Below are 72,089 nucleotides of genomic sequence, written 5' to 3' on the forward strand. Positions count from 1 at the left end.
AAAACTGGACGGTTACGTCAGAGGATGCTGGCGCCACTCACATTGATTGAATGTCCTGTGGGCGGTGACTACCGCACGTCACAGCCCAGCATCGAGGGGAGGATCCAGAGGGTGCCAGTGTGGAGCTTTAAAGAGGGCTGAGCGTCCGGCAGATGTGTGAGCCACGGGGCGTGAGTGTGGAGTACAGGGGGGTTTCTTCAGCTGAAACCCCCCGTGTCACGTATGTGATCTCACTCTCAACCCGACCGCTCTGCTCCGATGTCAGGAGAACGGACGGTGTCGGGCGGTGTGATCATGTGCTCCTCCGACCAGCACTACAGGACGCAGCAAGACACTGACAAGCTGGTGACATGCAACACCGCATGTGTCAAACCAGAGCATGTCAACGCTCTGCTCTGTCACCTGTCCTGCTGCATGTTACCAACTGTCTCCACTCTGTCACCTGCACAACAAATAACAGAGTGCCGCAAGTTGGTGACAGAGCACCTCTCTCCCCCCTCTCTTCTCTCCCCCCTCTCTCCCACCCTCTCTTCTCTCCCCCCACTCTCTTCACTCCCTCTCTCTCTTTTCACTCTCTCTCTCTTTTCCCTCTCTCTTTTCCCTCTCTGTCTCTCTTTTCAATCTCTCTCTCTTTTCCCCTCTCTCTCTCTTTTCCCCTCTCTCTCTTTTCCCTTTCTCTCTCTCTTCGCTCTCCCTCTGTCTCTCTCTTTTCCCTCTCTCTCTTTTCCCTCTCTCTCTCTTTTCCCCCTCTCTCTCTTTTCCCTCTCTCTTTCTTTTCCCTTGCTCTTTTCCCTCACTCTCTCTTTTCCCTTGCTCTCTTTCTTTTCCCTCACTCTCTCCTGGCATGGTTAGTACAGAAATCTATCGATCGTGGAGAGGTGAGAGGGAGTAATAAACTTCGAATCCCTGATGTGTCTGTGTATTTATTTCTAATAAAGTATTTTTCTCTGTGTGATGTCTTTTTTTTTTTTTTAACCCTTTATTGGAGATTCTTAATGGCCGGGTCAAACTTGGCCTGACATTAAGAATCTTGGGCTTTATACCAGCTGGTAAAACATAGCTGGTATTAACCTCTTATTACCCAGCGTGCCACCTGGTACCAGGGCCACTGGAGGAGTTGGATACAGCACTAGAAGATGGCGCTTCTATGAAAGCGCCATTTTCTCTGGCGGCTGTGGACTGCAATTCGTAGCGGGGGGCCCAAAAAGCTTGGGCCACCCTGCACTGCGGATTCCAATCCCCAGCTGTCTTGTTGTACCTGGCTGGACACAAATAAATGAGCGAAGCCCGCGTCATTTTTTTTTTTTTTGGGAAATTATTTTATGAAAATCATGAAATAATTTAAAAAAAGGGGCTTCCCTATATTTTTGGTTCCCAGCTGGGTACAAATAGGCAGCTGGGGGTTGGGGGCAACCCGTACCTGCCTGCTGTACCTGGCTAGCGTACAAAAAATATGGCGAAGCCCACATCATTTTTTTACAAAAAAAGGTTTTAAAAACCTTTAAAAAAAAGGCTTTCCTGGATTATCCATTGCCAGTGAAGGTAACACCAAGAAGCGGGGGTTAGCAGCCAGTAGCTGCTTGGGTTACCCTTAACAATAGAAAATGCAGCGGCAGCCAACACTTTTTTTTCACCCCTAATGCTAGGGTTAGGGTTATCTGTTTTTTGTTTTTTCTTTATTTTTAATGAATTTAAAAAAAAAACAAAAAAAAACGACCGAGCACCAGAACATTTTACTGCTCATTCCTCCCTACTCCTGACCACAGCGCCAGCAGAACAAATAATCAGATGACTCCAGTGACGGATGATTACTTGTTCTGTGTCCCCCTGTATCCATCACAGCATGTGCGGGCTGTGAGGTCACCTGAGTTCAGTCCAGCACAGGAGTCAGCTGATCTGAACTCAGCTGAACTCTAGCCTGCACACACTGCGATGGATGCAACGGGACACAGAACAAGTAAGACCTAAGCCACATGACTAGAATAACGGTGCGGGTGGAGTGCGATAAAACATCGCATTCCATTCGGACCAATATTAGCCTGTGTATCAGCGCACATGAGCAATTATTTTCTCAGCCCTAATCGGACCGACAAAACAATCGCAGCATGCTGCAATTGTAATGCAAGACTCTTTATCTTGCACCCATTCAAGTGTATGATGTGATAGAAAAATCGCACTGCACTCGCGGTACATCGGTGTACCGCGAGTGCAGAACGAGAATCGCAATAGTCGGCTACGGAGGAGAGAGGTTGAGAAATCCCACCCTCCTCAGATCCAGCCCGCCCGCCCCTCCGCAGTGCTGGCCTGCCCCTCTTGAGTGCCAGCCCACCCCCCACAGCTGAGGTCTGCTCGCACAGTCGGACGTCAGTCGCAGGAACACACGCATGACACTTGGCTCTGCTGTACTACCAGCGTGAGCCGAGTGTCATGCGAGGGGATCGCAGTAATCCCCGTGTGGCCCCAGCCTAATCGGCCGACACTGGAGTCAGCTGATCTAAACTCAGCTGAACTTCTGACCACACAGCCTGCACACGGTCACATGTGATCGGCAGCAGGCAGTGACTGCTGTTAACCTGCATCCATTGCAGCGTGTGCGTGCTGTGAGATCAGGAGTCAGCTGACTCCAGTGCCGGCCAAAAAATTCTGTGTCCTGATGCAGAAGGATCCGGTAAAATAAAAGTTGCATGCGCTGCACATTTAATCAACAGGAGTCGGTCATATGTGGTTTGCGGTTTAGGCAAAAGAACGCTTAATGGAAAGTAGCCTGCAAACTGCATGTCACACGGATGATATGGACGACACACAGACTAGGCAAGAGGGAAAAAGCAATCTCATGACCCCATCATTTTTTTCCCCCAATTATTTCTTTCACATGTTGCGCCGGCTAATAATCAACTTATGTACACACACACACAGACTATGAACTATATGAGAACAAGCAGAAGATAGATGCTTTCTTCCCCTGGTTGTGCAGAGCTGGGAGCTTCTGCTGTCTCTATTGTGATTGCTCTCAGTGCTTCCACACTAGAAAGAGGCAGGGCGTAGTCTTTGGGTGGAGAGGAGAGCTGAGTGGGTGTGTTAGATACAGCACTAGAGCCGCAAAGAATTATTGGAGTTGTAGGAACTGAACCCAGGAAGTCAGAAGAGAGATTAACCCCATCAGAGCTGGAGCCAGCAATGAGGATGTGCTGCTAGAGCACGATAAAAGGTAAAATTGCTGAAAAAACATAATAGATGTGTGGAGAGGCACATATTAGCAAGATTTATGAGAAAAAAAAATCAGTTTTGGTAACTGGACAACTTCTTTACTCACCTAGTGACACCTGCGTGCTATAAAAGGGCACTAGCATTATAAATGTCTATAGGTAGGTTGGACGCTGTCCCAGATTTTGCATTAGGAAATGTGTGTTTTTCTATTGGATCCAAGTATAAATCTATGCCTCCAATACAACCATAGCCCAGCTCACAAGGAAGAGATAAGAAAAGGCCAAGAATTGCTGGAAATGCATCTTGCATAAAGACTATGTGCACTGATTTGCATGATAAATTGTCTATAAGGTCATGTAATTACTGATTATTATAATGGATTATGCATTTTTTCAGTTAATCCTACAAACTGACATTAACTTATCCAGTTCCTTTTTTCTCAATCTCCTATCCATTCTTTTGTATTAAACTTTAAAGAATGCAAATAGACCTACAGCAGGTACATAGGAACACTAAATTCACACCATTTTTATCTAGCCTGCAGGCATACATTTAATTACAGAATGCATTGCAAAATGTTTTTTTCATGCTGTTAACTATTTAACTAGCAGATTAGTAGTGTTTTGAGATTTTTTAAGTCCTAAGGATTTACTTTATGTGTTTTATGCCTTTAAAAACAGAACATAAAAAAACACATAGATCTGAAAAATGCTCTCAATAAAAAGGAGCCGAGATAGAAATATATGAATATTAATATAAAGTTAAAAAGACTCTTTGGCTGCATGAAGTTTGACATTAAAATGGGATGCATGCACAGAAGCTATATCTAAGAGATGTGTGTTCTATAAAACTGAATTACAGAGTTTCAAAAGATTTTATCATGTCCTTTGAGTAGCACTGCCATCCAGGAGCTTCAGACTTGCTCTTTTGATGAGAATATTCTACCTCCAGCAATGTTATGTTGTTAAAAGGCAGATCTGCAGGTGCAGGCTCTTTGAGTAGGGGCACCCCCTCAGCTATCAAGGCCTAGAAGGGCAGTATACTACTGTGCTTTGTGATGTTGAGTCCTTGAAATACAGTGTAGGCTGAAAATGATACATGTAGGAGAAGGCAGAATGGGTTTGATTGAGCAAGATAATATATATGTACAAAATTATTCAGAAAATCTACATCAGTTCACACAATCACTGAGGTAGGAAATAGATCTGCACATCCTGAAGTTCACACAACTACACAGCTGAGCTAGGAAAGAGATCCACACGGCTATAAGTTCACACAACAATACAACTGAGCTAGGAAAAAGATCCACACATCTAGAAGTTCACACAATGATACAACTGAGTTAGGAAATAGATCCGCACATCCAGATGTTCACACAACTACACAACTGAGCTACGAAAGAGATCCACACATCTATAAATTCACACAACTAGAGAACTGAGTTAGGAAATAGATCCACACATCCAGAAGTTCGCACAACCACACAGCTGAGCTAGGAAAGAGATCCACATGGCTAGAAGTTCACACAACAATACAACTGAGCTAGGAAAAAGATCCACACATCTAGAAGTTCACACAACTATATAACTGAGCTAGGAAAAAGATCCACAAATCTAGAAGTTCACACAACGATACAACTGAGTTAGGAAAAAGATCCACACATCTAGAATTTCACACAACTATATAACTGAGCTAGGAAAAAGATCCACAAATCTAGAAGTTTACACAACGATACAACTGAGTTAGGAAATAGATCCGCACATCCAGATGTTCACACAACTACACAACTGAGCTACTAAAGAGATCCACACATCTAAAAGTTCACACAACTAGAGAACTGAGTTAGGAAATAGATCTACACATCTAGAAGTTCACACAACTACACAGCTGAGCTAGGAAAGAGATCCACATGGCTAGAAGTTCACTCAACAATACAACTGAGCTTGGAAAAAGATCCACACATCTAGAATTTCACACAACTATACAACTGAGCTAGGAAAAAGATCCACACATCTAGAAGTTCACACAACGATACAACTGAGTTAGGAAATAGATCCGCACATCCAGATGTTCACACAACAACACAACTGAGCTACTAAAGAGATCCACACATCTAAAAGTTCACACAACTAGAGAACTGAGTTAGGAAATAGATCTACACATCTAGAAGTTCACACAACTACACAGCTGAGCTAGGAAAGAGATCCACATGGCTAGAAGTTCACCCAACAATACAACTGAGCTTGGAAAAAGATCCACACATCTAGAATTTCACACAACTATACAACTGAGCTAGGAAAAAGATCCACACATCCAGATGTTCACACAACTACACAACTGAGCTACTAAAGAGATCCACACATCTAAAAGTTCACACAACTAGAGAACTGAGTTAGGAAATAGATCTACACATCTAGAAGTTCACACAACTACACAGCTGAGCTAGGAAAGAGATCCACATGGCTAGAATTTCACACAACTATACAACTGAGCTAGAAAAAAGATCCACACATCTAGAAGTTCACACAACGATACAACTGAGTTAGGAAATAGATCTGCACATCCAGATGTTCACACAACTACACAACTGAGCTACGAAAGAGATCCACACATCTAGAAGTTCACACAACTAGACAACTGAGTTAGGAAATTGATCCATACATCCAGAAGTTCACACAACTACACAACTGAGTTAGCAAAGAGATCGACACATCTAGAAGTTCACACAACTATACAACTGAGCTAGGAAACAGATCCACACATCTTTAAGTTCACACAACTATAAAACTGAGCTAGGAAAGAGGGCTACACATCTAGAAGTTCACACAACTACACAACTGAGGTAGGAAAGATATCCACACATCTAGAAGTTCACACAACTACACAACTGAGCTAGAAAAAATATCCACACATCTATAAGGTGACACAACTATAAAACTGAGCTAGGAAAGAGGGCCACACATCTAGAAATTCACACAACTAAACAACTGAGCTAGGAAAAAAAATGCACATTTATAAGTTCGTACTATTAGATCACTGAGTGAGGAAAGATATTTGCATATCTAGAAGTTCACACAACTAGATCACTGAGTTAGTTAAAAAAAAAATCACACATCCAGAAAATCACACAAATATATCACTGAGTTAGGAAAAAGAGCTACACATCTAGAAGTTCACACTACTAGATCACTGAGCCAAGAATGTGATCCGCACATCCAAGAGTTTATACAACTAGAAAACTGAGTTAGGGAAGAGGTTGACACTGGAAATTCATACAACTAGATCACTGAGTCAGGAAAGAAATTCACACATCTAGAAGTCCAAACAACTAGATCACTGAGCTAGGAAAGAGATCCCCACATCCAGAAGCTCATACAACTAGATCACTGAGATGGGAAAGTATGAAGGAGATCCACAAATCTAGAAGTTCACACAACTAGACAATTGAGCTAGAAAAAAAAATGCACATTTACAAGTTCGTACTACTAGATCACTGAGTGAGGAAAGAGATTTGCATATCTAGAAGTTCACACAACTAGATCACTGAGCTAGTAAACAAATCAAAATCACACAAATATATCACTGAGTTAGGAAAGAGAGCTACACATCTAGAAGTTCACACTACTAGATCACTGAGCCAAGAAAGTGATCCATACATCCACGAGTTCATACAACTATAAAACTGAATTAGGGAAGAAGTTGGCACTGGAAATTCATACAACTAGATCACTGAATCAGGGAAGAGATTCCCACATCCAGAAACTCATACAACTAGATCAGTGAGCTAGGAAAGTAGGAAAGAGTTTTGCACATCGAGAAGCCCACACAACTACAGTAGATCATTGAGTAAAGGGAGAAATCCACAGATCTTTAAGTTAATACAACTAAATCACTAAGCTAGGAACAAGATTCCCACATCTAGAAGTTCATACAACTAAATCACTGAGCTAGGAAAGAGATCCCCACATCATTTAGAATTTCACACAACTAGATCAATGAGTAAAGGGAGAAATCCACATAGCTTTATGTTCATACAACTAAATCAATGATCTGGGAACAAGATCCCAACATCTAGAAGTTCATACAACTAAATCACTGATTTAACTATGACTTTGCTAAATGATTTTGCGTTTTTGTTATATTACCTTCTGTAATTGTCTGTCATATTCTATGCATAAACAGCAGACTCTATTTTGAATATTTTCCTACAAATTCTCCATTTCCTCAAACGGATTTTGGTCTCTCATCCTCCTAGTTCCGACTATCCATATAATTCTTATTGAATAGTTGCAAAAGAATTTAAATTTAACAAACATGTTGGTAAATTTGGCTATATCCAGATGTATTCTTCAAAGTTTATGAAAATATTCAATGAGTAGCTTATATATAGGGACATATAGTGACATGCAAAAGTATGGGCACCCCTGCTCAAAAATACTGTTATTGTGAACAGCTAAGCAAGTTGAAAATTAAATTATGTCTATAAGGCAAAAAGTTAAATATGACACATTTCCTTTGTATTTTGGAAAAAAAATAAAAAATATATATATATGTATATATATATATATATATATATATATATATATATATATATATGTATATATATATTCACTTTCTTCATTTTAAAATTGAAAAAAAAAGGAAAATGGGCCAATGAAAAAATGTGGGCACCCTTGGAGATTTATGTGCTCAGATTTTGACTAAAGTTGCAGACCTTAATTAGCCTGTTAGCTTATGTGCCCACGGGAGCTTGCTTCTGCAGATTTTGCCGGGGAAAACTTGCGGATTTATCTGGATTTTCCAGATAAATCCGCAGGTTTCAGCAAGTACAGACACTCCCCATGTTATCCTATGGGACATGGGGCGTGTTTGTGTCCATGCTGCGGAATGTGCAGCTGCGGAATATACTGCGGATGTCCCGCGGCCACACATAACTGCATGTCAATTATTCCTGCGGATTTACCTTTGGAAATCTGCCTTGGTCCCATACTTACCTGCCTTGATAGCAGACACCCGAGTCACTTTCCCTCCATGCACAGGAGCGCGGTGGAGCCAGGAGCAGGAAGGAGGAGGTGGGCGTTGCCTGCACGAGCTCTGGTCATGTGACAGCCGGAGCTAGTTCAGGCCCGCCCACCTTCACCTGCACAGTGCAGACGCTGACAAACAGCCGGAAAGTGAAGTGCTGCGTGATGGAGGTAAGTATGAACCCCCGATCACTCAGCGCTTGTTCTGCATTGAGGATGCAGTGCCGAAGCCATGGTTCTGTATCCTCAATGCAGAATGCCCGTACCATATCCGCAGGACATTCCGCAAATAAACCACAGCATTGAAACAGACAAAGTTGTGCTGTGGTTTTCTGGGAGCTCCTACGGAATGTCCTGTGGATATAACCGCAGGACACTTTCCCCGTGGGCACATAGCCTTAGGGTTATGGCTTGTTTCCTATCATCTTTAGGAAAGGCTAGGTAATGCAAAGTTCACAGCTTTATAAAAACCCAGCCTCTTCTAACCCTGTGCCAAAAAACAGCAGCCATGGGTTCTTCTAAACAGCTGCTTAGTACTCTGAAAATGACATTGGTTGAGGCCCAGACAGCAGGAGAAAGATATAAAAAGATGGCAATGCATTTTCAAGTTGCCCTTTCCTCAGTTTGAAATGTAATTAAGAAATGGCATTTAAAAGGAATAGTGATGGTGAAAATAATGTCTGGAAATAAAAAAACATTTCTGTGAGAGCTTTTTGTAGGTTTGCCAGAGAGGCAAATCAGAACCCCTGCTTGACTGCAAAAGACCTTCAGGAATATTTAGCAGACTTTTTTTTGGTGGTACATTTTTCTACAATTAAGAGACACTTGCATAAATATGGACTTCTCTTGCTTCCTCATTATAAAATTCAGTGTCAGATGTATGAAAAAGAACATTTAAACAAGCCTCATGCATTTTGGAAAAAGTCCTGTAGACTGATGAGGATAAATTAGAACTTTTTGGCCCCAATGATCAAATGTATGTGTGTAGAGAAAGGGGCACAGAACTTCAAGGAAAGAATATCTCGGAAACCATTAAGCATTGGGTCTATCAATCATGCTTTGGGGTTTTGTTGCAGCCAATGGCACAGGGAAAATTTCACTGGCAGAAAAAAGAATGGAAGCAATCAATTTCAACAAATTATTGATGAAAACATTACATCATCTGTAAAAAAAAACTGAAGCTGAAAAAAGGATGTCTTCTAAATGGATAATGATCCTAAACACATATCAAAATCCACAATAGACCACCTCAAAAGGTGTAAGCTGCAGGTTTTTCAATGGCCCTCACAGTACCCTGATCTGAACATCATTGAAATCTGTGACTAGACCTCAAAAGAACAATGCATGCAAGATGACCCAGGAATCTCTGGAAGACTTTTCCATGGAAGAATCGATGAAAATCCCTTAAACAAGAATTGAAAGTCTCTTGGCTGCCTACAAAAAATATTTACAAGCTGTGATACTTGCTGAAGGGGGTGCTGCTATGTACTTCCTGTGCAGTGTGCTCAAACTTTTGCATAGGCCTATTTTACTTTTTTGTTAATTTTAAAATTGTAAATGATGAAAAAATTTTTTTGCTCAAAATAAAAAGGAAATGTGTCATCTTTAACTTAATGTGTTTTAGAGATAATTTCACCTTCAACTCGCTTAAATGTTCGCAATAGCAGTAATTTTGACCAGGGGTGCCCAAATATTATATGCCACTGTATGACAAGTACTAAGGATATTGATTAAATTAAAAATGTTTCTAATATTAGAGGCACATTTTCAGATTTTTAGCTATTCTATCAACATGTTCCTCATGAAAGCAACTTGTAGCACCAGCATCCCTGCACTGCTTGCTGTCCCCCCCCTGCAGGGATACTGACTCACCATGCTGCCTGGCTTCCCCACAATTCTCTAAATGGGTGTCTTCTGATGCTCCCTCCCAATACCTGTGCGCACCGCCATACCCTAGGGCAGTCATGGCGAACCTTTTACAGGCCGAGTGCCGAAACTGTAGTTCTAAACCCATTTTTTTTTCCGAAGTGCCAACCAATCCTATTATGTAAATAATTGATTTTAACCTTACCTTTGCAGTCTTCTCTTCTCTTCAGCAGGGGGCATCACGCTCATGCGTGCTTACCACACATGGAAGCTGAGCCCCTGCCCTTTCCAGACACAGCAGTTGGATTGATCTTTCTGGAAATAAATTGCAGCATATTAGACAGAGATTTTAGCCTGGAATGCAATCAGATGTCACCCTGTAATCCACATCTACATTCCAAAGTCTGAACATCTTGAAATCCCATAAAGACATACGAGTTGCTCCCCTCCCCTTTCATTGTGTAGTTATGTCCCCTTCCTGGCCACTTCCTGGTAAACATGTCCCCCATCCTGATATATATTTCCTACATTCTGGTATATTTGTCCACATCATCGCCCCATCCTGGTAAATGTACCCCATTCCTGGTAGGTAAATGTACCCCATCATGGTAAATGTACCCCATCATTGTAAATGTTTCCCATCCTGGCATGTTCCCCCATGCTGTTAAATGACTCCATCCTGGTAAATGTACCTCATCCAGGCATGTTCCCTTATCCTGGAAAATGTACCCCATCCTGATAAATGTCACCCTTCCTGCTAAATGTTCCCCATCCTGGCAATTTTCCTCATCCTGGCATGTTCATCTACCCCCATCCTGGCATGTTTCCCCCCCATCCTTTCATGTTTCCCCCCATTCTGGTAAATGTATCCCCCATACTGGTAAATGTACCCCATCCTGGCATGATTTCCCCCATCCTTGCAGCCATGTTTCCCCCATCTTTGCAGCCATGTTTCCCCCCATCCTTGCAGCCATGTTTCCCCCATCTTTGCAGCCATGTTTCCCCATCTTTGCAGCCATGTTTCCCCCATCCTTGCAGCCATGTTTCCCCCATCTTTGCAGCCATGTTTCCCCCATCTTTGCAGCCATGTTTCCCCCATCTTTGCACATTTCTCTCCATCTTTGCAGCCATGTTTTCCCTGTGCTCTCCATGTTTTCCCCATGCTCTGTTTGCCCCGTGCTCTGTTTGTATATGCCCCATGCTCCCATGTTCCCCCCGTGCTAGCTCTGTCCCCCGTGCTCCCATGTTTGCCCCGTGCTGGCTCTGTCCCCCGTGTTCCCCATGTTTCCTCTGTGCTGGCTCTGTCCCCGTGCTCCCCATGTTTCCCCCGTGCTGGCTCTGTCCCCCGTGCGCTCCATGTTTCCCCATGCTGGCTCTGTCCCCGTGCTCCCCATGTTTCCCCGTGCTGGCTCTGTCCCCGTGTGCTACATGTTTCCCCGTGCTGGCTCTGTCCCCCGTGCTCCCATGTTTGCCCCGTGCTGGCTCTGTCCCCGTGCGCTCCATGTTTCCCCCATGCGCTGCATGTTTCCCCCATGCTGGCTCTGTCCCCCGTGCTCCCCAAGTTTCCCCGTGCTGGCTCTGTCCCCGTGCGCTCCATGTTTCCCCCGTGCTGGCTATGTCCCCCGTGCGCTATATGTTTCCCCCGTGCTGGCTCTGTCCCCGTGCGCTCCATGTTTCCCCCATGCGCTGCATGTTTCCCCCGTGCCGGCTCTGTCCCCCGTGCGCTCCATGTTTCCCCCGTGCTGGCTCTGTCCCCGTGCGCTCCATGTTTCCCCGTGCTGGCTCTGTCCCCCGTGCTCCCATGTTTCCCCCGTGCGCTCCATGTTTCCCCCGTGCTGGCACTGTCCCCCGTGCGCTCCATGTTTCCCCCATGCTGGCTCTGTCCCCGTGCGCTTCATGTTTCTCCCATGCGCTGCATGTTTCCCCCGTGCCGGCTCTGTCCCCCGTGCGCTCCATGTTTCCCCCGTGCTGGTTCTGTCCCCGTGCGCTCCATGTTTCCCCGTGCTGGCTCTGTCCTCCGTGCTCCCATGTTTCCCCCGTGCGCTCCATGTTTCACCCGTGCCGGCTCTGTCCCCCGTGCGCTCAATGTTTCCCCCGTGCTGGCTCTGTCCCCGTGCGTTACATGTTTCCCCGTGCTGCCTCTGTCCCCCGTGCTCCCATGTTTCCCCCGTGCTGGCTCTGTCCCCGTGCGCTCCATGTTTCCCCCGTGCTGGCTCTGTCCCCCGTGCGCTCCATGTTTCCCCCGTGCTGGCTCTGTCCCCGTGCGCTCCATGTTTCCCCGTGCTGGCTCTGTCCCCCGTGCTCCCATGTTTCCCCTGTGCTGGCTCTGTCCCCCGTGCTCCCCATGTGTCCCCCATGTAGGCTCTGTCCCCCGTGCTCCAATGTTTGCCCCGTGCTCTCCATGTGTCCCCCGTGCACTCCATGTTTGCCCCGTGCTGGCTCTGCCCCCGTGCGCTCCATGTTTCCCCCGTGCTGGCTCTGTCCCCCTTGCGCTCCATGTTTCCCCCGTGCTGGCTCTGTCCCCGTGCGCTCCATGTTTCCCCCGTGCTGGCTCTGTCCCCGTGTGCTCCATGTTTCCCACGTGCTGGCTCTGTCCCCCGTGCTCTATGTTTGCCCCGTGCTGGCTCTGTCCCCCGTGCACCCCATGTTTCCCCGTGCTGGCTCTGTCCCCGTGTGCTCCATGTTTCCCCCGTGCTGGCTCTGTCCCCCGTGCGCTCCATGTTTCCCCCGTGCTGGCTCTGTCCCCCGTGCGCTCCATGTTTCCCCCGTGCTGGCTCTGTCCCCCGTGCGCTCCATGTTTCCCCCGTGCTGGCTCTGTCCCCCATGCGCTCCCATGTTTCCCCCGTGCTGGCTCTGTCCCCCGTGCGCTCCATGTTTCCCCCATGCTGGCTCTGTCCCCGTGCGCTCCATGTTTCCCCCGTGCTGGCTCTGTCCCCGTGCGCTCCATGTTTCCCCTGTGCTGGCTCTGTCCCCCGTGCTCCCCATGTTTTACCGTGCTGGCTCTGTCCCTGTTCGCTCCATGTTTCCCCCGTGCTGGCTCTGTCCCCCGTGCGCTCCATGTTTCCCCCGTGCTGGCTCTGTCCCACGTGCGCTCCATGTTTCCCCCGTGCTGGCTCTGTCCCCCATGCGCTCCCATGTTTCCCCCATGCTGGCTCTGTCCCCCGTGCGCTCCATGTTTCCCCCGTGCTGGCTCTGTCCCCGTGCGCTCCATGTTTCCCCCGTGCTGGCTCTGTCCCCCGTGCGCTCCATGTTTCCCCCGTGCTGGCTCTGTCCCCGTGCGCTCCATGTTTCCCCGTGCTGGCTCTGTCCCCCGTGCTCCCATGTTTCCCCCGTGCGCTCCATGTTTCCCCCGTGCTGGCTCTGTCCCCCGTGCGCTCCATGTTTCCCCCATGCTGGTTCTGTCCTCGTGCGCTTCATGTTTCCCCCATGCGCTGCATGTTTCCCCCGTGCCGGCTCTGTCCCCCGTACGCTCCATGTTTCCCCCGTGCTGGCTCTGTCCCCGTGCACTCCATGTTTCCCCGTGCTGGCTCTGTCCTCCGTGCTCCCATGTTTCCCCCGTGCGCTCCATGTTTCCCCCGTGCCGGCTCTGTCCCCCGTGCGCTCAATGTTTCCCCCGTGCTGGCTCTGTCCCCGTGCGTTACATGTTTCCCCATGCTGCCTCTGTCCCCCGTGCTCCCATGTTTCCCCCGTGCTGGCTCTGTCCCCCGTGCGCTCCATGTTTCCCCCGTGCTGGCTCTGTCCCCCGTGCGCTCCATGTTTCCCCCGTGCTGGCTCTGTCCCCGTGCGCTCCATGTTTCCCCGTGCTGGCTCTGTCCCCCGTGCTCCCATGTTTCCCCTGTGCTGGCTCTGTCCCCCGTGCTCCCCATGTGTCCCCCATGTAGGCTCTGTCCCCCGTGCTCCAATGTTTGCCCCGTGCTCCCCATGTGTCCCCCGTGCACTCCATGTTTGCCCCGTGCTGGCTCTGTCCCCGTGCGCTCCATGTCACCCCCGTGCTGGCTCTGTCCCCCTTGCGCTCCATGTTTCCCCCTTGCTGGCTCTGTCCCCGTGCGCTCCATGTTTCCCCCGTGCTGGCTCTGTCCCCATGCGCTCCATGTTTCCTACGTGCTGGCTCTGTCCCCCGTGCTCTATGTTTGCCCCGTGCTGGCTCTGTCCCCCGTGCACCCCATGTTTCCCCGTGCTGGCTCTGTCCCCGTGCGCTCCATGTTTCCCCCGTGCTGGCTCTGTCCCCCGTGCGCTCCATGTTTCCCCCGTGCTGGCTCTGTCCCCCGTGCGCTCCATGTTTCCCCCGTGCTGGCTCTGTCCCCCATGCGCTCCCATGTTTCCCCCGTGCTGGCTCTGTCCCCCGTGCGCTCCATGTTTCCCACGTGCTGGCTCTGTCCCCGTGCGCTCCATGTTTCCCCCATGCTGGCTCTGTCCCCGTGCGCTCCATGTTTCCCCCGTGCTGGCTCTGTCCCCCGTGCGCTCCATGTTTCCCCCATGCTGGCTCTGTCCCATGTGCGCTCCATGTTTCCCCCGTGCTGGCTCTGTCCCCCATGCGCTCCCATGTTTCCCCCGTGCTGGCTCTGTCCCCCGTGCGCTCCATGTTTCCCCCGTGCTGGCTCTGTCCCTGTGCGCTCCATGTTTCCCCCGTGCTGGCTCTGTCCCCGTGCGCTCCATGTTTCCCCCGTGCTGGCTCTGTCCCCGTGCGCTCTATGTTTGCCCCGTGCTGGCTCTATCCCCCGTGCTCCCCATGTTTCCCCGTGCTGGCTCTGTCCCACGTGCGCTCCATGTTTCCCCCGTGCTGGCTCTGTCCCCCATGCGCTCCCATGTTTCCCCCGTGCTGGCTCTGTCCCCCGTGCGCTCCATGTTTCCCCGTGCTGGCTCTGTCCCCGTGCGCTCCATGTTTCCCCCGTGCTGGCTCTGTCCCCGTGCGCTCCATGTTTTTCCTGTGCTGGCTCTGTCCCCCGTGCTCTATGTTTGCCCCGTGCTGGCTCTATCCCCCGTGCTCCCCATGTTTCCCCGTGCTGGCTCTGTCCCCGTGTGCTCCATGTTTCCCCGTGCTGGCTCTGTCCCCCGTGCTCCCCATGTTTCCCCATGCTGGCTCTGTCCCCCGTGCACTCCATGTTTCCCCGTGCTGGCTCTGTCCCCCGTGCTCCCCATGTTTCCCCATGCTGGCTCTGTCCCCCGTGCACTCCATGTTTCCCCCGTGCTGGCTCTGTCCCCGTGCGTTCCATGTTTCCCCCATGCTGGCTCTGTCCCCCGTGCTTCTTATGTTCCCCCCGTGCTCCCCATGTTCCCCCCGTGCTGGCTCTGTCCCCCGTGCTCTATGTTTGCCCGTGCTGGCTCTGTCCCCCGTGTTCCCCGTGCTGGCTCTGTCCCCGTGCGTTCCATGTTTCCCCCGTGCTGACTCTGTCCCCCGTGCGCTCCATGTTTCCCCCGTGCTGGCTCTGTCCCCGTGCACTCCATGTTTCCCCCATGCGCTGCATGTTTCCCCCGTGCTGGCTCTGTCCCCCGTGCACTCCATGTTTCCCCCGTGCTGGCTCTGTCCCCGTGCACTCCATGTTTCCCCCGTGCCGGCTCTGTCCCCCGTGCGCTCCATGTTTCCCCCATGCGCTGCATGTTTCCCCCGTGCCGGCTCTGTCCCCCGTGCGCTCCATGTTTCCCCCGTGCTGGCTCTGTCCCCGTGCGCTCCATGTTTCCCCCGTGCTGGCTCTGTTCTCGTGCGCTCCATGTTTCCCCCGTGCGCTCCATGTTTCCACCATGCTGGCTCTGTCCCCGTGCGCTGCATGTTTCCCCCGTGCGCTGCATGTTTCCCCCGTGCAGGCTCTGTCCCCGAGCGCTCCATGTTTCCCCCGTGCGCTCCATGTTTCCCCCATGCAGGCTCTGTCCCCGAGCGCTGCATGTTTCCCCCATGCGCTGCATGTTTCCCCCGTGCTGGCTCTGTCCCCGTGCGCTCCATGTTTCCCCCGTGCGCTCCATGTTTCCCCCGTGCGCTCCATGTTTCCCCCGTGCTGGCTCTGTCCCCGTGCGCTGCATGTTTCCCCCGTGCGCTGCATGTTTCCCCCGTGCAGGCTCTGTCCCCCCCACATCTTGGCACAGCCGCACAGAGGCTAAAAATAAAAAAAAAAGTAAAAAAAAACCTCACCTTCTGGCCCCCACTCCTCTACTGCTGCGTCCTCAGTCACTTCAGTTCCCGCGCGGCCACAAGACACCGGCGCCGCCTACTGACACTCCTTCGTCTCCTAGGCAACAGTCCTGCAGCCCAGGAGAGGAGGCGTGTCAGAGCGAGGAGAAATGTCTCCTCTGCTAAACACCAGTTTGAGCTGCTGGCGCGACCACACCAGCAGATCAAACTGGCGCAGTGTGGCGACAGCACGCGTGCCAGCACAAACGGCTCTGCGTGCCCTGTCTGGCACACGTGCCATAGGTTCGCCATCACTGCCCTAGGGTATGCATGAGCAATGCTGTCCTTCTTTTAAAGGGCTAGTGCATCATTTCATGGAAGTGCCTCTCAGCTTATTGCTGAGATGCACTGGGTACTTAAGGCCCTCTCCTAATAGGGGAGGTGCCTTAGCAACACTTGTAGTCAGTGGTTTGTTCCCAAGACAGCTATTTGTCAGGTCCCCTTGTCCAATGTATGTTCCTTAGCCAGTATACATTCCGGTTTCCTTGCCCTTCTGGTACACTATACCTGTCTGTCCTGATTGTGCTACTTGCCTCAGCCGTCCCGGAGGGTCATGTCTATACTAGTGGCTGTGCATTCAGCCTCAGCACTGCTGGTGGGTCCTGTCTATACTAGTGATTGTACCTGCCCATGCTACCTGCCTGAGCTGTCCCAGGGGTTCCTGTCTATACTAGTGACTGTACCTGTCCATCCTGGTCATGCTCCCTGCCTCAGCCATCTTGGTGTTTCCTGTCTATAATAGAGATTCGGCCTGTTTTCATCTGTAACTGTCCTTGCCCTGGGGGTCAGTTCCAGAGTTCCAGTCACTGCCCTGGTGAGTGGCACCTAGTGTCTATGTCGCGGGGGGGCTTAGTCAAGCCCCTCCCACTGAAGGGTAAGCACGGAATCTCTCTGTAATCTAGTGTGATCTAGTGGGTTCACTCCTGCTTGCCGCTTTACCATCTCCAGTGGTGAGCATTACATCACTTAATAGTGATTCTAATGGTTAAGAGCATAATTTATCACTTGATTCATTGCCTTGCTAAAAAAAAATCTATTTTTAGCAAATAAATCTTTTGTTATCCCCTTCACATCATTAGTCATACAGGTGCATCCTATTTGTTGGGAACTTCCCGACCTCAGATGTACAGGTACATCCTGGGGATCATGGGGGCACAAGAGCTGAGGACTCAGCTTTCCTGACAGCCAAGCCCCAGATCTCAAGCCAGGAAAGGTCTCTGCACTGTCCCTGGCTGTTCAACCGATACTGATTGCAGCTCTTAGGGGACTGGGAAAGGGATGACATTTCTTCTCCCCTCCAATCAGTGCCCCCGTGATGTAATCCAATGAGACCAATAGTCATAATGGTGACATAAAATTGTAATGATGACCTCTGGGACACCAGACAATGGTAAGCCTGAAGTATAATGCCTGCAGCATGAACCCTGAATGTTCTACAGCTACACTGATCAAGCATTGAAATACAGTGCAGCTGCAACTAGAGTAGTGAAAGTTAATTTCCCATACAGCGACTAAGTAAAAAAGTTTTTAAAAAAGTAAAATATTAAAACATCAGAAAATGAAGAACAAAAAGACTAAAAAAATATATTCTAATAGTTATATTTGTGCAATTTTTTATTTATTTATTTATTTTTTTTAAAGTACACATATTTGGTATTGCCGTGTTTGTAACAACCCGATCTATAATACAGGGATACTAGCTAAACCCTTCAGTGAATACCGTGAAACAAAGAAATGAAAAACTTAGCAAAAACTGTTTTTTCATCATACAGCTGACAAAAAAAGGAATAAAATGGAATAAAAATGTCATATATAAATAAACATGGCACTGCTGAAAACGTCATCTTGTCCTGCAAAAAAGAAGCTACAATAAAGCTCCGTCAGCAAAAATTAAAACGTTATAACTCGTAGAATATAGCAATGCAAAAAAACATTTTTTTCTCTAAAATGTTTTCTTATGGTGTAAAATCGTCAAAACATTAAAAAATGTGTGGTATAACTGTAATCACACTGACCTGATGAAAAAAGCTGTGTTATCACTTTTATGACACTTTGAATGGGGAAAAAAATATCAACAAAAAAACAATTCCTTAATTGCTGTTTCTTCATGATTCTGCCCCACAAAAGCGGAATAGAAAACGATCAAACAAATTATGGGGCCCAAAATGGTACCAATAAAAGCTCAAACTCATAGACTCTCTTTTGGGTATTTTCTGTCACCTAGACCTCGCATAGTCCCTTTAAATATGATGTGGTCCCTTAAATGTTTTATAAATTTTGCTAGAAAAATGAGAAATTGCTGATAAACTTTGAACCCTTCTAACAAAAAAAATATGTTTCAAAAATTGTGCTGATGTAAAGTAGACATGTGGAAAGTGTTATTTATGAACTATTTTGTACAACATAACTCTGGAGCATAAACAGAGCACAAACATTACAAGTTTGAAAATTGCAAAATGTTAAAATTTAGGCCATATTTCAGATCTTTTGACAAATAAACACTTAAAAATTGTTCCTAAATTTACCACTATCATGAAGTTCTATATGTCACTAAAAACATTCTCCGAATCACTGGGATCTGTTAAAGTATTCAACGGTTATAACTTTTCAAAGTAACACTAGTCAGAATTTGAAAAATTGGCATGGTCATGGAGGTGAAAACAGACTGGGTGGTGAAAGGGTTAACCCCTTTCAAAAGAGGTCATTTGAAATAGAATTAGAAATAGAAGTACAGACAAAAATGGATGAAGATAAGTACCAAAGGAGATAGTGGTATAGTGAAAAACAAAGTTATCCCTAGAACTAAAGGCCGCTTTACACGCAACGACATCGCTAACGAGATGTCATTGGGGTCACGGAATTCGTGACGCACATCCGGCCTCATTAGCGACGTCATTGTATGTGAAACACAGGAATGACCGTTAACGATCAAAATTACTCACCTTATCGTTGATCGTTGACGCGTCGTTCCTTTCCCGAATTTCGTTGCTGTTGCAGGACGCAGATTGTTTGTCGTTCCTGCCGCAGCACACATCGCTATGTGTGACACTGCAGGAACGAGGAACCTGCGGCCACCAGCAATGAGGAAGGAAGGAAGTGGATGGGATATTCCGCTCATTCATCTCCGCCCCTCCGTTTCTATTGGACGGCTGCCGTGTGACGTTGCTGTGACGCCGCACAAACCGTGCCCTTAGAAATGAGGCGGTTCGCCGGCCACAGCGACATCGCAGGGAAGGTAAGTATGTGTGACGGGTGTAAGCGTTGTTTTGCGCCACGGGCAGCAATTTGCCCGTGACGCAGAACCGACGGGGGCGGGTAAGCTCGCTAACGATATTGATACCGATATTGCAGCGTATAAAGTGGCCTTTATTCTAGCATCACTTGTGACTAGTTGAGTTCTTATCAAGCCCCAACCAAAAGGAGATTCTATAAACAATCTACAGTATTCATTTGCCTATGTGAATTTCTTAGTTAAGATTTCAATGGAATCCAGGTCTAGATAAAATTAATGGAGTAACATTAGCTGAGCTAAATCCTATATTCCATCCATCACCATAATTCCTCTTGAAGTCAACCAATATATTTAGTACTGTACTGTACCATAGTCATATACCTGAAAAAAAAAGTTGAAATAAACACCTACTGAATATCCAATAGTTTCATCGATTTTACCTTTTCTGCTACGCAAAATTTAATAACAATTGAGAGAAGCTTTTGAAATTTGAATTCAATAGATTAGTCAAATTTCCTCAGGAAATTATTATTTTTTGCGCTATGGACACTATTTTCTTTTCTATACATAGCACTGTTCTTAATTGCTGTGTTGTCACACACCATCTGTACAGATAATTTAGTAATGTAAATTACTGGCAATCTCTATGAGTGAGATGTAACGTCCTGTCACTAACCAGATTCACCACAAAATGTCTGCTTCATTCTCTTCTTCTGCTTTGATACAGGATATGATGGTACCTCATGATTATACTATATGATTGTAATGGGATAGTATAGAAAGAACTGGGGCTTCTAGACTGACACTAAGTTTGGGGACTCTGCGCTGTCCCTTATCCTGACGATAGGCTTAGAGGTAGTCAGGATCAAGCCACTAGCATAGCCCTGTCTCCTGCCCAGGCTCAAACAACTAAGTCTCCACCATCCAGGGGATTGACCCCAATAGAGCTCAACAATCCACCAACACAAAAACAGATGGGGTAAGCAAAAACCTATACACAATAATAACATGCACCAGGGGATGACCAAAGAGTAACAGTAAGGGGTACTTTGCACGTTGCGACATCGCTACCGAAATATCGTCGGGGTCACGGTTGTTGTGACCCACATCCGGCGCCGGTAGAGACATCGCAATCTGTAAATCCTAGGAGCGACGATGAATGAGCGTGAAACAGTCAAAAATCGCTGATCTGTGTAACGTCGTTCATTTTCATAATGTCGCTCCTGCTGCAGGTACGATGTTGTTTGTCGCTCCATCGGCGTCACACATCGCTGTGTGTAAGCCCGCAGGAGCGACAAACATCTCCTTACCTGCATCCCGATGGCAATGCGGAAGTAAGAAGGTGGGCGGGATGTTACGTCCCGCTCATCTCCTCCCCTCCGCTTCTATTGGCCGGCCGCTTAGTGACGTCGCGGTGATGTCGCGGTGACATCGAACGAACCTCCCCCTTTAAGGAGGGATTGTTCGGCGGTCACCGCAACGTCGCCAGCCAGGTGTGATGCAGCCGTAGCGATAATGTTCGCTACGGCAGCAATTACAAGATATTGCATGTGCGACGGGGGCAGGTGCTATCGCGCTGGATATCGTTAGCCAATGCTAGCGATGTCGCAACGTGCAAAGTACCCCTAAAGGTACAATGGAAAAAAGGAGGTAGAAGAAACCACTTACAAATTATGTAGTAGTAGTAATAGTAAGTAAGTAAGTAGTAGTAGTTGTAAGTACTAAGTAGTAGTAGTAGTAAGAAGTAGTAGTAGTAGTAGTAAGTAGTAGTAGTAGTAAGTAGTAGTAGTAAGTAGTAGTAGTAAGTAGTAGAGTATACGTCCACTTTGCTTACTGGCTAGCTTCAACAGAGTAAATAACCTGCAATAAGTCCAGGAAGCAGAGAACTTATATCCCAGCCGACAATTGCTTGACTGCCGCCAGTTGAAGCAGTCTGCTGCGGCAAAAGAAAGTGCATTAACCCCACCAGTGCCAAAAGGAAAAAACCTATCTAAAGTGCATAGTCTAGAGATGGTAAGGTGAGTACTAGCCCTGAAACTGTCCTTATACACGTGACAATCATGTAATGTGATTCTTATGTGACCGATGCAATTTTTTGCAGTGAAGAAAATATTGCCGATCATTTTGGGCTACTAAAGCAAATTAAGTCTTGAATTGTTTGAAGTGAAGGTAAGACAAAATGGACTCTTATCTTTAACAACAATTTTATTAACATTATACTTTATATCAATTGTTGTACTAAGGACAAATAAAAATGGAATTTAGGGTGCATTTCAAAAAAGATGGACTTCCGTATACAATGATATAGTTGTTATGTATGCTTGTTGCTGAAAAGCACTAACCAATTATAAATTTTAGAATTACTAGCCCTGATTGTAGCATAATAATAATAAAAATATTTATTCATTTATTTAGCGCTACTAATTCCACAGCGCTTTACATACATTGGCAACTCTGTCCCATTGGGGCTCACAATGTAGAGTCCCTAACTGTATGTCTTTGAAGTGTGGGAAGAAATCAGAGCACCGATTAGGGGAGAACATACAAACTCCTTGCAGAAGTTGGTGGGATTTGAACCCAGGACCCCAGTGCTAACCACTGAGCCACCGTGCTGCCCATGAAACATTGTTATAAGTTATGAAGTTTCTAAACTTCTTTGACAACATATAACTCTTAACTGGAATAACTCATTATTTTTGTAGCTGGAGAGGTGTTTAGTTATTATATGAAGACAACTTTTGAAATTGACTTGGATAATTTTGAAGTAATTCAGAAGCTTAACACTAGAACTACTGAGGTAGTCATTTTGACTACTTTGCACCATGTATTTCTATATACAGTTAGGTCCAGAAATATTTGGACAGTGACACAAGTTTTGTTATTTTAGCTGTTTACAAAAATATGTTCAGAAATACAATTATATATATAATATGGGCTGAAAGTGCACACTCCCAGCTGCAATATGAGAGTTTTCACATCCAAATCGGAGAAAGGGTTTAGGAATCATAGCTCTGTAATGCCTAGCCTCCTCTTTTTCAAGGGACCAAAAGTAATTGGACAAGGGACTCTAAAGGCTGCAATTAACTCTGAAGGCGTCTCCCTCGTTAACCTGTAATCAATGAAGTAGTTAAAAGGTCTGGGGTTGATTACAGGTGTGTGGTTTTGCATTTGGAAGCTGTTGCTGTGACCAGACAACATGCGGTCTAAGGAACTCTCAATTGAGGTGAAGCAGAACATCCTGAGGCTGAAAAAAAACAAAAAATCCATCAGAGAAATAGCAGACATGCTTGGAGTAGCAAAATCAACAGTCGGGTACATTCTGAGAAAAACGGAATTGACTGGTGAGCTTGGGAACTCAAAAAGGCCTGGGCGTCCACGGATGACAACAGTGGTGGATGATCGCCGCATACTTTCTTTGGTGAAGAAGTACCTGTTCACAACATGAAACTGAAGTCCAGAACACTCTCAGTGAAGTAGGTGTATCTGTCTCTAAGTCAACAGTAAAGAGAAGACTCCATGAAAGTAAATACAAAGGGTTCACATCTAGATGCAAACCATTCATCAATTCGAAAAATAAACAGGCCAGAGTTAAATTTGCTGAAAAACACCTCATGAAGCCAGCTCAGTTCTGGAAAAGTATTCTATGGACAGATGAGACCAAGATCAACCTGTACCAGAATGATGGGAAGAAAAAAGTTTGGAGAAGAAAGGGAACGGCACATGATCCAAGGCACACCGCATCCTCTGTAAAACATGGTGGAGGCAACGTGATGGCATGGGCATGCATGGCTTTCAATGGCACTGGGTCACTTGTGTTTATTGATGACATAACAGCAGACAAGAGTAGCCGGATGAATTCTGAAGTGTACCGGGATATACTTTCAGCCCAGATTCAGCCAAATGCCGCAAAGTTGATCGGACGGCGCTTCATAGTACAGATGGACAATGACCCCAAGCATACAGCCAAAGCTACCCAGGAGTTCATGAGTGCAAAAAAGTGGAACATTCTGCAATGGCCAAGTCAATCACCAGATCTTAACCCAATTGAGCATGCATTTCACTTGCTCAAATCCAGACTTAAGACGGAAAGACCCACAAACAAGCAAGACCGGAAGGCTGTGGCTGTAAAGGCCTGGCAAAGCATTAAGAAGGAGGAAACCCAGCGTTTGGTGATGTCCATGGGTTCCAGACTTAAGGCAGTGATTGCCTCCAAAGGATTCGCAACAAAATATTGAAAATAAAATTTTTTTTTTTGGGTTTGGTTTATTTGTCTAATTACTTTTGACCTCCTAAAATGTGGAGTGTTTGTAAAGAAATGTGTACAATTCCTACAATTTCTATCAGATATTTTTATTCAAACCTTCAAATTAAATGTTACAATCTGCACTTGAATTCTGTTGTAGAGGTTTCATTTCAAATCCAATGTGGTGGCATGCAGAGCCCAACTCGCGAAAATTGTGTCACTGTCCAAATATTTCTGGACCTAACTGTAGGTGTCACGAGTCCAGTAGTTCTAGTGTTAAGCCTCTCTTCACATCTTTTTGAAAAATGCCCCAACTTTTGGCCTCAGTTGCAGGTCTGAGTAATTGACCGAGAGCGCATTGGCTCTAATGGAGATAATATCATGAGTCGTCTTACATAAAAAGAATGTTACTCTATTCCAATGCTTAGAACCAAGACCCCACAACAATTAAATGTACAGTGATGGTTGGAAGTTTTCTGGCTTTTTATTTTTTTTTTATTTATTTCAGTGGTGCCACCTAGAGTCGAGTGGATTGATCCCTGGAAAACAGATTTGAATCGAGTCTTCTAATATCCACAGCTCCATATGAGTTTGCATAACTTGTAATTTGATTTGCAAGTATCAGCAAAAAAAAAGCCTAGCACCGTTTTGCACAAGCTGCACACTCAGGGTATCTGTTTTGGCCACTAGAGATTTCCCATAATGTCCTGTAGCAATTTAATCAGGTCGTGTAGCGCAGAAAATGAAATGTATCACACCCGCCTGTTATCACGTGTAGTATAAAATATTTGGTGGCTGGCCAACAATTGCTATTTTATTCCTGTACTGTGTACGGATAGGACTGTTAAGTGCACACAGATTAGGGTGCTTTCACACATCTGGTTTTTGCCATCAGGCACAATCCAGTTTGTGCCTGATGCAACAAATCCATCACCGATTGTGGTAAAACTGATGCAACAGATCCGGTAAAAAAACAGATATGTTGTAGCAGTTTGAGGCGGGAATCCAGCTGTGGCCGTGGGTAACCTGAGTGACATCAATGCTGACAGCACGACTCACTTCAGTTGCTCTGTGGAGCTCACTGCCAGTGGTGGTGCTCTACAGCCGCTCCTGTCAACTTCCAATGTAGCAGAGCTGAAAACGTCGTGGGACCTTGTGTGGATTACGTCAGACCTGGAGGGGTATTTGGGGATTTTAATAAAGTGATAAAAGAGGATGCTTTTTTGTCTTTTATTTAAAATAAAGGATTTTTCGGTGTTTGTGTTTATTTACTTTCACTATAGTTTAGTGATGGGGGGTGTCTCACAGACACCTGCCATCACTAAGCTAGGACTTAGTGGCAGCTATGGGCTGCTGCCATTAACTCCTTATTACCTTGATTGCCACCGCACCAGGACAATTCGGGATGTGCCGGGTAGAGTCTCTGGACTGTCGCATCTAATGTCACATCTAATGGATGCAGCATTCCTGGGTGGCTACTGGCTCATCTGACTGAAACCCGGTGGGTGGGTGAAGCAGTGAATAAGAGATAGAATAATGAGCGGCCGTCATTTTCAAAGCAGGTGAAGCCGAGGGAGCTTTGTGACAGCTGTGCAGCACCACGCCGCGCCAGTGATCGGTGAGAGGGGGTAAGAGGGAGAGACCGACCAACAGAGAGAGAGAGAGAGAGAGAGACCGACATCGACAGAGAGAGAGAGACCGACAGACAGAGAAAGAGAGAGAGATTTTCTAACTAGAAAGGAATTTCCACATCTGAGCATGCTCAGTTAAAAAAACAGACCCGTCGGTGGAATGCGTTTTTTTTGCTGCATTATGACGGATCTGGTGCCCATGGGCTTTCATTTTACAACACACCGCATGGTGCCAGATCCAGCGTGGTACATTTTTTTGCCGGTGACAAAAAAAGGTTCCCTTGTGAGTCCTCTCTGGCAGCCGGACACAGAAATGTCGCCGGATCCGGCACACGCTGGATAAAACGCAAGGGCATCAGGCACAATCCGTAACTAATACAATTCAATGAGGATAAAATCACATTCGGCGCCAGATCCATTTAATCTGGTATTCGCCAGGTTGTGCCTGACGGCAAAAAACGGATGTGTGAAAGCACCCTTAGGGCTCCGCCACACATCCGTGAAAACCACGTCCGTGTAAAACGGGCCGTTTTTCGGGTCCGTTTTCCGTTTTTTAGGTCCGTTTTTATGGTATGTGTGGCCTGCGTGTGTATCCCGTATGCTAGCCGTATGTGCGTGTGGAATGTCCGTGTGTGCGTGAGTGAAATAACTGACATGTGTATGTGTTGTCCGTGTGAAATGTACGTGTGTGATGCAAAATGTCGTTACTACATGTCGGAAGACAGAGTAGCGGGATGACAATGAACTCGGGTGAACTTCACCCGACTTCATAGTCATGCCGCGACTCTGTCTTTGTGCCGTGTACTGATTAGCGGTCACCTGTGAAGGATTCACAGGTGACCGCTAATCCCCCGAGTGACTGAAGTGTCCCCCCCTCTTTCATACTCACCGCTCCCCGATCACCGGCGCTGCACGGCGTTCACATTGTTCCGACGGCTTTTTCTAATTTGAAAAAGCCGGCCGCCCATTAATCAATCTCGTATTCCCTGCTTTACCCGCCCACCGGCGGCTGTGATTGGTTGCAGTGAGACACGCCCACCACGCTGAGTGACCGGTGTCACACTGCACCCAATCACAGCAGCCGGTGGGCGTGTCTATACTGTGCAGTAAAATAAATAAATAAATAATTAAAAAAACCGGCGTGCGATCCCCCCCCAATTTTAATGCCAGCCAGATAAAGCCATACGGCTGAAGGCTGGTATTCTCAGGATGGGGAGCTCCACGTTATGGGAGGCCCCCCACCCTAACAATATCAGTCAGCAGCCGCCCAGAATTGCCGCATACATTATATGCGACAGTTCTGGGGCTGTACCCGGCTCTTCCCGATTTACCCTGGTGCGTTGGCAAATCGGGGTAATAAGGAGTTATTGGCAGCCCATAGCTGCCAATAAATCCTAGATTAATCATGTCAGGCGTCTATGAGACACCTTCCATGATTAATCTGTAAGTTACAGTAAAAAACACACACACACCTGAAAAAATCCTTTATTAGAAATAAAAAACACAAACAAATTCCCTCATTACCAATTTATTAACCCCGACAAACCCTCCATGTCCGGCGTACTCCACGGACCTCCAGCGTCACTGAGGTTACCCGCGGCCACCGCTGGATCCAGGTAACCTCAGTGACAGCAGCTGATCACGCTACTCATCTCATTAGCTGCGTGGAGGTGACCGGAGCGGCGGTGTCTTCTGCAGCTCCGGTCACCTCCATGCAGCAGAGCTGGACGCGACGCTGGAGGTCCGTGGAGTACGCTGGACATGGAGGGTTTGTCGGGGTTAATAAATTGGTAATGAGGGAATTTGTTTGTGTTTTTTATTTCTAATAAAGGATTTTTTCAGGTGTGTGTGTTTTTTACTGTAACTTACAGATTAATCATGGAAGGTGTCTCATAGACGCCTGACATGATTAATCTAGGACTTATTGGCAGCTATGGGCTGCCAATAACTCCTTATTACCCCGATTTGCCAACGCACCAGGGTAAATCGGGAAGAGCCGGGTACAGCCCCAGAACTGTCGCATATAATGTATGCGGCAATTCTGGGCGGCTGCTGACTGATATTGTTAGGGTGGGGGGCCCCCCATAACGTGGAGCTCCCCATCCTGAGAATACCAGCCTTCAGCCATATGGCTTTATCTGGCTGGCATTAAAATTGGGGGGGACCGCACGCCGGTTTTTTTAATTATTTATTTATTTATTTTACTGCACAGTATAGACACGCCCACCGGCTGCTGTGATTGGGTGCAGTGTGACACCTGTCACTCAGCGTGGTGGGCGTGTCTCACTGCAACCAATCACAGCCGCCGGTGGGCGGGTAAAGCAGGGAATACGAGATTGATTAATGGGCGGCCGGCTTTTTCAAAAGAGGAAAAGCCGCCGGAGTTTTTATAACAGCCGTGCAGCGCCGCGCCGGAGATCGGGGAATGGTAAGTATGAGAGAGGGGGGAACTGACCGACAGACAGCTAGAGGGACAGACAGACATAGAGACCGACCGACAGACATAGAGACCGACCGACAGACTGAGGGAGAGAACGAAACATAAAAAGAAAAAAGACTGACATCACATGAAAAAAGCACAAAACATACAGGGAACAAACAGAGATGCGTCCGTGTCACTCGGACGTGCGCACAGACCCATTGACTTTCATTGGGTCCGTGCTGCGTGTTGCGTAAATAAAACGGACATGCTGGCGTGAGACACGGACCAAAAAACGCATCACGGAGACGGACTCACGGACATAACCAAAAACGCAATTGTAACCGCAGAGATATAGTAACATTGGTGCACGTTTGGCCGTGTCTCCAGTATACACGGAAACGGACCAAACACGCACGTGTTTCACGGATGTGTGTTTCAAGCCTTAGGGATAGAAAAAGAATCAATGTAATTGTGGTGTATCACATCAGTGCTGATGTACCAGATTAGCAAATGCGAGTGATAGTCCCAGTCTATGAATAAAAACCCAAGAAATCCAAAATTCAAGTGATGTAAAGTGAAAGATAATGTCCCTCATAAGGACAAACTAAAAAATAAAAATAAAGGAATAAAAAAGATATTACAATAAATTGTTATATTTGTGTAAAAAAAAACAAAACAGAAAAGTATGTTTAGTATCGCCGCATCCATAACCTGATCTATATAACTGTCACACTAGTTAACCCCATCAAATAGCACAGTAAAAAAACTAAAAAAAAAATGAAAAAAACTGTCTTTTCCTCATACTGCTGACAAACAAGTGGAATAAAATGAGATAAAAAAAATGAATATGTTAACAATAATTCTACTGCTGAAAACGTCATCTTGTCCTGCAAATAATAGGCTGCCATTCAGCTACATCAGTGAAAAAAATAAAAATGCTATAGCTCTTAGAATACAGCAGTGCAAAAACTTTTTTTTCTATAAAATAGTTTTTATGGTGTAGAAGTGTCAAAATATAAAAAAAACTATACAAATGTACTATCACTGTAATCTTGCAGACCCAAAGAATAAATCTGTCCTGTCATTTTAAACATGAAAGGCATAAAAAAAAAAAAACAAACCTAAAAACCATTAGGAATTATGTGTAAATCTCTGAAAAACATGAATCAGACAAAGTTGTGGAAGGATAATTCACTGTAATGAAGCATAGGGAGTCACTTTGAACTCCAGTCTGGCTTGTGGTGCGGTAGTGCCCATCTTTTTACGTGTCTTTCTAGATGTGCAAACAAGTGCGGTTATCAACAGTTTTGTGCACGTTTGAAAAGATGGATTCCCTGACAGAAGACAATTGGAGTCTGAAGTAACTCTGCTGCCTCATTATAGTAAGAGGATCCTTTCGAGGGTTTCACCTGAATCATGTATTTCGGGAATGTAGATGTAAACCCCAATGTAAGCACTTAGCACAGAGCACAGGATACATGTGGACTGATCTAAAATGTTCTGTACCCAAATTGCCAATAGCATTCGACTCAACCCATAAAAACACAAGTCCCCACTTAGGTCTGTCAGCTGTTAATGAAAACATAGGGGGGTTTCATGATTATGTGTCAGGGCCAGGTGGACGGGCAGACCCAGGAGGTGGATCCACTGGGCCGAACTCCTTGATGGTGGTAAGGGGTCCGGTAGCTGGAGCACTATAGGCAGCAGAACAGTCCGTGCACACGAGTATAACGGAGAAGTCCCTGGGACCACGGAGTCACTGATGGTAGTCCGGGTGACGCAGCTCAGGTTCGGAAGCCGAGAAGATGTCAGGCGGGGTCCGGAACCTTTGGAGCGAGATGACGGGTCACCGCAGGGATCCGAGATGGTACGGACTGTCAGGATGGCAGATAGGCAGCGTTCGGGGTTCGGGATTCGGCAGGACCGGATGGTGAGGCAGGCTCGGCTCTACAAGAGAGATAGGTGAGTATATCACAGAGACACAAGGAGACCTGACTCCTAGCTTAAGAAACACGAAGATCAGGCCCCGCCCACTTGGACATTAAACCCCTTTATACCCTGTACCTGTTTGCATCATTTCCTGTTAATGGACGCTGGCCCTTTAAGAAAGGGTCAATGACCGCGCGCGCGCCCTAATGCGCATGCGCGCGGCTTGAGTGCCAGAAGCCAGAGCAGGAAGCTGCGAGGAGGAAGCAGCAGGGCCGGGCTGGGGCTGAGAAGCAGACGGGCGCCGGGAGCGGGGACCAGGACGCCGGGGACGCGCCGGCAATGGATGCTGGAGAGCGGGGAGCGGCGGTGACCGGACGGAGGAACCGGGAAGCGAGGCAGGGGAGCCGGGGAGCGTGACAGGTGAGCCGGAGGGCAGCGCAGGGGACCCGGGGAGCGTGACAGTACCCCCCCCCACACCCCCCTCCCCGCAACCGGGACAGGAAGGCACGGATCAGCGGAGTACCCACATTCTCCCGGGGCTCCCAGGACCTATCCTCAGGACCATACCCTGCCCAGTCCACCAGGAAGAACTGTCGACCCCGTACGGTCTTCATGGCCACGATATCCCTTACCGCATAGATGTCGTCATCGGCAATAGGAGGAGGAGCCGAACTGGCAGCAGCGGAGAAGGGACCAAGGACAACCGGCTTGAGCAGGGAGACGTGGAATGAGTTGGGTATCCTCATCGTGGCCGGGAGCTGTAGCTTGTAGGAGACCTTATTGATCTTGTTGAGGACTTTAAACGGCCCGATGTAGCGAGGACCCAGCTTGTAGGATGGTATCTTCAATCGGACATACTTGGAAGCAAGCCAGACTAGATCTCCAGGAGAGAAACATGGAGGGTCCAGACGTCTCTTGTCTACGTGTCTCTTCATCCGCAGGGAAGCACGCCCAAGGTACGCCTTGACAGAGTCCCAAATGGTTGCAAAGTCACGGGCTACAGTATCAGCAGCAGGGACATCCGAAGAAGGGGATACAGGCAATGGGACGGAGGGCTGAAGTCCGTAAACGACATGGAAGGGAGAGCTGGAGGACGACTCACTGATGTGGTGGTTATGGGAGAATTCAGCCCAATGAAGAAGCGTGGACCAGTCGTCGTGATGGGCATTGACATAGTGACGTAAGAAGGAGGTCAAGATTTGATTGACCCTTTCCACTTGGCCATTAGACTGAGGATGGTAGGCAGAAGAAAAGTCCAGAGTCACTCCCAGATGTTTGCAGAGAGCCCTCCAGAAGCGGGAGGTGAACTGAGTTCCTCTGTCGGATACGATGTGTGATGGAAAGCCATGCAAGCGGAAGATGTGATGTATATAGGCGTCCGCGAGTTCCTGAGCAGAGGGCAGTCCAGCCATAGGGACGAAATGAGCCATTTTAGAGAACCGATCCACCACGACCCATATGACTGTGTGTCCGGAGGACAATGGCAAGTCCGTAATAAAGTCCATCGCTATGTGTTGCCACGGAACTGAGGGTATCGGCAGAGGTAGAAGATGGCCATATGGCAGGTGTTTGGGTGTCTTGTTCCTGGCACAAGAGGAGCAGGCAGAGACAAAAGCAGCGACGTCCGTGCAAAGGGATGGCCACCAGTAATGACATACAATCGCACCCCATGTTCTCTTCTGACCAGCATGACCGGCTGTTTTCGAGGCATGACCCCAGTGTAACACTTTTTGCCTGTCAGTCTCAGAGACATAGGTCTTCCCGGGCGGTATCTGGGCCAGGGTGACAGGGGCCACCGGAATGATTTTGCTAGGACAGATGATGGGTTGGGTAGTCTCCTCCTCCTGCTCCATGGGCTTGAAAGACCTGGACAAGGCATCAGCACGTACATTCTTGTCCGCGGGTCGGAAATGGAGCTGGAAATCAAACCTGGCAAAGAATAAGGACCACCTGGCTTGCCGTGGGTTCAGTCGCTGAGCGGACCGCAGGTATTCCAGGTTCTTGTGGTCCGTGTAAATAATCACGGGTTACACTGCTCCTTCCAGAAGGTAGCGCCATTCCTCCAGAGCCAGTTTGACTGCCAATAGCTCTCGGTCACCGATGGTGTAGTTGCGTTCAGGCGCTGAGAAGCTCTTGGAGAAGAATCCGCAAGTCACCATCTTCCCGGAGGAGGACTTCTGCATGAGCACTGCTCCGGCTCCCGAGGAGGAGGCATCCACCTCCAAGGTGAACTGGCGGTTTAACTCCGGACGGTGGAGTACAGGAGAGGAGGCAAATGCCCGCTTCAGAGAGCCAAACGCGGCGTCGGCCGCAGGTGACCAGTCCTTTGGATTAGCCTCCTTCTTGGTCAAAGCGGAGAGAGGAGCAGTCAGAGTAGAGAAGTGAGGGATGAACTGGCGGTAGTAGTTGGCGAATCCCAGGAAGCGTTGGATTGCCTTCAGTCCAGAAGGAGGAGGCCAGTTGAGAATGGAGGAGACCTTCTTTGGATCCATCTGCAGTCCGGTATCGGAGATGATGTACCCCAGGAAGGGGAGAGAAGCCTGCTCAAAGACACACTTCTCGAACTTGGCGTACAGACGATTCTCTCTCAGTCTTTGTAGAACCAGCTGTCCGTTCTCTCTGTGGGTCTGGAGGTCCGGAGAGAAGACAAGGATGTCATCCAGATACACTACCACACAGACGTAGAGAAGGTCCCGGAAAACGTCGTTCACCAGTTCTTGAAAGACGGCTGGGGCGTTACACAGGCCGAAGGGCATCACGCAGTATTCATAGTGCCCATCGTGAGTATTGAACGCGGTCTTCCATTCGTCCCCAGAGCGGATGCGTACCAGATTGTAAGCACCCCGAAGATCCAGCTTGGTGAACACACGAGCTCCTCTAAGCCGGTCAAACAATTCGGGGATGAGCGGCAGAGGGTACTTGTTTTTTACGGTGATTTGATTCAATCCCCGGTAGTCTATGCATGGGCGTAAGTCGCCCTCTTTCTTCTTGACGAAGAAGAAGCCTGCTCCAGCAGGAGAGGAGGATCTCCGAATGAATCCCCTTGCCAGGCTCTCTGTGATGTAAGTAGACATGGCCCTTGTTTCGGCTGGAGACAATGGATATATCCGTCCTCGAGGTGGTGTTGTTCCTGGGAGCAGGTCGATGGCACAATCGTAAGGACGATGTGGCGGAAGTACCTCAGATTCCTTTTTATCAAAGACGTCTGCGAAGGACCAATAGGCCGAGGGCAGTCCCGGTAGGTTCTCTGGAACTGGAGGTCGTCGGATGGGTTGTATGGTCTTCAGACACTTCTCATGGCACGAAGAGCCCCATCGGGTGATTTCGCCAGTGCCCCAGCTGACTGATGGTTCGTGTATCCGTAACCAGGGGAGTCCCAGCAGGATTTGATGGGACATGTGTGGGAGGACGTAGAGAGCGATGTTCTCGGTGTGCAGGGCACCGATACGCAGTTCGACCGGCCTGGTAATCCAGGAGATGGTGTCAGAGAGGGGTCTCCCATCCACAGAGGCAATCACTAGGGGCTTGTCGAGTGGAGTAACAGGCACCTGGTACTTGTCCATCGTGGCCTGCTGGATGAAATTGCCTGCTGCCCTGGAATCGAGGTATGCCTCAGCCGTGAACCGCGTCTCTCCCGTTGTCACTTGCACAGTCCACGTAACCGGGTCTGAGAGAGTCCCAGCACCTAGGGTGGCCTCTCCTACCAACCCTAGGCTTTGGAGTTTCCCGGCCTCTCTGGACAGGAGCGTAGCAGGTGTGTGCCCTCTCCGCAGTAAAAGCAGAGACCCTTGGCGAGCCGCTCGGCTCGACGTTGTTCAGACTGCCGCACTCGGTCGATCTGCATGGGCTCGTGGACGGGGGCCCCAGCTGCCGATGACTGAAGTACGGAGGGCTTCTGCGGAGGAGAGGAATGCAAGTAAGCAAAGGAACCAAAGATTGGTGTTCCTTCCAGGACAAGGGCTCACAATTAGTTAGGGAATAGCACCAGTGAGATAATATTAAAATTTAACCTTTATTTTATTCCTTAAAACACACAAAAAGCAATATTAAAAACCGAAGATTTGACCATGCAGGTCACAAATCACACACTGCCCAGAGCTGTATATAAAGCTCAAAAGGGCCACAAATACGTCCCTTAGGCAAGATAGACAATGGGACAACTAAATCATGTGTTGAGAGCTGGTTAATACTATCAGTGGATAGCACATAGTCATAACGACAATAGTTCCATTATGCTCAGGTCAGAGTCATAAAATAACACAGGCAAAAGGATATATATTTTTCCTTCACTGAAGGTACGAAAAATACATATAAACACCTATTGGCTGTAATCAACACACAAATTAGGCAAAAAAACAGGGAAGATCTCACCCATTCAGATGATCTTCTGTTGCTTATCACAGCATCTCTTGCTGACAGGGCCAAAATGGGGCTTGGATTCCAGGTTGATGTAACTCACCCTAAACCCTATTGACTCCCGTCCTAACAAGGACGGTCCACAACTGAACCTATTGTTGTCCTTGTTCAAAACAGCCCCACATGCCTCCCGACGCGTTTCGTCACGTTTTAGTGACTCCTCAGGGGACCAAACATGGGTTAAAAGTATCAGGGCCAGTGATGGTGTAATGCCTGCAAGGTCCACACACACCAAATGCTGCAAGGTTAAATTTTAATATTATCTCACTGGTGCTATTCCCTGGAGGAGAGGAATGCCGTACCGGACGTCTCTCACGGGACACTTCCTTGGATCGCTCCTGAAAGCGAATGTCCACTCGAGTCGCTAGGGCAATCAGGGCATCCAGGGTGGTCGGTACGTCACGACCCGCCAGCTCATCTTTAATTCGCCCCGAGAGTCCTTCCCAGAAGGCGGCGGTTAGGGCCTCGTTGTTCCACCCGAGTTCTGAAGCCAAGGTGCGAAACCGGATTGCGTATTGACCCACCATCAGAGTCCCCTGACGTAACCGGAGAAGAGATGAAGCAGACGCGGAGGCGCGTCCGGGCTCGTCAAAGGTGCCACGGAATGCCTGCAGGAACTCCTGGATGTTCGTGGTCACAGGATCCCCCTTCTCCCACAAGGGGTTCATCCACGCCAGTGCCTCACCCTCTAGATGGGACATGATGAAGGCGACCTTGGCTTGGTCGGAGGCAAACAAATGCGGCAGCTGCGTGAAATGGAGGGAGCATTGGTTTAAGAATCCCCTGCAGGTCTTGGGGTCTCCGGCGTACCGGGGTGGTGAGGCCAAACGAAGTCTGGAAGCATCCGAAGAAGTCGCCACGGGAGCTGGAGCCGTGGATTGACTAGTGGAAGCCCGGGATGTTGAAGACGTAACTGCCGCTTGTAGCGTGTTCAGGCGGGCGTCCACAGAAGACATGAATTGCAACATGCGGGTCTGAGTCTCACGCTGGCGTTGGAGTTTCTCCTGTACGGCTGCTAGTGCTGCAGCGGGATTCATGGCCTGATCTTACTGTCAGGGCCAGGTGGACGGGCAGACCCAGGAGGTGGATCCACTGGGCCGAATTCCTTGATGGTGGTAAGGGGTCCGGTAGCTGGAGCACTATAGGCAGCAGAACAGTCCGTGCACACGAGTATAACGGAGAAGTCCCTGGGACCACGGAGTCACTGATGGTAGTCCGGGTGACGCAGCTCAGGTTCGGAAGCCGAGAAGATGTCAGGCGGGGTCCGGAACCTTTGGAGCGAGATGACGGGTCACCGCAGGGATCCGAGATGGTACGGACTGTCAGGATGGCAGATAGGCAGCGTTCGGGGTTCGGGATTCAGCAGGACCGGATGGTGAGGCAGGCTCGGCTCTACAAGAGAGATAGGTGAGTATATCACAGAGACACAAGGAGACCTGACTCCTAGCTTAAGAAACACGAAGATCAGGCCCCGGCCACTTGGACATTAAACCCCTTTATACCCTGTACCTGTTTGCATCATTTCCTGTTAATGGACGCTGGCCCTTTAAGAAAGGGTCAATGACCGCGCGCGCGCCCTAATGCGCATGCGCGCGGCCCGAGTGCCAGAAGCCAGAGCAGGAAGCTGCGAGGAGGAAGCAGCAGGGCCGGGCTGGGGCTGAGAAGCAGACGGGCGCCTTGAGCGGGGACCAGGACGCCGGGGACGCGCCGGCAATGGATGCTGGAGAGCGGGGAGCGGCGGTGACCGGACCGAGGAACCGGGAAGCGAGGCAGGGGAGCCGGGGAGCGTGACAGGTGAGCCGGAGGGCAGCGCAGGGGACCCGGGGAGCGTGACATTATGATACACAAAAGATCTGGAAAACCACTGCGGCTCCCCCTTCAAAAAAGAAATCCAACTAAATCTATGCTCCAAAATCTAAATGCCCCCCTCCCTTCTGAGCAGGGCCGGCTCCAGGTTTTTGTGGGCCCTGGGCGAAAGAGTCTCAGTGGGCCCCATCCACACATAGACATGCACAGATACATACAGGCATATGTACGCATACTTATTTTAAAGAGAAGTTCACAAAAACACATAAATAGACATAAATCTAGACACAGTCATATACACTGACATACATAGATACACATCATACATACACACACACACACACACACATTATTTTTATATATTTATCCTGTATATATATTTCTAATATTGGGAAGCCGGCAACAGCCTCACTCACCTCCCGGCTTGTCTAACAGACATGGCCGCACATAGAGCACACTAACACTGCTGTATATACATCACAAGAGAGGCTGGGGACAAACACATTACTGGGGGAATATATATTACTGAGGAAAGGGGTATACAGCAATGGGGGGCATACAGCTCTAGAGGAGGGCAGTGACTGAGGTGGGGGGGACAAACAGCTGTGGGGTGGGGGGTGACATGCAGCTCTGGGGGTATACAGCTCTGAGGGGGTATACAGCACCTGGGTGGAGGGGACATACAACTCTTGGGGTATAGTAGTTTGCAGCCCCCATATTGTGTTATGAAGCCCCCATTGTCCTCCATATAGTATTATGTAGCCCCCATATGCACTATGCAGCCCCCATATAACATTAAGCAGCCCCCATATAGCACAATGCAGACCTAGATAGCATGTAGTATATAGCCCACTTATAGCACAATGCAGACTCAGATAGCAATAGGCACCCTCATGTAGTATACAGCCCACATATAGCACAATGCAGACACATATAGCATTAGGCACCCTCATGTAGTATACAGCCCCTAAATACCACAGTGCAGAGCCAGATAGCATTAGGCACCCTCATGTAGTATATAGCCCCTATATACCACAGTGCAGAGCCAGATAGCATTAAGCACCCTCATATAGGGCAGAGCCCCTATATAGTACATTGCAGAGTCAGATAGCATTAGGCACCCTCATGTAGTATACAGCCCCTATATACCACAGTGCAGAGCCAGATAGCATTAGGCACCCTCATATAGTACACAGCACCTATATAGCACAGTGCAGAGCCATATAGCATTAGGTATCCTCATGTAGTACACAGACCTATATAGTACAGTGCAGACCCAGACAGCACAGTGCAGAGCCAGATAGCATTAGGCACCCTCATGTAGCATACAGCTTGTATATAGCACAGCCTGTATATAGCACAGTGCAGAGCCAGATAGCAATAGGCACCCTCATGTAGCATACAGCTTGTATATAGGCTATATACAAGCTGTATGCTACATGAGGGTGCCTATTGCTATCTGGCTCTACACTGTGCTATATACAGGCTGTGCTATATAACATAGCACAGCCTGTATACAGCACAGTGCAGAGCCAGATAGCAGTAGGCACCCTCATGTAAAATACAGTGATTAATACTCAGTGGCGTAACTAGAGTTTGATGGGCCCTGGTGCAAAATTTGGACCGGGGCCCCCCTCCACGTACACCGACACTTAGGGTACGGAATAATTATGTAGTCCCATAGACCTCCATGTATCATGCAGCCAGCACCCCCAGGCCTCCATGTGTCATGCAGCCAGCAAAATAAAAAAACAAGTACCTCTCTTCTCCTTCCGACCCCTGTGACCACGGTAGTTACTCCCCTTCCCCCATATCTCACACACCCTGCTCCCCATACAGCCTGCACCCCCATATCACACACACCCTGCTCCCATACAGCCTGCACCCCCCAGATCACACACACTACACCCCCATATTTCACACCCCCTTCTCCCCATACAGCCTGCACCCCCATATCACACACACTACAACCCCATATGTAACACACCCTGCTCCCCATACAGCCTGCACCCCCATATCATACACACTACACCCCCACATCTCACACAGCCTGCACCCACCAGATCACACACACTACACCCCCATATCTCACACACCCTGCTCCCCATATCTCACACAGCCTGTACCCCAACTTACCCCTCTCAAACACTCTGCACCCTTCACATCCTTCTGTCACAGTCTGCAGCCCTCATATGCCACTCACCCTGCAGCCCCCTTTCCCCTCATGTCCCTCTTTTCTTATTACCAGTCATGTGTCCAAATCTCCTTCAGGATTCAGTATCTTTGCTTTCTGCCCGGCATCCTGTGTCTCCTCCCACACAGTCACATGGGTGTGACATCATCGCAGGTCCTGCAGGATGGATTAGTCTGTCTTCTGTGCAGGGCAGGAGCACTCCTGCAGCTCAGAAACGGCTGGTGGGCCTCTCCAGGTCAGGGGCCCCTCTACTAACACTGGGCTCCCCTGACTCACAGGCCGGCCCCCTGACGGTCGCATTGTCGGCCACTACACAGCGGCACTACACATAGGGGCTCGGCAGCCAGCTCTGCAGAGCGGCTGCCGGGCCCCTATGTGTACTAGTGCCGCTGTGTAGTGGCCGGCCTGTGAGTCAGGTGAGCCCAGTGTCAGTAGAGGGGCGGCTCACTCGTTCCCCCACTGATCCGGTCTCCTCAGCGCGTCGTCCATTGCTGTCGCTCGCTCTGACCTCTCAGCAGGCGCGCAGTGATGACGTCACCGCGCTCTGCTGCAGAGCTGTCAGAACGCCGACAGTCACAGCGGGGAGAATGATAAGAGAGGGAGCGCACCGCTCACTCTCTCATCATTGCTCTCAATTGTATCGGCACCTGCGATGCCGATGCAATTGAAAGCGCGATCCTCGGCGGGGGGCGGTGACAGCACGGCCACCGGACCCCCCCTGAGTAGCGGTGCGCCACTCCTGCCACCGCGAGTGGGCCCCCCGGCAGCTCAGGGCCCCGGCCTTTGACCGGGTTTGCCAGGTGCTGGCGCCGGCCCTGCTTCTGAGCCCCGCAATGTACCTAAACCACAGTTAGCATCCACATGTTTGGCATTGCTGTAGTGAGGAGAGCCCGTTTAATTTATGGGATGCAGGTTTCGAGAAGCACGAGTTGGACACAATGTATGGACACTGCAATCTACTGGGCACAAGGACTTATTTGCAAATTTGCAATTTTTAATTCTGCCACATTCACTGTGTTCAACACCATGGGTGTTTTCCAGAGACTAAATTGTCACTACACCCCTAGATGAACTTACAGAGGGGTGTAATTTATAAAATTTGATCACTTGAAGGGGTTTCTTCTGTTCTCGCTCTTAAGGGCTCTGCAAATGGAGTCCACAAACTATTCAAGGAAAATCTGTGCTCCAAAAACCAAAAGCCTTTCCTTTTCCTCTGAGCTCTGAGGTGGAGACAAACACTATTTTATAGTCTCATGTGGAGTATTCAAGTTCAGGAGAAATTGTGTAACACATTTTGGGGTCTTTTTTTCACTTATCTCCCTTGTCACTGACAAATTTTTAGCAGGCACTAAAAAGTAACAATACCTATGGAGATGGTTTACTGACAATTTTTTAGCAGGCACTATAAACTACCAATGCCTATTGAGATGGTTTACTGGCAACTCTTTAGCAGGTCCTCACAAGTAGCAATACCTATTTACATCATGAATTGCCAACTTGTGGCACACACCTTTCCCTACACTGCTCATCACTATTTTACACTATCGCTCTCCTATCTAGCTCAACCACCTATGACTACGACCCTAGCTAAACTGTCTAGCAGTAGCAGTGGCAGCACCTTCCCTAAGCTTTAACAATCATAAAATGGTGCTGATGCCACATGTCCCCACTTTATATGAAGAGCGACATGTGACTTAGGCAGCACAAGCCATTGTGTCTGAACCTTGTGGATTTTTTTGCACCGTGATTCGCTGCAGGAACATTCACAAATAAAGGTAAGGAAAAAAGGGCACTTCTGACCTCTCCCTACCCCATTCTGTCATTAAACACATCGTCTGTTCATCATACAGCACCACAATCCAACCCAAAAGATTCATATCTTATTAGAAAAGCATTTTTAAAAATGAACATAGTTGATCATTAAGAGGTTTTTCAAAAAATGCTCGACCTATAACACAAGTAAGCTGAACATTTTGTTGGTGTAACGCGTGGGGCCAGCAGCCGACTCCCGATCGCTTCCCTCTTTTACAGGGATCTAGGGTTACTTACCTCTTTATATTTCCTTTTACAGGTATTATATTATTATTATTTGAGCCTGCTTTAGGTGTCTTATACATGTGTTATCTGTGATAATTTATGCTGATTCAGCTATATGATCTGTGCCACTCTGAGTATCCTCCTTTGCACCCTGGCTATTTTTGACAGATTGTTCCCTGTGTGATAATTATGCTTTGTGTTAGGGAGACCTTTTGGATGTCTGGACTGCCTTTTTTGTGTAATGTTTTTAATTTTTTTTAAATGTTTTCACCTAATAAAAATTGTTTTTTAATACATGCGAACGTGTTTCTGATATATTGAGTATTTACATGGTTCCAGTGCCCGTTTATGGTCAAAATGTCCTCTGTGTTTTCCTAATATGTATCTATCTGCACATTCCAATCCATCTCACATAACAGTGGTCAGTGGTTGTGGTGGGGAGCGGGAGTGCTACCACTTACCAGACAGCATCCCCTGCTATTCTTTTAAATAACTAACATGGTTCAAAGTCAAATGTGCATTCATTCCGCAACGATGATCAAAAGACAGGGTTCACTGTCATGGTTTAAGGATTGGAACATGCAAATCAATTTGTCCAAAATTTACCAATTTGCATACTTTTCTCCACTAGAGCATTATCTGAGACCAGTAAAAGCCCATTTCACACTTGCGTTGTTTTGATGGAAACGGGTTTCGTTACACATACAGTACAGTTCATTTATTTACAGTGGAAGCACGACATTATGTGGACACATGCAGGTACTGCATGAAACACACAACCCGCATGGTGTCGCGCTTCAACTGCTGTAAATAAATGAACTGTACTGCATATGTGATGGATTCCGTTTCCGTCAAAACAACACAAGTGTGAAACGGCCCCAAGACATATTCAGATTCTAACCAAAGTCACAAAGGTGATTTAGGTAATCTACATATCTATAATCTGCTTAGGGTTATTTTTCTTAGGTTATCTGAGTATCTCTAAGACTCATAAATATGGTTCCTGAATATTTCTCAGTATTTTACAGTCATAGCAAAAAGATTTCTATATTATTTAAGTTAAGCAAAATTTTGTCTTCTAAAGTTTTGGGTCTTAAGTAGGCTTTACATAGACCAAACAATTTAAGAACAACTAATGAACTGTGATTAGGCATTGATATTTAGGAAGAAAAACACCTGTTTTAGCACTGTATTCTTAAGCTTTTTGCTAGCAACAGATTGCTGATTTTATTTCTGTCTTTATTTTGTCCAAGGTACATAAAATTATAACTAGCCTGTGGAGTAAATGTACTGCCAAAACTAATGTGTACAAATCATTAGGTGGCATCTTATGCAAATAAAACAGTTAATAGGTGTAGTAAATATGCCAAATGCCAGAATATCATCTCACAGGTCCAAAAGGTCTTTCTGTAATGAAAGAAAATGTTGAATAATTAGTGACCTTCACATTCTCATTTAAATAAGATAATCAGGAGGAACACATCATATGGATGTGTATTTATCCGTGTAAATATACAGTATACATAATAAAGACCAAACGTTTGGACACACCATCTCATTCAAAGAGTTTTCTTTATTTTCATGACTCTGAAAATTGTAGATTCACATTGAAGGCATCAAAACTATGAATTAACACATGAGGAATGAAATACTTAACAAAAAAGTGTGAAACAACTGAAAATATGTCTTATATTCTAGGTTCTTCAAAGTAGCCACCTATTGCTTTGATTACTGCTTTGCACCCTCTTGGCATTCTCTTGATGAGCTTCAAGAGGTAGTTAACGGGAATTGTTTTCACTTCACAGATGTGCCCTGTCAGGTTTAATAAGTGGGATTTCTTGCTTTATAAATGGGGTTGGGACCATCAGTTGTGTTGTGCAGAAGTCTGGTGGATACACAGCTGATAGTCCTACTGAACTATACTGTTAGAATTTGTATTATGGCAAGAAAAAAGCAGCTAAGTTAGGAAAAACGAGTGGCCATCATTACTTTAAGAAATGAAGGTCAGTCAGTCCAAAAAATGGTGAAAACTTTGAAATTGTCCCCAAGTGCAGTGGCAAAATCCATCAAACGCTACAAAGAAACTGGCTCACATGAGGATCGCCCCAGGAAAGGAAGACCAAGAGTCACCTCTGCTGCGGAGGATAAGTTTATCCGAGTCACCAGCCTCAGAAATCGCAGGTTAACAGCAGCTCAGATTAGAGACCAGGTCAATGCCACACATAGTTCTAGCAGCAGCACATCTCTAGAACAACTGTTAAGAGGAGACTAAAATAGCTGCTAGGAAACCACTGCTAAGGACAGGCAACAAGCAGAAGAGACTTGTTTGGGCTAAAGAACACAAGGAATGGACATTAGACCAGTGGAAATCTGTGCTTTGGTCTGATGAGTCCAAATTTGAGATCTTTGGATTTAACCACCGTGTCTTTGGGCGATGCAGAAAAGGTGAACTCTACATGCCTGGTTCCCACCGTGAAGCATGGAGGAGGAGGTGTGATGGTGTGGTGGTGCTTTGATGGTGAAACTGTTGGGGATTTATTTAAAATTGAAGGCATACTGAACCAGCATGGCTACCACAGCATCTTACAGCAGCATACTATTCCATCCGGTTTGCGTTTAGTTGGACCATCATTTATTTTTCAACAGGACAATGACCCCAAACACACCTTCAGGCTGTGCAAAGGCTATTCGACTAAGAAGGAGAGTGATGGGGTGCTACGCCAGATTACCTGGTCTCCATAGTCACCAGACCTGAACCCAATCAAGATGTTTTGGGGTGAGCTGGACCACAGAGTGAAGGCAAAAGGGCCAGCAAGTGCTAAGCATCTCTGGGAACTCCTTCAAGACTGTTGGAAGACCATTTCTTGTGACTACCTCTTGAACCTAATCAAGAGAATGCCAAGAGTGTGCAAAGCAGTAATCAAAGCAAAGGGTGGCTACTTTGAAGAACCTAGAATATTAGACAAATTTTCAGTTGTTTCAAACTTTTTTCGTTAAGTATTTCATTCCACATGTGTAAATTCATAGTTTTGTTGCCTTCAATGTGAATCTACAATTTTCAGATTCATGAAAATAAGAAAAATTCTTTGAATGAGAAAGTGTGTCCAAACTTTTGATCAGTAGTATATACACTGGGTGAAATAGGTATTGAAAACAACAGCCATTTTCTAAGTAACTATATTTCGTAATGGGATATTGACATGAATTTCTCACCAGATGTTGGTAACAACTTATCCAATCCACACAGGCAAAGAAATCAAACCGTAGATGTCCATAAATTTAGTGATGTGTATTACTGAAAAATGATTTAGAAAAAGCATTGAACATACTTACTGAAATGTATTTAATACATTGTGTAAAAGCCTAAATATTATAATATTGCAAGGGGGCAATCTCATCATTGATTCACCCGTATTCTTGGGCCCCAGTGTTATGCAAAGATTGCCCTCATTATAATCTGCCTATGCTTCCAGTTATCACATGACATGATCTAGTGCAGCCAACTAGAGGATACTATTACAGAATCTATTCTGGGGTTTACCAACTAGGGATGAGTCAATAGCTTATTATTGCAGATATGGATGGAAAGGCCCAAATCAGAGTGTGGTGAACAACATCAATGCAGAACAACAAATATAACTGAAGCGGTAGTCTCAGTCTGCGCAGAAATACTGATAACTTACAATAAAATAAAAGTGTAAGACTTGAATTACTTTAATCATAATTTTTCTGTTGACCAAAACTCCTGAAACCAAGGCTTTTCTGTCCTTTGAAAGGATTTGTTTTTTAGTTTTATTTGTTGAAAGACAAAAGTGTGCATGTTATAAAAATGTTAATAGTTTTTTGCTCTTTTGTGTTAAAAGTCCAATATTACACATGTACACCCCATACACGTGCAGTGGATAGTTGTAGGTGTAGCCTGTTGAGAAATTTACTAAGTACCTAGATTTGCGCCCTTTTTGGCAAAGGGACAATATTGATTTTTATTCTTTAAAAACATAAACATTTTATTTTCTGCATACTTGTTTTACTAGTCTAATTTAGCGACAGTACATTTCACAACATTACTGAATGCTGATGTCAATTCTTCCTTTCCTTTGCATGTGCGAGGGGCTGCTGATAAGTCTTTGGCTATATTCTGAAAACGAGATAGGATGATGAAACTTTACATTTATTCCACATACTCTCCACTGATGTCAATACACTTCTTACATCGGTATTACAAGTTCTTTAAGCCTATCAAAAAGAAGGATTTCGGTTGTGCCTGAAACCAGGCATCCGTAGCAGCCATGGCATCAGAAATTATGTGAAATTTGGTTCCCTTGAGGTGTTTCTTCAGGTTTGGAAACAGCTGATAGTCGGAGGAAGCTAGATCTGGTGACTAAAGTGGGTGATCAAACAGCTGGAAGCCCAGCTCTGCCAGTTTTCCCGTGGTCACTTGTGCTGTGTGAGCAGAGGCGTTATCTTGCAGGAGCAAGATTCCTTTGAACAGCTTGCCGCGCCTTTTGGCATTTAGAGCTGCCTTTAATTGGTCCAAAAGTTCAATGTAATAGCTTGCATTGATGGTGGAACCCTTTTGAAGGTAGTCCACTAGCAGCACGCCCTCCTTATCCCAGAACACAGACGCCATCACCTTAGTGGCTGATTTTTGCACCTTGGACTTCTTTGGATGAGGAGAAACACTGTGCCTCCACTCATTTGACTGCTCCTTGTTTTCAGGGTCATACAAATAAATCCAGGTCTCCTCCATAGTGACCAGTCGATCCAGGAATTTTTTATCAGTCCAGAAACGCTGACAAATGGACCGGGAAGTTTTCACTTGCATGCTTCTCTGATCTGTTGTAAAACATTTGGGGATCCACTTTGCAGATAGCTTCCTCATGTCCAAATGTTCATGGATAATAACGCAAACATGTTCATGGGAAATCCCCATGATGTCTGCTATTGCTTTAGCTGAAATTCATTAATTCTCTAGCATGAGGTTGTGCACAGTATTGACAATCTCCAGAACAACAACCACTCTCGGTCGTCCAGGACGTTCCTCATCATTGGTGCTGAAGTGGACCCTTTTAAATTTGGCAACCCAGTTCTTAACTGTGGAATATGAAGGGCATTGATCCCCCAATGTCTGCGACATATCACCATGAATATCCTTTGGGAACGTTCCTTGCAGAAACAAGAATTTTATCACTCTTCTGTTCTCATTTGCTGTGAATATTGCATTAGACTCCGCCATTTTGTTTTCCCGCGTGCGTAGAACACTGTTGCCATAAGCAACAAACACACATTTTTGAAAATATATATTAGACACATAAGGCTTTCATGTGATCTAACATTCCTTAGCATAGAAACAAAAAAGATCACAAAGCCAAGGACTTATCAGCAGCCCCGCGTACCTACGCGTAGAATTCTTGGTTATAGGTTTTTCGCAGGGATGCATATAATATATAATATTGTCTCCCTATGTTGTCCCCATACAACAATAATGTTTTGATCCCTATAAAATAATAAAATCTCCCTATGTCACCTTTATATAATAATAATGTCCTCCTATCTGACCTCATGTCATACCCTGTTTTGTTAAGTGATCACCATAAAAAATAATGCCCTCTTTATAGTAAAAAAAAGAAACCTAATTACTGTACTTGTAGAAGTTGATTAATAAATAGCGAGCCGAAGTTTGAAGGCATATATGTGGTTTCTTGGCATATTTATTGTAGCAATAACTAATCTGCCATTTCATTAGCATTCCTCTGACAAAATGTAAGATTCTGCACTGTCTTATTTACTTACTTTACTTATTTTATTCAGTCTCAGATTAATAAGGGATAAATCCTTTGTTGTTCACTAAACATGACTTCTCCATTGGTGGGATGTTAAGATGAAGAAAGAATAAAGTACTAAACAAATCAATCTGAATCTGCTATAGGACAAACTGTTCTTATTTTCACTGAAGATTTGGAAGGTATATCTGATTTGTTAAGCATCATGTTTCCATTTTTCACAGCTTGTAACTGTAGTTTCTTTCTGTGTTAAAGTTAAATGTTTAATGTACTCTTTGTACTATACCAGAACTACAAAAATTGCAGTGTACAAAGGAAAGAGAGCAGGAACAATGCAACATATGTTCTTTTTTTCTATGATCGCCTACGTAATATCTTAAATAATAAAAACAGATATCAGAACATCATATTTTATATTATTTTTTCATATATTTTTATCAGTTTTCATTATGGTAAACTTTTTTTTTTGCACAAGATGACGGTGTTAACCGTTTTGCCTCATCTGCAGTGAACACAATTCAGATATATGCAATTCTGCAGCCACATGGGCCAAACGAACCTGTAGACTGGAAATGTTTGATTTCTTTAGGAGAGTTTTCTAGTTATGTGCTATGAATGGTGTAGAGGTCACGGTGCAAGGAGGGGTAATATGTGAACAATGACACCACCTATTGTGAATGTTAAGTCCTATATGGTCCTGTGTCATATGAAAACAGGTGATACCCTAGTTGAAATTATTAAATCTTTTAAAATTCAAATTCAGGTATCCATATAATTTATACGTACTATTACTTTTTACTTTCATACTTACTGCAGGGTATATATTCATTTTGTTTCTTTTTCGGTTTTATCTGTTAAATGGCCAAAATGTGAACATGCAGCATGTTAACTTAAATGCTCCAGCTCATTTCTTTGGTTTTGGTGTAGTTTCTTGTACTTTGTAGAAATATGGCTACCTCTTTTTGACTTAGGCATTTCATTTAGTGCTCGTTCTACAAAAAAAGCGATCAGATACCGTATGTCCGTTCCATTATTATGGAACATGTCCTATTCTGTTCTGTAATTGCGGACTGTGACACAATACAAGTCAATGGGTCTGGAAAATCCCTGGAAGCCGCACGGAAGCACTTCCATGTGACTTCTGTCAGGTGCCCCTGCAGTCTGTGTCCCACTCCCATGCCAGCCTCGCAGCTGCGGGGATGACAAGTGTGACGCCCCTGGACTATTCAGATCATCACAGGGTACTGCACAAACTATCCTACTCATGCAGTATACAACCCCCTATGGTTCTGGGTCTCTATCCTGCAGTACTGCCTCCATCAGCATTCACAAATCCTAGATACACTTTGTACCACACCTGTCAGGCACACCAGTGGGCTGCTTAAGCAGGAATAGGGCCACTCACCTACGGGTCAGACAGGAAGGTAGGAGGTGTCAAGTGAGTTGAGTGGTAGCCCTCGAACTTAGAGGAGCTCTGAGGAAGCTGGGAGTTGAAGCTCCCAGGGGAGAAGTAAATTAGGTCGCAGACGGTGGTCTGGACCTAGAGGAGTCGGATCCCTGGTCGCAGGGGATTGAGGCCAGGGGCCTTGGACCCGTCAAGGAGGACGGTCAGGAGCCTGGTCCTATCACCAGTCTGGGACGGAAGGCACGATGGGGTACACGGACTCTAGGTCGGGGAGAAGCTTCAGGCAACCCGGCAATTAAACTGCAGAGAACGGGGCCTCCACGGACTGTTCCCACCAGCTCCAGAATTGGGGCACTAGGGCAACGAAGGGGATAGGGCTTTCCTAGCAAGCAAGCAGCCCACTGATGGTTGGGAGGAAAGGGAGATTTTGAGTTTTTGTTATAATAATAATATTTATAGACATATATAGCACTATTGATTCCATAGCGCTTTACATACATTGGCAACACTGTCCCCATTGGGGCTCACAATCTAAATTCCCTATCAGTATGTCTTTGGAGTGTGGGAGGAAACCAGAGTACCCGGAGGAAACCCACACAAACACGGGGAGAACATACAAACTCCTTGCAGATGTTGTTCTTGGTGGGATTTGAACCCAGGACCCCAGCGCTGCAAGACTGCAGTGCTAACCACTGGGCCACCGTGCTGCAGTTTGTGACCTGCTGTGCTCCACCACCAATAGGCCATCCTTGACAATCGTGTGATTACTCCATTATGCTAGAGAAACTCCTCAGTTACTGTACTAGTGTATACTATTAGGTAAATTACAGTACCTGGGCTTACTGTGTTGTGCAGCACAGTGGTTCTTGGCAGCAATGACTGGGTGTTTGTGAATCCATTTGGAATCTTTGGTTTGTTATTTTAAAAGTTTTTTTATCCAAGTCATTTTGTGAAGAGTGCCTTTTGCAAGCTTGATATTTGGCCATTTTCTTTGTTCACAGTTTACAGGAGGGATACCTTCTAGCATATTGCATCATTACCTAAAATATGATAGTAAAAACATGACGTGTCAGGACTGGAAAGAAAGGTGCAGAGTACAATTAAAATTTGCAACTTGATCCCAGAGTTACGTTCAGAGGTAGTATTGAATGCATTAGAGGATGATGCAAGATGTACAGCAATGGTACGACCTTTCTTTCCAAAAGGGACACCTTAGAAATAATACCCTGTTGAAAGGACTCCATGATAGGTATGCCAAGGTAACTCAACAGCCAAGCCTTTTCTTTGACTGGCCACAGCAAGAAGACAAGACCTTAACCCCTTCATGACCTAGGACATATATGTACTGCCAAGGTTGCGTTCCCCAAGCTACTACAGGCTCCTGCAGCGATCTGATCAGCAGACACATGCAGCTTACATGTGTGAGTATCAAACTCTGACAGTGAGACTAAAGCTGGTGTCACACATAGCGACAGCGACAATGACATCGCTGTTACGTCACCATTTTCTGTGACGTAACAGCGACCTTGTAAGTCACTGTTATGATCGCTGCTTAGCTGTCAAACACAGCAGCCGAAGCAGCGGTCATAACCGCGAGAGCAGGGAGCCGCGCACACTGCTTAGCGCTGGCTCCTTGCTCTCCTAGCTACAGTACACATTGGGTTAATTAACCCGATGTGTACTGCAGCTACATGTCACAGTGCAGAGAGCAGGGAGCCGCGCACACTGCTTAGCGCTGGCTCCTTGCTCTCCTAGCTACAGTACACATCGGGTTAATTAACCCGATGTGTACTGCAGCTACATGTCACAGTGCAGAGAGCAGGAAGCCGCGCACACTGCTTAGCGCTGGCTCCTTGCTCTCCTAGCTACAGTACACATCGGGTTAATTAACCCGATGTGTACTGCAGCTACATGTCACAGTGCAGAGAGCAGGAAGCCGCGCACACTGCTTAGCGCTGGCTCCTTGCTCTCCTAGCTACAGTACACATAGGGTTAATTACCCGATGCGTACTGCAGCTACATGTGCACAGAGCAGGAGCCGGCACTAGCAGCAAGAGCGGCAGAGGCTGGTAACGAAGGTAAATATCGGGTAACCAGGGAAAGGTCTTCCCTTGGTTACCCGATGTTTACAGTGGTTACAGCTTTCCACAGCTGCCAGACGCCGGCTCCTGCTCCCTGCTCGCTTCATTTCGTCGCTCTCTCGCTGTCACACACAGCAATGTGTGCTTCACAGCGGGAGAGCGACGACGAAAAAATGAAGCAGGACATTCAGCAACGAGCAACGACCTCACAGCAGGGGCCAGCTCGTTGCTGGATGTCACATACAGCGACAGCGACGGGACGTCGCTGCAACGTCACAGAAAATGGTGACGTAGCAGCGACGTCGTTGTCGTCGTCGCTGTGTGTGACACCACCTTTAAGCGCCCCTGTGGGGACTGATGTACTACACACTGCCAGCGGCAGCACCATGATGCAATCACAGAGTGCCGATGGGTTGGCATTAGAGATGAGCGAGTATACTCGTTACTACTCGGTGCTCGCCTGGTAATACGGTATTCGAACTACTCGTTACTCCATGAGTATCCATGTAATTACTCATTAGGAGTAGCGAGTCCAATGTAAGGCAATGGGAAATGTGAGTAATTGTCTGCTGGACCCTACAAAGCGGTCTGGGGGCTGAGTAAAAGGCTGAAATGGATGCATGATTGTTTAAAAGCCGGGCGGTAAAAAGCCGCTGGCTTTCTTAAGCAATCAGCTGATGCACGCTCTCCACCCGGATCCTTCGCTCCCTGGGGCTGCGCTCCCTGCTGCCCTGTACTGCGCTCCCCGCTCCCAGGTGCTTCGCTCCCTGCTGCCCTGTGCTTCGCTCCCCGCTGTGCTGTGCTTCGCTCCCCGCTACCCTATGCTTCGCTCCCCGTTGCCCTGTGCTTCACTCCCCGCTTCCCTGTTCTTAGCACCACATTGCCCTGTGCTTCGCTCCCCGCTGCCCTGTGCTTCACTCCCTGCTCCCTGGTGCTGCGCTCCCTGCCCGGTCCTAACTTAGGATTGGGTGAGGAGGCGGTGGGGGAGCAAAGCACTGGGCAGCGGGTATGGAAGCACCAGGCGGAGAGTGAGGCAGCAGAGAGAGAAGCATCGGATGGGAAAGCCATCGGTGAAGTATTACCTGGTTTCCGCTGCTGTCTGCGGTGCTGTTCTTCTACTTTCGGAGCTGCTCATTACACCTAATGTAAAATGCAGTGCATCACCCCGCCCACTCCATGTGACAGCCGAGTGTGTAAATAAATAAATAAATTAAAAAAATGACGTAGGGTCCCCCTCAATTTTGATAGTCACTATTCGCTCATCCCTAGTTGGCATTGCAGCATGGGGTCAGATGATGACCCCTGTCATGACATGTTTCCTGTGAATTAGATTAATGGAGGTCATCTGACCGTGCACCCCTCCCCCATTAGCCACAGTTGATTGCATTCATTATAGCAGGTTCCTACTTGCCCATACACAGGAGGTTTTTAAACCGAGAGAGAGGCTACAGTATAGAGAAGGTACCCAGTTATGAGATATGCCGTGATGTGGCCACTGGGCAGATATAAAAATGGCCATTTTTGTATACTAAATTATCTAATTTTTTCTTAGATTTCCTTTAGCAATAATGCATATCTATATTCTTACATTCATGGTTTTCATGCTTTAACATTTCAGAGTGCAACTATCTCTTTTTTATGTTTCCTGTGAATGCCGACAGAGCACCGGCAAAATAAATAAAAAATGTGAAAAAAAGTTTAGAAAAATATAAAAAAACCTAAAAGCTCAAATCCCCCCCTTTTCTCCTATTGAAAAACAAAAAAAGAAAAAAAAGGCACATGTTTGGTATCACCAATTTTAGAAATGCCTGATCTGTCAGAATATAAAATTAATTATTTGATCGGTACATGGTGTAGCGACAAAAAAATTTCCAAAATGCCAAAATTCCATTTTTTTTGGCCGCTGCAACATTGCACTAAAGTGCTATAACAGGGGATCAAAACATTGCATCTACGCAAACATCATGGTATAATTAAAAACTCCATGTAAAAAATAAGGCTATCACTGAGCCCCAGATTCCAAAAAAGGAAAACGCTACAGGTCTCGAAAAATGGCGATAAAAGCGCTATTTATTTTTTTCACCACTTAGATAAAGGTAAAATTATTCATGTTTAGTATCTACAAAGTTGTATTGACCTGGAGAATCATAACGCCAGGTCAATTTTACCATATAGTGAACATTGTAAAAACAAAAAATACCACCTAAACCATTGTGCAAATGCACTTTTTTGCATTTTCACAGCCCTCTGATTTTTTTTCCTGTTTTTCAGTGCAACATGGGGCAGAATGAATGATGTTGTTCAAAAATACTACTCATTCCACAAAAAAATAAGCCATCATATAGCTATATTGGCAGAAAAATAAAAACGTTATGGCTTTTGGAAAAGGGAAGGAAAAAATGAAAAGAGAAAATGGAAAATCGCTGTGGGGTAGAGGAGTTAAAGGGGTTGTCCAAAGTGATAAGTCTTCAATCACTCTATATGACTGGAGACTTATGAATACTCCCAGCTTACACATTGTGCATTGCGAGTATTTGATCATTTCTGAGCAATTGTGCATTATGTATATTCCCGGCCAGAAGCCGACTAGTGTACATGGCCTCAGTCTATACAAGCTTATGAAGTGGGTGCTTCTGAATGATAGGCATGGCCTTAATTTGTATTGAACAAGGCTGCTCCAACCAGTCAGGTTCTGCTTGGGAATATGCATATTGCAAAATTGCAGTCACGTCAAAGCCATTCTCTTCTCACAAATCGATGAGGCTTTGCAGCGCACTTTGTGTGTGCTGAGAGGCTTAATAAAGCCTGCTTTACACGAGACGACCGATCGTGCGATTTTAATTGATTGCCCGTGGCGCACAAACTCGTTAACCCCCCGTCACATGTACTTACCTCCCGTGCGACGTCGCTGAGGGCGGCGAACATCCACTTCCTGAAGTGGGAGGGATGTTCAGCATCACAGCAACGTCACGCGGCGGCCGGCCAATAGAAGCGGAGGGGCGGAGATGAGCGGGATTTAAACATCCCGCCCACTTCCTTCCTTCCACATAGCCGGCGGGTGCCGCGGGACGCAGGTAAGCGATGGTCATCGTTCCCGTGGTGACACATGGAGCGATGTGTGCTGCAACTGAAATGATGAACAAGCGGCGCCATGTTTCATAAACGATTTTATGAAACATAGCGACGAATACACAACTCACGATTTGTGAGCGATACTGCGTCGCTAGGAGGTGTCACACAGGCCGGCGTCGCAAGCGACGCTCGATGTGCATCACAAAAACCGTGACCCCGACGATCTATTGCACGATAGATCGTCTCGTGTACAGCACCCTTTAGTCTGCAGTCACGTAGAGTGATTGCAGACTTATCACTTTGGACCGGACAACCCATTTAATATAATATTCCAATGCCTTGCAGGAAAAATTGAATGAAGTACAACGGTAAGCTCCAGAGACCATGGTAGTCTTCCACTATTGCGAGACCAGTTCATATCAGGGCTAGCTAACAAATTCTTAAAGAAAAACTTGCAAGAAATAGCCCGGACATAACCAACCAGAGGTTTTACAGTGTCTACTTTGCCATAATATAATGGGATGAGAAGTCTATGCCTGTAGCTGAGAAAGCAGTTAGTAGTACCCATGTGACGGGAAGCTGACCTGTGTCAAAAGATTCAGAATCTTTGAATGATGTGTTTCAAGCTCTATGAGCAGAACTGAAAGACCTTTGGCATGAAGTGTCCTAGCTGCGAATGAGACCGACTTGGCCTTTGGAAACAGCCACTGCTCCCCTCACTCCTTCATCTGCCATGAATCAGGTGCGAGGATATCTGAAAAAGGCACATTTAGTGTTTGAAGACCTAGTGGACCCATCTTCTGGTATTGTTGTCCGTTTGGTCACCAAACAAGGGATTGCAATATGAGAATCAACCCTGAGATGGACACACCGCCTGTAAACTGCCCTCCGCTAAAGTAGCTGGGTACCCTGCAGCGAGTTTAGATTGGTAAAGGCGCCAATGGGAAGAACACATTTTATATTCATGTACGAGTTAGTCCGGTGTTATAGGCTGAATTTGAAGTTCAGAAATTAAAGTGCTTGTTTGACACCGGGTCTGAATGTACCATCATGTCCTTAGAATTCTTTGAGCCATATGATGGATCACAAAGATGGAACTGTTTTTTGTCTTACGGCCGCTAACAATGGCCAGCTACTCGTGAACGGAATCAGGGGGATACAGGGTAGGATATGCGGCCAAGTCATCCACATGAAAGGAGTGGTTTTGGTAAATCATCCCACTAGGAGAGGAGAGGATGTGACAAAAGGGTTGAATATATTACGAGATATGGACAACAACTTTTTCAATAAGGAAGGGCCACGATATTGGCAACACACTACCACAGACCAACTGACTCAGAGGGATGGAATGGAATACAGCTGTTTTTTGGGTACAGTCGAATAATTTTCAGTTCACTCTTGCACCTTATCTAATTTTTTACATCTATGTACCTGAGTGGTTGCTGCATTTACCTTTTCTATGTACTTCAACACCTTAGTATGATTATTTTTACGTCTGGTGCAGTTTTTCCTGCACAGCAGTAAATCAATTTAGTGCAATACTTACATTTGGCTGTCATTTCTCCTGTGTTTAGATGGCCCTACACGTCATTTTGTATCTATATATGTTGTTCAACTTTTTTGTCACAATCTAATGCTGTCTTTGGGAGCTGGCTGGAAGCTGAATGAGCTGAAAGAGTTATTTGAACCAGTATTCCAAGGGGAGACCCAGACAAGACCATTGGTGGCCCATCCCCTGGCTATTGTAAAGGATGGATGTGTGCCCATCCGCTAAATTAATTTGCTGGACAGAGAAGTCACCATACCAGTAATTATGTAGCTAAAGTCTATGTGTCTGATGGAGAAATATTCAGAAGAATGAGGTTTAACCTCCAGGCTGACCAGAAGTCTGTTTGGATCAATGCTATTGATGTAGAAAGCAGAAAGACTCTGACTGCTGAATGCAATTGCCGAATTAGAGGGGACCTTGACTCCTACCCAACAGAAACCTCTGGAAGCCGGTCTATTGGAATTTCAGGAAGCTTTTGCATGTCATAGTGAAGATTTTGGATCCTCTCCTACCATTAAGCACAAGATGCAGACAGGGGACACTCCCCCAATCTGGAAACAAAATTGTCAGATTGCCCTAAAAGTGTACCAAGAAGTCAAGAATACAGTGGCAAGCATTTTAGACAATCAGGTTGTACAGGAAAGCCAGAGTCCTTGGGTGGCACTAGTGGTCTTGGCATGGAAGAATGATGAGTTCCTTTGGCGATTCTGTGTTGAATAAAGAAAATTAAATGCTCACTTGATGTGGGATACCTATCCTCTTCCTCAGATTGAAGAATTGCTGGGCCATGCCAAGTATTTCTCAAGCCTCGACCTGGACATTAGGTACTGGCAAAAGCCGATAGCTGAAAAAGACAAGGCAAAGACAGCAGTCATCCTCCCGATGGGACTCTATGGGTTTAACAGGAAGCCAATTGGTCTGTTAAATGCACCCAGAAAATTCCAGCGCCTAATGCAATATTTCTTGGGCAACCTGAATTTTGAGTCTGTGTTAATTTACCTGGATGATGTGGTGGTGTTTGAGACATTGTTTAAGGACCCTCTGTAGAAACTATGGCAGGTCTTGCAGCATCTCTGATATCATGGGCTAAAAATCTATGCCAAGAAATGCCAATTGTTCCAAGACTGAATAGAATACCAGGGTCATTTGGTGACTCCCAAGGGAATACAGCCAGCCACCTGTAAGGCAGAGGCAGTCCAGAAGTGACCTCGGCTTGGGACATTGCAAAAATTGAGAGCCTTTATGCGGTTGTCCGGTTACTACAAGCGATTAATTCATAAATTAGCTTATCTTGTCAGTCACTTGACCGAGCGCCTGCGGGGAACAGCCGGGGGGCCCAGGATCAATCCTATTTAATGTAGTCCTTAACAACAGAAGACTTTTGAGGATGTGAAAGCCACCCTAAACAGCACACCAATCCTGGCTTATGCCTAGTTTGAAACACCGTTTCTGCTAAACACAGATGGAAGTCTGCACAGTATAGGAGCAGTGTTGTCCAAGGAACAAGACAGACAGGAAAGAGTGGTCACTTGAGGTAGTTGCTGCCTAAGGGAGCTAGAGTGTAACTCTGTAAACTGCAGTTCATTTAGGCTAGAACTCATGTTTCTGGTCTTTGCCATGACCAAACAATTTATAGAATATCTGATGGGAGCCAAAGTGGTAGTAATGATAGACAATAACTCATTGGCCCACCTGGAGAACACTAAATTTGGAGTTATAGAACAGAGATTGATGGCTTGGCTGTCTAATTTCTACTACTGTATCAAGTTCCAATCTAGAAAAGAAAATGGTAATTCAGATGCACTGTCCTGGGTTTTGATGGGGCTGCCTGCCAGGAGTATTGATGATCTAGATGACATTGAGACTCTCGACCTTGGCCGATTGCCTTTCTTCCAGTTCATGGTACACTCAAGTGGGGTGACCGCCGGGATGCCCATGTGCTCAGAACAACTAATGCAGACTCTAAATGGACCTAAACATTAAACACCAGATTTGAAAAAGGTATATCAAATCAATAAAGCTACAGAAATAGATCATTTAAAAATATCAATTTTTATTCAACAAAATTTATATATAAAAAATATAAAAATTCATATCAGGAAATACCACATTATAACAACTAGGAACGTAGACTAAATATAAAACATGGTGGTTTAGAATAACTGTGATCCGTAATATATAGCAAAATACATAGTTTCAAATGCATAGAAATATTAAAACTTGCAAAATGCTCAATGCTTATAGCAATAAAAAACAATATATATGTGCAAATTTATAAAGTGTACAGTACTGGTAGCTCTCAAAATGATCGGTAATAAAGTGAGTAGTGCTTTTAGGTATCAGCAGCGTGTATTTGTTAGATTGCTAAAGCATGTTACAAAAAAAGTGCTAAGTGCCGTGTTTGGATCACTGGAAATCAACCACCCCGTTTTCAATGGCAAGGTATGCCGATATTCATGCTCTGCCCTGCTCTAGGTAAAAACCACAGTCACATATGATCATGAAGCATGGGAGATGCAAAGAAAGGCATATACCTGCTCAGAGTTAGTGCAGTCCACGTCCTATCAACCCAACATGTTTCGCCACTGCTTCTTAGGGAGGCATGTCAGGGTGAGGGGCTATGCTGCTTTTATAGTGTGTTTAGCTAATGCATGGATTGCCGACACCGGTGTATGCTGGCGAATAGTACGAGTCCCAAGGCTGCTCATAAAGGTGATCTCCGCACAGTGAATGTGGACCGCACGCTGCATTCCATTAGTCAGAAACAATGGAAGCCCTGTAGCGTCACTGAATATAGCTACAGGGCTTCCATTGTCTCTGACTAATGGAATGCAACGTGCGGTCCACATTCACTGTGCGGAGATCACCTTTATGAGCAGCCTCGGGACTCATACTATGTGTCATATATATTGTTTTTTATTGCTATAAGCATTGATCATTTTGCAAGTTTTAATATTTCTATACATTTGAAACTTTGTATTTTGCTATATATTACGGATCATGGTTATTCTAAACCACCATGTTTTATATTTAGTCTACGTTCCTGGTTGTTTTAATGTGGTATTTCCTGACATGAATTTTTATATATAAATTTTGTTGAATAAAAATTGATATTTTTAAATGATCTATTTCTGTAGCTTTATTGGTTTGATATACCTTATTCAAACCTTGTATTTAATGATTATTTTGAAGCTCTACCACTAATGTGGGGAAATAACACTGATTGGGCATTTTGTGTATAATTCTAAATGGACCTAGAATGAAAGCGAAGTTTTGTGACATGTGAAACACTGGGTCCAGCCCAAAATTTGACCCCGGCTACAAGAGCAGCTAGATCTGTTTTCGGAAGGAGAAAAATTACTGCATCAATGGGATGAACTGAGTGTTATACGACAAGGTCTATTGTGTTGTAAGGTTTACCTAAAGTGAAAGTTGCAGAATTGTCAGCAGATTGTAATTGTAATAATGATGTTAGGTCCAGCGGTCGCTGGAGAGAAAGGTTCCCTTATGGTGTGAGTGGTAACAGAGAATGGTCTACTGCCCAGAGTTAGAAAAGACGGTGAATGAAGCATGTCAAAAATGCTTAGCATGTGGGCTGGGCAAAAGTGTGGAACAGCAAGCTCTAGATCAGATCATCAGGATGTCCGACCCCTTGGAGATACTGATGATAGTCTAAAGGCAAATAGGGTACTCCAATTCAGGACACTCTTACTGTTTAGTGATGACTTATCACTTTACCAAATACGCTTTGGCGGTACCCACTAGGGACCAGACCACAGAAATGGCCAACGAGGTGGCATGTTACCACTTTATTCAGGCATTTAGGTGTATACACGAGATTCATTGTGATCAGGGGGCATGAATTCAGGGAACCTTAATGAAAGAACTTTATGGTTTGTAATGAATTGAGCAGTCTAAGACAACGCCTTACCATCTGTAGGGCCATGATGCCTGTGAACACTTCCACTGCAACCTTTTTCAGAAGCTGCAGAAACTGGAAGATAGCCAGAAAGCACTATAGAATTAATACTTGCCTGAGCTTATGTGGGCATATAATAATTGGGTGCACCTCTTCCAAAATGTGATTGGACAAACCAAACAAGAAAGTGCACATACTTAAAAAGAAGTGAAACAGGAGGGCACAGCATAAGAAAGAAAGACAACACATTCTTCAGCAGCTGGACCAACATGAAACAGCCTGTGGTCCAACCAAGAGGGAAACCAACCCAGCAAAGAGATATCAGTGGTTCAAACCCCGGATAGGGGCAGTGACAAGTACATAGTATAATCTATAGTTATGTATAGAACCATCCATTACATAGCATAATCTCTTGTTATTCATAGTATTCTCTTGTTATTACATAGAGTTACAGATGAGCGAATTGACCCGCAGAGGATCCAGTCAAGTGAAATTTGTGTTTTTTCATTACCCTAGTTGCCGGATCCAGATCGCTAGCCAGAGTTCCCTGAGAACTCCAGGCCCAGACCTGGCACTCAGGTACTTTTGAACCTGCACGGATCTGGACTTTTACAATCCGGGTCCGACCATCACTATTACAGATACTAATTTACTTATTGCTACTGCTACAAGGTTATGGTACAGGAGCCCAAGAGCCAAAAAGAAAAAGTCAACTAAGGATAATTTAGTGGTAGCAAGAGATAGTGAAAAGACCAAAGCCTGTAGGTCATCCTGCAGCAAGAAATTGATAAGTTCCATGCATTGGCTCTCAGAACAATTGTGGGCAAAGTATAAGTACAAGTGACAGATCTCCCTAAAGGTGACAACGTCTTTATGTTTTTCAGTAAATCATTCAGGTAGTTTAAGCTTAGATTCTATTCCTCAGAAAAGTTGCTTTGGTCTGAACGACATTTTGATATCAAAGCCTTTTTGCAAGATCTTGGACCAATTGGCAAGGCCTTGCATTTGAACAAACAGATTATAGATATGGGCCAGATATTCTGTTAATACTGTATAAGGTCCCCTTCACACGCACGTGCCTCCGGTACGTTTTTGGCAGTTTTCTCACGTACCGGAGAAACGTACACAAGTAGACCTATGTCTTCCTATGGTGTCGGACACACGTAAGTATTTGAGAACAGAACGTGTGTCCGTTCCGTACTTACGTGTGTCCGTGTGTTAATCACGCCAACATATCCGTTTTCTCTCCGGCATCACAGGTGACACACGGAACGCAAACGTGTCACACGTAACATACACGGACCACACGGCTGTGCTCCATGTGACACGCACCGGAGAGAAGACATGTGTCTGTGAGGAAAAAAAACCTCACCTTCTCCTGCCCTCCAGTCTCTGCCGCTGCTGTCACTTGCTTCTGACCGCTGCTCATTATGCTAATTTAATATTCACTTCACTGCGGCCGGAAGCAGCAGCAGCGGGGAGTCAACAGGGCTGGAGACTGAAGATCAGCACCACGGACAGCGAAGCCAGGGACAGGTGAGTAGAAAGTTCCCGTTCCCAAAAACACACGTAGCCCATAAACACAGGCCACGGAGGGCAAAACGCACCTCTGACACGTCCGTGAAAAACGTGCATGATTTTCACGGAGGTGTGAAGGGGGCCTAATGCTGTAAACTTAAAAAGGTTTTTAGTCTCCTCTCTAGGCTCCAGATATATCTTCCTTCGTCACAGTCTAGGGTCGTGAGACTTGTCTTCTTCTAATTATAACATCCAAGAAGGAAGCTGCCATGAATTGTGTCTCTGAGGACATTCATGTCATTTGAACTGAGGTGCAGTCTAACTTTGCAGCAGCTGAGGCTAAAGAAAGAAGACAAGAGCTGATAAGTGCTATCAACCTATCCACAGCATCTTTCCTGGTGACATTGTTTGACAATGACCAAAAAAATCCATTTAAAAATGCTTTACAAAAAGCTGGCTCCTACGTTTATCACAATATTGAGGAAAATAAATTTGACATATTAAAGATTTAAAATGCTTTCCATAACTTCGTAATACATCCGCTGGTTCTCAACAAATTCTCTGTCAAGACATCCTGTTTCCACTTCTGATACTTATTTGAAGTTTCAGACTTAAGGACTAGTGATGAGAGAGCACTACCATGCTTGGGTACTAGATACTCGTAAAGAGCATTTGGACGCTAGTACGGGCTTGACTTGTTGGAAGTCCATTATACTAAGTACACAAGTCGAGCCCATTCAGTATATGACTGCTCGTCACACGTCCCAAACACTCTAGCATGGTAGTGCTCGCTCATCACTATTAAGGACGTTTATAGGAATCTTTTCTATCTCATAGACTGAAAGTTAATCAGTTGCAAAGTTTTCTAAAAAGGTCAATAATGCTACCATTTTTCTAAAAAAAAAAGATGAAATGAATACCCCCTTCTTTCTTCTTTTATAGAATGTTTTTGGAGGGGTACTAAAAAAGTGTCTACTGTTACTTACCTGTCTCTACTCCAGCACTATGTTTGCTTCCTTCTAGTATGGCTGTCTCCCTTTGTGATAGTTCACTTGAGGTTACTGTGATACCCTATATTTGCTACTCTGTTAAACCAATGAGTAACCACATCTCTGCAAGCAAGTTACCAGTTTTCCTATACATCTCTTCTATTTCTGAGTGAAACTACATCTTCAAGCAAATTTTCTTGTACATAACTGCTATTCCTGTGTGTAACCGCACTTCTTCAATCAAGATAGCAGTTTCCCTATTTAATTCTCTGTGATTTCTGTTCAAGCCACACATTTGATTCTGCTGCATCTAGTGCTTCCATCTGCCCCTGCCCATTTTGCATCATTAATACTCTGCCAAACTTAATGACCACCTGCCATACTACATTTCCAAACTCTGCTGGTACTTGTTGTTCCACATGTCATCGGACAAGTCCAGTACTGTGCTCCTCACCTTGACCTACAGCTTGGTGAATCCACCTCACGAGAGGAGTCCATAACAATGAAATGTTCAATAAAATATTTTATGATCTTTAGGGAAAATATACATTAGTTATAATTATGGAAGTCAATAGTAGGGTTAGTAAAGAATGATTTCATTAATCAATTAATGTTTAGAATCTCTCTAATCCATAAAAATATCCAATATCATCTATATTCTCATCTCCATACATTCAGTGTGGATTTGTGGATAGGAACCATAGCCACAACTTCAATCCTGTTTTGAGTTCTTCCTCCTTGAATGTAGCTAAAGTACTGCAAAATGCACTTGTATGAAAAGCAGATAAGATGACAAATATTGTGGAGCTGTTAATTTTACATCTTGTTGAGAATGCTAGTGAGTCTCAGTAGCAGACAATCCAAGCAGTATTATTCAGCCTGCTTACTAACAAATATTCCTCTGCAAAGTGGAAGATGCAGTATAGTGTAAAATAGATCAGATATACATATCTGACAATACAGAGGGCAGAAGGTGGATGTACTGGAGACTCAACACCTAACACAAGGGCGCAGTATAACAATACAATCATAAGTATATCTCGCCACAGAAATTTTTTTTTGTAGGGTGTTAACTGATGTCCTGACTGTCATGATCCAGGACCGGTATTCTCCGCTTCAGAGTTTTACAGATCTGGGCTGATCATGTCAAGGGTTAACTCCCATCAGCCTCATTCTGGTTTCAGGAGACACTATATATGGTCTCTGAACCTGCGTTCCTGTGCTGGTTATAGTAATGCTCTGCAGCCTGTGACTTGCTCTGGTGAGATTTCCTGGTTTATCTGACTCCTTGTTGTTGTGCCCTGACCTGTACCCTCCCTCGTTCGTCCATCTATCCCAGTCTCTGACTTCCAGCTCGTGTCTGTTGTTTGTGTTTCCCTCTGCATTCCTGATCTCCCGGCTTCTGACTCGGTTGTATTTATTGACTTGATTTTGATCCTCCCTTTGCAGTAACTTGACTTCCGGCTCCTGTAAGTTGCTTACCCATCCTGATTCATCCTCCTTCCCGGGTTTGTGTCTCCTCACCCTCCAGTCTTGTCTTCTGTTTCCTATATCCTTTGTGTTTCCCTCTGCATACCTGATCTCCCGTCATCCGACCTTGGTTCTGTTTTCTGACCTGATCTTGATCCTCCCTCTGCAGTGATTTGACTTCCCGGCTTCACCCTGACTGTTTGACTACTCTATTGCCCCTGGTGGTTCGCCTGTTAGCTGCCTGCTGGAGATACTCTTCTGTACTTCAGCTGCCTTTCTGTTACAGTGTAACTTTGACTCTCCTTCACTACTCTGCTGCCACTTAGTGGGGAATATGTTGTACTACATCTTACTAGCCCTTTGTACAGCGTGGCACTGACAACTTAATTCCTAATCAATTTATGGGATATCTCCTTAACCATTTATGCTATAATTTTAACTTTACTCCGTAAATATCACATTCTGCAGTCTCATGACAAGATAAGTTTAAAAATAAGCGTATTTGGTATTTTGAAACCCTTACAAAAATGTAGGACATCAGGAGAATAAATTAATACATTTTGTTATTCATATTGACAAACAGTACCTGTCTAAAATTTGGGCACATCTGCTCATGCAATGAATTTCTTTGTTCTTATTGCAAAGTTTATATGAAGGCCTCCTTCACACATCCGTGTTTCCAGTACGTATGATGTCTGTTTTCACATGTACCGGAGACACGGACACATGTAGACCCATTAAAAGCAATGGGTTTGCGCACACATACGTGTTTTCACACGTACTGTGTGTCCATGTGGAGCATGCATGTGTTTGTGTGCTTCACACGTAATCATGTCCGTTTTTCTTCAGTAGCATGAATGTCACACGGCGCACACACTGTGCTCCATGTCACATCAGCGTGACACATACCGGAGAAAACACGTGTGTGAAATAAAATGCTTTTCTATACTCACCTGTCTCTACCGCTGATGTCTCCAGCACTGCCGTCACTTTCTTCTGACCCCTGCTCATTATGCTCATTGCATATTCACTTCAACTTGGACCGGAGGCAGCAGCACCATGGACAGGTAAGTATATAAGTTCATGCTGTAAGTGTGCTATTTGGATGTCACTGGCAGCACACGCTGAACACACACATGGACACACGCACAAAAATATGCATATTACACCATGGACCGTGTAAAATGTGTGTTTTGCTTGGACGCATGAAAGATGCCTATGACTGATGGCAACAATACCACAGGGAAATACATATTGATATCAGGAGTAAACAAAACATGTGAAACCTATTAGAATATGTGTTATACATTAGATTTCTCAAAGTTTACTATTTTTATTCTGACACCTTTAGGTCACGTGCACATATTGAGTATTTGGTGACTGTTTCTCTTCAGTAATTTTAAGCCAAAATAGAAACACATTCACCAATTCTGCATTTTTTACCCACTTGTGGTTTTGGCTTACAAATACGCCATCATTTTTTAAGATGGAAGATAGACTTAAGTCCAGCTAGTTCAACCCACACCCTAACATGTTGATCCAGAGGAAAACAATAACCTCATAGGGTAAAAAAAACCTCACAAAATACTCAAGATTTGCACCTGGTCTTACACATTCTTGGTACTCAGGCAGATTCATCAGGTAGTGATCTAGAACAGTTTCCAAAGAACAGGTTTATCAAGTCAATAGTTTGTAAGTTCACGTGTCCTCAGGAAATGTGTTCGACCACTAGATTTTTTTTGCAGAGGAAATGATGGCACATTGTTTCATATAGTGCTAAGACCTCTTCCATGACTCTTCTGAACCAGGAATATGGTAAAAACTACTCAGCTAAGAAAAAAGTCCATCATTATTTTAAGACATAAAAATCAATCAAATCTGAAAATTGCTAGAACCTGGAAGTTATCCTCAAGTGAAGTAAAAAAAAAATATTAATGACTATGATGAAATTGGCTCTTATGAGTACCGCCCAAGGAAAGGAAGACCAAGAGTGGCCTTTCTACAGGAGAAAATTACTGGTGTAATTTTATTTGAGTAGACTTGAATTTTATTTCAATTGTATAAAAATCTGTATTCTCCAGTTACTTGCCATGTTGCTGAACTGTAGAGTGCCAGAAAAAGGTTAAAAACATACCTCACTGCTGATCACTCAAGCTTAACACACACTCTAGTCTGAGATCCTGGCTGTGACTAGGTACAGGATGCTATGCACAATGTAAGGTCACAACATCATGATATCTCAGCCTAGCATGAAGAGGCTTGGGATTTAAGTGCGCAGCGGTAAGAAGATCTGTTGAGGACTATATTTGGGACAAAACAAACTTGGACAGCAGGAGAGGGGAACCACGGCACCTATTTGTTTCATTGTTTATATCTGATGTTTATTATACTCTGGTGTTTATCCAGATCAAAGAGCATAATAAATGACATGAAATTTGCGGAGAATTATGAGATCTGCTTATTTTAGATAGAACCAAATGTAACAGCCCCCCATTCACAGAATTCAAGCAATAGACACATTTCAACATGAACTGCAACCTGGAAGAAAACATATTTGAGCCAATGAATATAATTAGCTGATTTATGTACTATAGTCTGAAGAATCAATAGTTTTAATATCTTGTCCTATTTGCCATATCTTTGTGAAACAGATAAAGGTGACTGAATAGTTGCTACAGGCGTGGTGCCTACTATAAAGCAATGAGGGCAAGGTGTAATCGTGTGGGCTGCATTTCAGGTAGCACAATTGGTGATTTAGGCCAGAATCACACTTGCTTAGTGCCTCGCGTGTAACTCGCACGAGTCTCTCATGGTAGAACCCGGCATGGCCGCACACTCTCCTGACAGGAGCGGGTTGGTTGCATGTATCTCTATGCAGCTCAGACGCTCCTGTATGCATAGTGTGCGGCCATGCCGGGTTCTACCATGAGAGACTCACGCGAGTTACACGCGATGCACTAGCAAGTGTGATTCTGGCCTTATTCCAAATTAACACAAACTTTCTCAGCATGGCTACCAGAGCATTCTGCAAACACTTTTTAATCCCATCTGGTTTGCACTTAGTGGGATCAACATCTGGGTTACAACAAACATTAATCTAAAACATACATCCCAGCTATGTAAGGGCTATGTGACCAAGAAGAAGGGAAATGGAGGCCTGTGTCTTATTACATGGTCCACTCAATAACCTAACTTCAACCCATTTGAGATGGTTTAGGATGGCGTCTAGAGAACTAGTACATCTAAGGACTCCTTCAAGATTGTTGGAAAGCCATTCCAGGTGAAATGAAGCTGCTTGTCTTAATTCTAAGAGTGTGTAAAGCTGTAATCTGAGTCAGGCTAGTTTACAGTATGCTGAAATTTATACACCATATGCTTGCACCAAATCTGCGTTTTCTGATAAAAAAAAAAACACTTCAAAAACTGATGCAGTATTGATGCGATTTTTTTTTTTGCTAGGAGACGTATATTTGGGGCAGGAATATAGTAATAATAGTAATAATAATAATAATAATAATAATAATAATAATAATAATAATAATCTTTATTTCTATAGTGTTAACATACTCCACAGCGCTTTACAATTCAAGATATGGTGTATAAAATAAACCTAAACTATTTACCCTATCAATACAAGGGCAACAACACAAAGACACAACTGGACCACAATTATGTGAAAAAATGCAAATTTATTAATGAGCTAATAAAAAGATGAAGCAGCAAGGAAATAGTGGTGGTACAAGCAATACCACCAGGGAACAGGGCAAACAAACCACCAGGTCTCCAGTGCCTATATATTAGATGATAACAATATATAAAACATATGCATGATACCTGTGGGGTAATGATAGTCAAAACTACTGGGCATGCACCAATGCAAAGTAAGAGCAATTTGCTCGTACCAGCCGAGTATGCTTAACAGACAAGTAGAGTCTGCTTTTTTTTTGGAGTGTTCAAGGACCGCCCCTTTCTACAGCTCCAGGGTACGGCTATGGGGGCGTCTTGTGCGCCCTCATATATCAATTCATTCCTGAGGATGTGGGAGAGGGAGAAGGTCCTAAAGGGTTTTAGTGTGAGGGGCATTGATTATGTGTACTTGAGTAATAGAGGTGGGAACATTAAACGCCACCTCTTACCAAAAGAGACCCTTTGGATGGTTGTCCTGGATACACTTTCACCCAGGGGTCTCAATGAAGCCCTCAGCTTCAAATCTTTTTTGTAGTATTTGTAGCTGCTCCTCTTTGATTTTAATTGTCTTGGTTTTTAACTTGTTTTTATTGTCCTTAGATGTCCCCTTTGACGGTTTTGATGTGCTTAACGTCTTGTCATCATCTTTACATCGTCTGGACCGTTGGTGTACTCTACACAAGTCTTCCATTTTCATCTGTGATTTATGGACTTTCTTATCATATGTAGATTTCCTATATATTCTTTTGAAATACTTCTGTGCCGACGGAAATTTGTATCATTATTATTTTTTGCATTTGTTCATTATTATTTTTTTTTGTATTAGTGTGTTAAATGTGATGATTTTAGGCTTTGATATTATGATATATCATGGTAGAAATTGTTAACATCTTATAGGGTTTTTGTAATTAGCCTATTTTTCTTCCCTACCTGTGATATATCATGTGACAGTGATTTTACTGTCACATGATTTATGTTTTGTGCACATTTATTTACCAGTCTGATGTGAATTGTATTATGTTTTGTACTGATTAGGAGAAATTTCCACTATCTTGTTATTTCTAACATGACATGACCTCTCATAATAATTTTGCTTGGCATATAATTAAGGCTATGTGTGCACTCTGCATTCTTTGACGCTGCGTTTTTGTGCGCTTTTTGACCCAAAAAATGCACAAAAAACGTACCCGCGGAAATAAAACGTATAAAAAACCGCATGCGTTTTTACCGCGTTTTGGTGCATTTTCCTGAGTTTTTGTTCACTGCATTTTTATGCATTTTTTTTCCAGGGAACAATGTTTAATAAAGAGGAAAGAAGTGGCAAAAAATTGAGGGATCACCATATATATATATAATTAATCAAAAATGTATTATATATCAGAGAGCATCAAAACACATTTGTGTCACACAACACCAAAAGGTATCACAACAACCATAGACAAATTTTAAAAACATTTAAAAACATACAAAAAAGAGACCATGTGATTCCCTATATAAAATGAACCAAGATTCTAACCAAGCTAGCTGGTGTAATAAACAGATCAGAAGTTAGTTAAATTTTCAAAGCACATGATGTTGCAACATAGCAGAAAATATGCTATAGCGCTTCACAAGTAATTATAATACATATTAAACCCAGCAACAGCTTATAATGCAGTCATGATAGACCCTAGAATTTAGACAAAGCAGCCCTGTGCAAAAAAATGATGAAAACCCCAATATTTCAACTAACATGACCCCAGGTTGGAACCTGAGCACCACAATTCACAGAGCTGCAGCCTGATAATCCCTAGCCCTGGCCTGAGAAAATGAGTGCAGAAAATAGCTTGCCTCAAGTGAGACAGATCTTTGACTCAGCTCGTGTATCTATGCAGCAAAGTCCAAGGGGTTAAATCAGGATAAGGTAAAGCACATCTCTTGGTTCATGCATGAGAGTAGACGCTCTGTGCACGTTCCTCTAGGCATCTCTCTGTCTATGCTAGGTGAGCGCTACCGGCAGGGTAGCGTTCTTATACCTTACAGCTTCGGCTGAAGTCCGTATCCTTACCTCTTAGGGGAGCGGACATAGGCAGGTGCCTGAGGCACATGGTCCGACTGGGCCTTGTGATTCTACTCGTAGGTGGACGTTGCTGCTAGGGTAACGTCCCTTATACTGCGTCTGGCAGTTGTTCGTATCCTCGCACACTAGGGGAGCGAACAGAGGTAGGAGCTTTGTGTGGCTTATGCTGCTGTCTGTCTCTTTTGCACCACTAGAAGAGCGGACCTAGGCAGGTGCCATATCTAGTGGTTCGTGTCCTCGCACACTAGTGGAGCGAACGCAGGTAGGAGCTTTGTGCGGCTTACGCTGCTGTTCGTCTCTTTTGCAACACTAGAAGAGTGGACCTAGGCAGGTGCCATATCTAGTGGTTCGTGTCCTCGCACACTAGTGGAGCGAACGCAGGTAGGAGCTTTGTGCGGCTTACGCTGCTGTTCGTCTCTTTTGCACCACTAGAAGAGCGGACCTAGGCAGGTGCCATATCTAGTGGTTCGTGTCCTTGCATACTAGTGGAGCGAACGCAGGTAGGAGCTTTGTGCGGCTTACGCTGCTGTCCGTCTCCTGGCACCACTAGAGGAACGGACCTGGGTAGGTGCCATTTCACACTCACTGCCTTTGTCTCTGTGATTATTAACAGAGACCATTCCACACACCCTCCAAGTAAGGGAGGAATTGCCTTATTTACTAATTATATTCCTCTGTGAGTTTAACAGAGGTATTGCACTCTGCCATAGTTTGCAGCAGAGTCTTTGCACGGTGGACCCTGACTGTCTGATACTCCTTTTGGTAGTATTATCAGACAGCCCCCTGTAACATTAGGACTGAGCCAAGGGTCTGGCAGTTATGGCAGAATATCAGCAGTTACACCGTTACATACAAGTACTTGAGTCACGGCTCAAGAGTATAGAGGATAAACCTCAGACCATGGGGACATCTGCACATGATCCTCGACTTGCTCTGCCAAACAGATATTCTGGCGATGCCAGATCATGTCGTGGTTTCATTAGTCAGTGTCAGATACACCTAGAGGTCAACTCTTTTCGCTTCTCTACGGAGAGGTCCAGAGTAGGCTTTATCATCTCCTTACTTCAGGACAAAGCCTTAAAATGGGCGACTCCCCTATGGGAGCGCTCTGATGTGGTTACTCTGAGACATCAAGACTTTCTTGATGCTCTTAAGGCGGTATTCATGGGTCTGCAGGTTACCCATGATGCGGCCCTGAGACTGTTAGATCTATCTCAGGGTTCGTTATCCACTAGTTCTTATGCCATTGCTTTTAGAACTCTGGTGGCAGAACTAGATTGGCCAGAGAAGGTGTTGATTCCTATCTTCTGGAGAGGGTTGGCAGGCTATGTCAAGGATGCTCTTGCTACTCGTGAGGTCCCTGCTTCTCTGAAAGACTTGATCACAGTAGCAACGAGGATCGACGTACGCCATAGGGAACGTAGACTCGAGGTCTCTTCCTCACGCCCTAAGCATCGGGCTATTCCAGTTGTTGAGGGTCCACTACCAGCTTCCTCAGCATCTGAAACATCTCCCACTCCTATGGAGTTAGGTCATACGTCCTCCAGACTACGCAAGTCTGGTCCTCCTATATGTTACGTATGTCGTCAGGCTGGGCACTATGCCAACAAGTGTCCTAGCCGTCAGGGAAACTCCCAGGCCTAGTAACCATTAGAGGGGGGTTACTAGAGACGTCTTCTGCACCCTCTAAGTGTAGTATCCCAGGTCAGCTCTCATTCTCTGAGAATACATGGCCTATTATGGCTTTTGTGGATTCCGGAGCTGACGGGACTTTTGTGTCCTCAGGATTTGTAAAGAGACACAATATTCCCTCTATCATGTTAGAGGCGCCTATTCCTGTCCGTGTTGTTAATGGAACTATGTTGTCTGACTCCATTACATTGAGGACAGTTCCCTTGCGCCTTTCCCTGTCTCAGGGTCACATAGAGGAGATTTCTTTTCTTGTTTTGCCTGAGGGTATAGACGACATCCTTCTGGGTCACCCATGGCTTCGGACTCATGCTCCTCACATTGACTGGGAGTCCGACAGCATTATTAGTTGGGGTTCAAAATGTCAGTCCCGATGTCTTCCCTTACCACCTAAGGTCGTTGCGGTTGCATCAACTGATCTCTCTCCCATACCTACACCCTATTTGGATTTCGCTGACGTGTTCTCCAAACAGGGTGCTGAGGTTCTTCCACCCCATAGGCCGTATGACTGTGCCATAGACCTTATCCCAGGTTCGGTTCCACCTAAGGGCAGGGTTTACCCCTTGTCGATACCTGAGTCGGAGGCCATGTCGACCTATATAAGAGAGAGTTTAGAGAAGGGGTTCATTCGTAAGTCTGTCTCTCCCGCGGGAGCTGGGTTTTTCTTTGTTCGGAAGAAAGAGGGTGATTTGCGTCCCTGCATAGATTACAGGGGTCTCAACGCAATCACAATAAAGAACAAATACCCGTTACCTTTAATTTCGGAGCTCTTTGACAGACTGAGGGGAGCTCATGTTTTTACGAAGTTTGATATGCGGGGTGCGTATAACTTTGTACGATTTCGAGAGGGTGACGAATGGAAGACCGCTTTTAACACCCGAGATGGTCACTATGAATACCTCGTCATGCCTTTTGGTTTATGTAATGCACCCGCAGTATTTCAGGACTTCGTAAACGATGTGTTCAGGGATTTACTGTTATCCTCTGTAGTGGTGTGTCTGGACGACATCCTGATTTTTTCTCCTGATCTGGAGACTCATCGTCAGGATGTCGTTCGTGTCCTTTCCCGTTTAAGGGAGCACTCATTGTTTGCTAAACTCGAAAAATGTGTATTCGAGCAGTCATCCTTGCCTTTTTTGGGCTACATTATCTCACAAGAGGGTCTGGCTATGGATCCTGCGAAGCTCTCTGCTGTCCTGGAATGGTCCGAACCTCATTCCTTGAAGGCGGTGCAACGCTTCTTAGGATTCATAAATTATTACAGGCAGTTCATACCCCATTTTTCTACTTTGGTGGCCCCTTTGGTGGCCTTGACTAAGAAAGGTGCTAATCCCAAAGTCTGATCTACTGAGACATCTCAGGCTTTTGAGGCAGTAAAAAGACACTTTTCAACTGCTCCCGTTCTTCAAAGACCCGATGACAATAAGCCCTTCCTCTTGGAGGTTGATGCCTCTTCAGTGGGTGCTGGTGCGGTCTTGTATCAAAAGAACGGTGCAGGTAGAAAAAGGCCGTGTTTCTTCTTTGTTAAAACCTTTTCACCGGTAGAGAGAAACTTTACCATTGGGGATAGGGAACCGCTCGCCCTGAGATTAGCCTTGGAGTGGCGTCACTTGCTGGAAGGAGCGAAACATCCTTTCCAGGTCTATACAGACCAAAAGAATCTGACGTACTTACAAACCGCTCAGCATCTGAATCCTCGCCAAGCCCGCTGGTCCTTGTTTTTCTCCCGCTTTCACTTCTCCATCAACTATCTGTCTGGGAGTAAGAATAACAAGGCATATGCCCTGTCTCGCTCTATGGTTTCTACCCAGGAAGAGATTGACAAACCTTGTCTTATCCTTCCCTCCAGGGTTTTTCATACGCTCTCCCCTGTGACGTTAGACCAAATCCCACCGGGCAAGACCTTTGTTCCGCCTGATCGACAGAATGATATACTGTCGTGGGCCCACACCTCAAAGGTGGGTGGGCATTTTGGTATTAGGCGGACACGAGAGTTACTGGAGAGGTGGTATTGGTGGCCACACTTAGCCAGCCACGTCAAGAGATATGTCGGTTCCTGCTACTCGTGTGCTCGCAACCGTCCATTACGGCAGAGACCGGCTGGGCTCTTGCATCCTTTACCAGTGCCAGATAGACCATGGGAGGTGGTAGGCATGGACTTTGTGGGTGATCTTCCGTGTTCACAGGGACATAGATTTGTGTGGGTCATTACAGACCATTTCTCCCGGATGGTTCATCTCGTACCGTTATCGAGAATCCCATCTTCCAGGGTACTAGCCAAACTATTCCTCAAGCATGTCTTTAGGCTTCACGGGATGCCAGATCATATCATTTGTGATAGAGGCCCGCAATTTGCTTCCTGTTTCTGGCGAGATCTTTGTAGTCTTCTGCAAATTGAGTTGAATCTCTCATCGGCATACCATCCGGAGACCAATGGTTTGGTTGAGCGTACCAATCAATCCATGATTATATACCTTCGACACTTTGTTGCTGAGAACCACGATAACTGGTCCTCCCTCCTACCCTGGGCAGAATTTGCCCTTAACAATTCACTGGCTGAGGCCACTGGGCAGACACCGTTCGTACTCAATAATGGGCAACACCCTAGGGTACCGGTACCGTTTCCCGCTGCTGCACCTCCTCCTCTTGTGGACGACTGGGCAACTAATGCCAGAGAGGTTTGGGATCGGACTCAAGA

Source organism: Anomaloglossus baeobatrachus, chromosome 5 (assembly GCF_048569485.1).
Source record: "Anomaloglossus baeobatrachus isolate aAnoBae1 chromosome 5, aAnoBae1.hap1, whole genome shotgun sequence".
NCBI lineage: Eukaryota > Metazoa > Chordata > Amphibia > Anura > Aromobatidae > Anomaloglossus > Anomaloglossus baeobatrachus.